Source organism: Saimiri boliviensis, chromosome 1 (assembly GCF_048565385.1).
Source record: "Saimiri boliviensis isolate mSaiBol1 chromosome 1, mSaiBol1.pri, whole genome shotgun sequence".
NCBI classification, from domain to species: Eukaryota; Metazoa; Chordata; class Mammalia; order Primates; family Cebidae; genus Saimiri; species Saimiri boliviensis.
The window spans coordinates 16,599,265-16,671,353 of NC_133449.1; the positions used below are offsets into that span (position 1 = coordinate 16,599,265).

General features: G+C 37.7%; 2 long non-coding RNA genes across 3 annotated transcripts; both read right to left on the minus strand.

The window, feature by feature from the left end:
- Positions 1 to 3,398: 3,398 nt before the first annotated feature.
- LOC141583672 (uncharacterized) lies at positions 3,399 to 15,361 on the minus strand. 2 transcript variants are annotated; one of them, XR_012516431.1, is made up of 5 exons: positions 14,603 to 15,361; positions 12,249 to 12,478; positions 12,009 to 12,150; positions 8,244 to 8,347; positions 3,399 to 7,738 (listed from the first exon to the last, which is right to left on the minus strand). It is a non-coding gene; the product is annotated as an uncharacterized LOC141583672 (long non-coding RNA). The 2 variants fall into 2 exon arrangements; XR_012516430.1 differs by having other exon boundaries at positions 12,249 to 15,361.
- An 11-nt stretch (positions 15,362 to 15,372) lies between these two features.
- On the minus strand, positions 15,373 to 59,633 carry LOC141583671 (uncharacterized). The gene is made up of 5 exons (XR_012516429.1): positions 59,472 to 59,633; positions 57,065 to 57,187; positions 28,449 to 28,624; positions 27,878 to 28,106; positions 15,373 to 15,781 (listed from the first exon to the last, which is right to left on the minus strand). It is a non-coding gene; the product is annotated as an uncharacterized LOC141583671 (long non-coding RNA).
- Positions 59,634 to 72,089: the final 12,456 nt, after the last annotated feature.

Sequence of the window (72,089 nt, forward strand, 5' to 3'; positions counted from 1 at the left end):
TTCTCCAATGTTGGAGGTGGGGCATGGTGGGAGGTGTTAGGTTCACGGAGGTGGTTCCCCCATGCAGGGCTTAGCATCATCCTTGTGGGTAATGAGTTCTCCCTTTGTCAGTTCCTGTGAAAGCTACTTGTTTAAAGGAACCTGGCATCTCCTCTCTCTCTTGTTCCTGCTTTCACTGTGTGATGCACCTGCTCCTTCTTCACCTTCTGCCATGACTGTAAACCTTCTGAGGTCCTTGTCAGAAGACAAGCCATGCTGTTGCTATGCTTGTACAGCCTGCAGAGCTGTAAGCCAAAATAAACCTCTTTTCTTTATAAGTTACCCAGCCTCAAGTATTCTTTTATAACACTGCAGAACAGACTAGCACAAGAACTCTGACTAATACACCACCCTACACACACACACACACACACACACACACACACACGAAACCAGCCTTATCTGATTACAAAGCCTTTTAAAATTACATGAAAAAGAAACATTAAATGCTCTAGTTTATCCCCCAGGCTGGATTAAATTTGCATAAACTGAAGACTGAACAATTGCTCCATTCTCCCCAGGGATAGGGACTTTTTTTAGATAATTAACAGATTGATGTCATTAAAAATATTTATGAAGAGTATTATTAACACAATTCTATATGTATGATGAAAATTAATCAAATGTTTTTAACTTACACGAAAAAGATGTTATTTTCTCTGCAGGTTAGTTATGGTCAAGCTCAAGGACATTGGAGTCTCAATGCACTCAGAGTAGTACCAGAATGCATGTTCAGATTTACTCTTAGACTCACAGAGTCTGTTTTTGCTGGTGAAGAACATGGATTGCATACAGATGAATTCACCTCTACAGCACAGAATTTAAATCAGGCAAGCAAGAAGCCAGCTAGTCTCCAAAATATATGTAAATCTGCCCCTAGAACAAACCTGCAGACTGACCAAATATTTTGGTTTTATCAAAACTCCAACATATCAAACATAACTTCAAATAAGGGTAATGTTAAAAGCAACTAATTTTGTCAAATTACCCTTGCATTTATTATAAAGAGTTCTGCTCTGTTCATCTCTTGTTAACACTTTCATTAGAGAAGAGTCGACATTCAGCAATATATTCATATTTAAAATGTTCAATTTAATACTGTTTGACATAAATCTGTACCTGTAAAACCTTCACCACAAGCAAGACGATGAACACATCCATCCCTCCAACAGCTTCCTTGAGATATTTTGTAATCTTTGCCTCCTGCCTGTCTGTGTTCCTCTCCCCACAGTCAACCATTGAGCTGCTTTCTGTTATTATGGATTAATTTACATTTTCCCAAGTTTTCTATAAATGAAATCATGCAATATATACTCTTTTTCATCTTATTCCATTCACTTAGTAAAATTTTGTAGTTGCATGTATTACAACATTCATATTACTGCACCTATCAGTGGTTCATTAATTTTTATTTCTGAATATTATTTCATTGTAAGAGTATACTACAATATTTCTAGCTATTCATCAGTTGATGGGTATTTATTTTCAACTTTTGCCTTTTACAAATGAAGCTGCTGTGAACTTCTGTGTGCAAGTCCTTACATGGAGATATGCTTTCTTTTTCGTAAATGTAGAGAAGAGGAGTGGCTAGGTCATATGTTAGGTGCATGCTTAACATTTTTTTTAAGAAACTGACGAGCTATTTATCAAAGGCGTGGGACCATTTCATATTCCCTCCAGAAAAGTTCCCATTACTACTCCACATCGTCACTAATACTTGGCATGATCTGGCATTGACTCTTCCATTACAAATGCAGTGGTATCTTTTGCTTTTAATTTATATTTCTCTAGTAACTCATGATGCCAAACATTTTTTTTCTTTTGCTTATTTTCCATTATTAGTTCTTCTTTAGTAAAGTGTCTGCTCAAACCTTTTGCCAATTTTTAATCGGGCTGTTGGTTTCCTACTGTTGAGTTCTGAAAGGTCTTTATGTGGATTTTGTTATCAGATACACATTTTGCAAATATATTTTATCTCAGTCTATAGATTATTTTTCAACCTTTTAATAATTTCCTTTAAAGAGAATATATTTTGATTCTGATGAAGTCAATTTGTTCTTTTATGGGTCATAGTTTCGGAGGAAATCTTTGCTTTACACAAGTCCAACAAAGATTTTCTCCTATTTATTTTCAGAAGTTTTCAGAAGCAGAGAAGTGACATAGTCTCTCTTGCTTTGAAGCGCTCATTCTACATGCTCAGCTGAGAAGAGACTGGAAGATAGAATGAAAGGAGAGAGATTGTTTAGGAGATCGTTACAGTAATCCAGACATGGGGAATACATGCTAAGATTGGCATATCAGAAATGGAGGGGGTGAGACGTGGTTAAATTCTGGATATATTTCATAGGTGTAGCCACATAATTTCAATATAGACTATATATGAAATGTGAAAAAAAGAGAAGAGTCAACTATGACTCTAAGTGTTTCACCTGAACTCCTAGAAAGACGTTCTTTTCATTTACTGAGATGACGAAGTTTTGTGCAAGGAGGGGATCTTCAGTGGGAATTGGGGAAGATTGGAAGTTCAGTTCTGGATTGGTTACTCATCCTAGTGAGAATGTCAAGTAGGCATTTGGACAAGGGAAGCCGAGTTCAGGGAGAGGTCTGGACTAGAGGGATACATTTGGAAGTTATTGGCATTTTGATGGAATTTAAGAACATGAAATTTGATGATATCATCATGAGTGTAAGTATACGTAGAGAATAGAAGAAGTAGCACAATTCCAGGACTGCACTGCCTCTTAGGTATATAAACGTGTATGTGTGTGTGTGTGCTAGTTTCTAACCAATTGCAGACTGATACTTCTGTAAAATAAAATAAAAGTGAATTACCAGAAAAGGAAAACAAAATAAAAATAAATACATACAAAATGCAAGCCCAAATTTGTATTACTATATTTAACAGACATGAAACCACATTTCAATAATACAATCAGGAAAAGCACAAAGTAGAAAAAATTATCAAAACTGCACATTGCTCATTGAAATTATGCATATAGGGGATTACCAACAGCACTGTATTTGTTATTTTTTATCCTTTTGAAATTATAGCTAAACAAAACATTAAGAATGAGACAGTGATTTCACATTTTCAAAATCTCTACACACATTTTGAACATTCACTCATATCAACAGTTAACCTTTTAAAGGGACAAATGAACTTGCTTTTTTCTTGGTAATTAAGTTAGATTGATGACAAGAGTACTTATTGAGGACAATGTAAACCTAAACTATTTCTATGTTTTTGTTTTACTGTTAATCATGGTAGAAGAGATGGGTATGGAAAAAAGGATTTTAAAGTGAATTCTTCAGGCTCAAGATAGTCATGTTTAACTTTTATGTAAAATGAAAGAAAGTTATATTTTCAGTATCCATCTTCATCAGCAGCTGCATTCAATGACACATCCCACAACATGTTAGTTGATTTAATTATATTTTTTCAGCTTTATTGAGGTATAATTGGCAAATAAAATTGTACATAAAGTGTACAACATAGTATTTAATGTAGCTATACATTGTAAAATGATTAATACAAGCAGGTTAACTAGTTAACACATTCATCACCTCACAGTCATCTTTGTGTGTGTGTGTGTGTCTGTGTGTGTGTGTGTGTGTATGTGTGTATGTGTGTGTGTGAACACTTAGGATCTCCTCTCAGTAAATTACAAGTATGTAAAACAGTACTATTAACTATAGTTGAGTTATTTATGTTTTATTGAAATTATTTTTTAATAAAAGACATGGATTCAGACTTTATGTACTTTTACTTGACTAATTTAAGTTAAAATATCACACACTAACTTATTTTGCATGCCCAGTACACAGCTCACATCACATGTGACTTTCTGTGAGTTCAACAATGCCCAAACTGGTCTGTACCTGACCAGAGCATCAACACTAGAAGCGTCTAAGTGGGACAGTGTGGATGCAGCAACACTGTCACCCTGCTCTAAATGTTCATTACTAAATAAGTACGCTCAATATCTGTTCTTGCCTTGTTGTGAGCTGAGAGCAAACAGTTGGTAGACCAGCATCAATTGGTCTATGATCATGCTTCAGCACTGGTTTAGTGAATAACTAACTGGCTGTTGCAGAACTCCAGACAGCACCAAGATATCTATGTGAATGTGCCCTCTGGTGTCAACTCACGCAGCATCTTAGCGTTCTAAGAATTCTAAGAACTAAGAAACTAAAATGTTTAGAGCTCAGGTTAATGAGAGCTCCATGAAGAAGAGTGACATAAAAAGGGATGAACCAACCAAGGAGACTATGGTGTTCTGGAAAGCACATAGTCTGCTAGGTCAAATGCTGCTGATAGGTCAAGTAGGAGGAGGCCCAGGAAATGACTTACAGATTTTATAACATGGTCATTGATGAGCTAATGGGAGATGTGTAGTCTGATTAGGAAGTTCCAAGAAAGACACATCAACCAAATCAGTGCCCAGCTGCATTCTCAAAGAGAAGCTCTTTGAATAGGCTCTAAGAGTTTTATGAGCCTTCATTGTTTTGACAATAGAGGAATTAAAGTCTTCCTTAAAGGTTGTAACACCTTACTTGAGGCGGGTAAGGTCACAGAGGGTGGATTCCTTAGGTAGAAGGACTGTTGAATTCCTAGACCACTCACCACCAGGTTCAGTTCTCACTCTCTGACTGCCCCATGCATCTAGGGTCTCAGCTGCCAAGATGCCACTGACTTGCATGTACCCTATTTGACTGATCTTGGTCTGAGCCTGTGAGAATGCTGTCTCCCCACTGTGTGCAGGAAGGAGCTTGGCACTTAGCTTGGCACCTTGGCACCTACCTAATTTATATCAATTACCATGACAAGAAAAATCATAAGTGGGTTTTTTTTTAAGAGTCTTGCTTTTTTGCCCTGGCTAGAGTGCAGTGGCATGATCTCAGCTCACTGTGATCCCCATCTCTTGGGCTAAAGCACTCCTCCTGACTCAGACTCCCAAGTACCTGGGACTACAGGTGTGCACTACCAAGCCCAGGTAATTTTTTGTATTTTTAGTAGAGATGGGGTTTCATCATGTTGGCCAGGCTGATCGCAAACCTCAGATAATCTGCCCACTTTGTACTGCAGAACTGCTGGGGTTACAGGAATGAGCCACCACACCTGGCCATAAGTGTGTTTCTGTTTTTGCTTTTAATAACTAGGATTAGGATAGCTCTTTATTTGTAATGAAATTCATTAGGAGAATATCTCTCTGAAATAGAAATGGTCCTGTAGAATCCAGATATCATAGTCCCAGCCCTCTCTCTAAATGCAAATCCTGTGGTTGGTGTCTTCCCCTAGTCTGTCTGTAAATAGTCATGGTCTCACTTCCTGATGCCTCATAATTTAAAAATCTCCACTTGCTGCCCTGACACTTAAAACAAATCAGGAAAACATCTCCCTGATTGAGTCAAGTCCTCCAGTTCATTTGAAACTCAGTGAAGGCCTTCAGAGGAGGGAGGGCCCAGGGGCTGGTGCTCTCCAGCATCCATTTCCAAAATGAGCTTTGAACAGCTTTATGGTGTTTCACCACCTCCCACAAGGAAGAAGTGAATTAGTAGGGCTGCTTGGTCAGGACTCAAGGGGCATTGCAGTATTTCCTTAAGAATTATTATTATTTTTTTAAGTCTTAGCTGAGGGGATATATAGAATAATTTTCAGAATAAAACTGATTGGCGCAGAAAGCTTTATGAGGGTGAGATATCCATCTGGGCTAAGTGCTTATGGGCCTCAGATGAGACCTCAGGAGAGGTCAGAGGGAGCTTCCATGGGGGTAGGGGCATGGTCCAGTGCTGCTGTTTCTTTCTTTTTTACCCAAGAAAGGTGTGTGTTGGACTCCACTGCCCTGCGAAGGGCCCTGACAGCCTGGGCAGTGGAGATGCCTCCTCTCTATCCTTTATGTAATTATGTGTGGCTACATGGTCTTGGTTATCTTGATATTTAAATGCTGAGTGATTTTCTCAAAACATTCACACTTCCCGAGGGATGAATGCGATTTCTGCTGTGTTTCAGACAGCAGTGTGTAAATGAGGTGAGAACTGCATGTAGGGGCCTGGGGCCGGTGGAGTTAGGGGACATTTGAGGACCCAGAAGCTAAAAGTCAAAAGCTCTTCTGATGAATTTAACTGTTTTAAGCCCCCAGTCATATTCACAACCTGAGCACATCCATTGGAAGAAGCTGAAGAGAGAATCAGAAGGGAATTCTGAGACAGGGTGAAGCTGGTACAAGCTCCTGGGGACACCTGAACAGCATTGAATGAGGGGAAGGAGGGCAGTCAAAATTCTTCATGCTGATCCCAAGGTCTAAACCCCACCTTTTTTGACATTTGAGCTATAAAATCTAGAGAAGACATCTCGTCTTTAGTAGGAAGTAAGAAACAGCCTTCCCAGAGGAAAGGAAGGAGGAATAAGACCTCAGGAGTCCTGAACCTGGACCCAGCCCAAATCTGCTGAAACTAGTGAAAAGGAGCCAGCTGGAGGTAGACTGTCAGAAACAAGATCCTGAAAGGACAGATGCATCCAGGAGGTTGCCAGAGAGTGAAGAGAGATATGTCCCTGCACAGCATTGTGCTAGGCACAGCTAAGTATGGAGGGATCGGCCACCAACTCAGGGTCCGGAACTGGAGGGGACTCCTGCGGCATGGAGACTGATGGTGGTGCAGGACTGGGGACTGGCCTTGAACCTAAATCAGAACCTAAATCTGCAGAACCAGAGTTCCAGGAAATCAGCCCACAGGGGCAGAGGTGGAGTGGATGGATAGGTGAGCGGGGAGTGAAGGGGTGTGAAGGGAACAGAGACACTCTACAGTATTCCATAATATTCCACGCAGCTCTAGTGGGAGAAACCCCTGTTACCCTAGCCTGGGAGCTCCCCTTGAAGAGCCCAAGGAATCCTAGCAGGAGGAGCTTCAAAAAGAGCAAGTCTGCTTGGCTCAGAGCTCATGATCAGATCTGTGTTTGCATTACAGGGGCCAACCCACTCTGGGAAATCAAAATGCCTTCCAATGGAATCTTTCCAAGGTTCCTTCTAGTTTGCCCACATAAATCTATTTGGGGGTTTTCACTGGGAAACAGTTACCACCACCCGCTGGTGACTTCATGATTTCCTTCCTATTCTGATGCTTTGTGATTCTATTTAAAATTCCTTTGTAAATAAACTTAGGTGATAGGACAAATATGTTTTATTATGTTTTCCCAAGTAGGTACCCACTGTTCATTTGATGGACATTTACTGAGCAATTGTTCAGCACCAGGCTTGATACTGAAAGCAGTGGTGACTGAGACTGTGACCACCCGTGAATTATTTCATCAAGTGCAAGAGAGAGAAGCAGATACCAGGGAGGCTTTCCACACACAGCAAGGTAATCACAATGTTAGAGGGAGGTATGTGGTTCTGTGTACCCTGCAGAGGATGAACTGCACTGGAGAAAGGTGAGCATGAGGGAATGATACTCAGAGGAGCAGGTCAAGGAGTTGGATCTGGAAGCCAGACTGAGATTTCACCAGGTGCTGAGTCAGGTTGTGGTCGGGAAGAACACAGGGGCTCGGAAAAAAATTTGTGCACAGGGATTGGCATTCGCAGAGTAATGTTGGCCTCAGATGTTGATATTTACTTGTGCAAATCCGTGAAGAGTAACCACTTTGGACTTGGACTGACCAATCACCAGGTGCCCAGAAACCAGTCTTCCAGTTCTGCAGAAACTATAGAACAGGGGCAGACAAAAGAAGAAATGGATGACAACTACTAGGTATCTACCAGGTGGAGAACTCTCCTGTCTTATCACTGCTGGGACTCCAGGCTCTGAACCCCCTTCAGGGCCGTGGAGACTAGACAAGTGGAAATAACCAAAGACATCAAAAGCAGAGATGTTTTCAAACTGAGGCAAATTGTAGATTGATGATATTACAGGGGATTGAGGTTGCTACATAACTTTTGGCAAATCTGTAATAGGAAAATAGAACTCTTGTGGACTGGTAAGATGGGGAAGTAAAAAAATAATAACATTTGCTTTCTTGCAAACCACAGAGCAAACAGCTGAGCGTGGAAGGGCTGGCAGGAAACGTGGTTGGAAATACAAGCAAAAGACAGATTAAGGCTGTGCATGCTATGTTAGGGAGCACGGACTTAACTCTGCATGCCTGAGAGCTTTTCAAGAATTTTAAGCAGGAAATTGGCATTACCACATTTGTGTTTCAGAAAGATTACCTTGGCTTCAGTGCAGTTGGAAGGATATGAGGGCAAAGGCTGGAATCAGTGAAATGAGACATCCAAGTGTTGTTCATATAATCCAGGCAAGAGATTTCTGATAGCTAAAATAAATCACAGGGACATTTGAAGGTAAATTTTGGTGCCTGATGGGATGTTTGAGGTGAGCTTGAAGGGGTTATAGGTGACTGATGTTTTGGGCTGGGCAGCTGGATGCAGGCTGGTATCTGTTATTCACTGAGTTATGGAATGCAAGAGGAGAAGCAGGTTGATGTAGGGCAATGTGGAGATGGCTGAATCCAGGCCAGACATGCTGATTTGAGATGCCCCTGGTGTATGCAGGTTGGGAGATCTAGATGTTCAGTACAGAGGTGGTCATGTGGCTCTTGCTCAGATGGGAAATGGGGGCTGGAGACAGAGATTTGGGAGACATTAAGTGATAGGAGTGGTGAGAATGCCAAGTGAGGAGGAAGTCACACAGAACATCCTTGTGAGACCAACAGCAGGGAAGAACCTGAAACAGGTGGTGCCAGGAGTCAAGGAAGGAGCCAATTTTGTAACTACTGGTGTGGTTTAAAAGTACCAAGGACAGCAGCACGTGCAAGAAGGTGAAAGAAAAGTCTTTGGGCAATTCCGAGGTTATTGCTGACCTTGGTATGAACTGTTATAACCAGACTGGGAGGACTTGAAAGCTGCATTAAAGTTAACTAGAGAGTGAACAGGAAGAGAGGGGGTGACAGTGAGGGAAGAGAAGAGATGGAGCCGTGCCTTGTGCAGGTGCTGAATTGCAGAAGAAATTGGGAAACCTGTCTTATTTTTTTTTTTTAAGACAGAAGAGATTTGTGTATGTTATCAGCTGTGTATATTATAATATTTGTGTATTTAATCAGATGTAAATTTGTATATTAACTTGGATCTAGTCAAGTCTTCCAGAAGCACATTCCAGAGCACAGACAGGGACTCTTCACATGAGGGAGGAGAAAGAGAAGGATGGCCGTGAGCACTTGCAGATGAGTTTAACAGGGTAGGAGGCAAAGGCTGAGGGATGCCTAGCCTGATTTCCTCTACTTTCTAGATTAGTCAAAAGTTCAAATAAGTGTCTTCCATTTCCCATGAATTTGTATTCTAATCTTAGAAAACATGTATCACAAAATATCACAAATGCCTTTGCACTTTATTTTATATAGTACCTGATTGCACCTGAGGAGTCCTTATCAAGAACAGCAGGTTGGTGAGAATAAGTAAAATAAATATATCTAGTAATTGGTGAAAGCAGAGCTCCATATTCTAATAGCAACCCAAACCAAACATACACATGCCTGTGCACACACACAACTCTAAGACACTGGAGAAACTATAAAAGTTACACTCAAATTTTAAGAACTATTGATCCCTACCCAAAATAAATCTGATCAAATCAATGTAGCACCCAATCCAGCTGGACCTCACCAATAGCTTCCAAAACTTCTTCCTTAGCAAGGAATCAGTAATAATTATAATGATAATTAGTAGAAGGATGATAAGAAGAAAGCCCAGGAGAGCTTCTTTTATGAGAAACTATGTCTTTTCTATTTTCTTATTCCAGAGACCACCCAAAATGTATGTATTTTAGAATGTTTGTTCACTAAAAAATGAATTATTTATAAAAATGATTTTTCAATAACTGCCAAGATATGTGAAGAGTAGCCACAGAGATTTTTAGAAGCATTAAAAGGTAGATAAAGCAAATTGGAATCGGGGGAGAGTTAACAGGAACTGCGGAGCTTAGGGCATTGCGACAGGCTGAGTGAGATTGTACCACGCACTAAGTTCTGATGACTAAGAGGTGGCTTTGCTCCTTATTAACTTGGTTCTATGTTTGGCTCCTCATTCTCTTTTTTTTTTATTGTACTTTAGGTTCTGGGGTACATGTCCAGATCATGCAGGACTCATTCTTTAGGAACTCTGGGGCTCTGAGTGTTTCTCAGGTATCAGAGATGATCCCTTACATGAGTGATTTAGCCATCTTTACCTGAAAGTCTAAAGGATAATTCCTACCTCACAACATTCCTTGTGGCAATTCAGGTTGACTTCATCTTTAATCATAAGAATGCTGGAAGGGATGCAGATGGGTGTTCAATGAAGACAGATTAAGCTTATTAATTTGAGGAGTAGTTTATATTTTATGCTCAGGCAAAATAAAGATTAATTTTCATTATCTTTTGTTTTGATTATCTGTGGTGCTGAGCAAGACTTATTTGCAATGCATATTTTTTACTTAGAATATAAATTTCTCCTCTCAATCCTTATTTATTTACTTGTTTATTTCTTTTCATTTGACACATTAAAATTGTGTATATTTATTGTATACGACATCATGTTTTGAAATATATGTACATTGCGGAATAGTAATACAGAGCTAATTAACAATGCATCATCTCACATACTTATTTTTTGTGATAAAACACTTAAAATCTATTCTCTTGGTGCAATTATTCTTAAACTTAAAATGGATAAAGCAATAGACACCTTTTCAGGTGTTCTTCAAGGCTGTGGGTCAAAGACATTCTATTTCCCTTAGAACTATCTACCCCGATTATACAAGCGGCCTCCCTACAGTCAAGACACATAGACGGTCACATTCTAATGGCCAAGGTTGGCTAGACTTTGCACAGACACCTAACACTACCTACAGAGATCCCAGTCCCTTTTTAAGCATTTAGAATTTTGGCTATAGATTTCTTTATATATACATATATATAATTCTGGGGTACATGTGCAGCTCTTACAGGATTGTTACACAGGTATACACATACCAAGGTGGTTTGCTGCCTCCATCCCCCGTTACCTACCTTAGGTATTTCTTCTCATGTTATCCCTCCCCAATCTCCCCACTCTCTGCTATCCCTCCCCTAGCCCCTCACTCCCCAACAGACCCCAGTGTGTGATGTTCCCCTCCCTCTGTCCACGTGTTCTCTTTGTTCAACACCCACTTATGAGTGAGAACATGTGGTGTTTGATTTTATGTTCTTGTGTCAGTTTGCCGAGAATGACAGTTTCCAGATTCATCCATGTCCCTGCAAAGGACATGAACTCATCCCTCTTTATGACTGCATAGTATTCCATGGTGTATATGTGCCACATTTTCTTTATCCAGTCTATCATTGATGGGCATTTGGGTTGGTTCCAAGTCTTTGCTATTGTAAACAGTGCCACAACGAATGTAAGTGTGCATGTGGCTAGAGATTTCAATCACAGCACAGCCTGATGTCTGGAACTTAAAAGCTATAAAACTACAAAGCTGTGGGGCAGATGTCTCCTGCCACCTTCACTGAGTCAGGAAAGTCAGTCAACAGAAGCAGAGAAAAGCAGGCATAAAAGAAAGGGAAAGCACTTCTTCACTCTCACCTACTCAATTTCCTAGTTCCACAGGGTCATGACTCCTTTTTATTCAGCAAGCTTTTAACTGTCACACCCTCAAAAAATATAGATAAAGTTGCTTCAGCCCCACTCAGCCACCCAATGTGGTCTCACGATGCCTGACACACATCCTGTTCTTAGATGCAGTGGAAATTCCCTTAATCTCATTGCCTCACAATAGGTGCAATATAAACCAAAATGAACTTTATTCTGAGAAGGAAAGGGAGCCTTACAACTTTTGTCAGAATATATTTTTGCAATGAAATTACTTTAAACTTTTGACAAAATTCAATTTAGGCATAAAACTTGTTGGTGCAAAGTCACCTGCAGGTTTTTTTTATCATAGGTAATAGAACCCTCACTTACCTGAACTGTTAACCTGTAGTGTGAGTCAATCAATGGATTCAGTTGCCAAAATCAAGTCTGTCAACTTATCGTCACTGTTTAGTGACACTGTCAGCCAAATGCACATATTCCCTTCATTTGGAGAATCAGTATTCCAGAGATGCTGTCCAATTAAAAAAAATTTTTTTTAGTTACTCCAGGCTGCTATAACAGAATGTCATAGACTGGGTGGCTTAAAAATAACAAAAATTTATTTCTCACAGTTTTAAAGACTGGGAAGTGCAAGATTAAGGAGCTGGCAGATTCATTGTCTGGTATGGGTCAACTTCTTTGTTAATAGATGGTCATTTTTTTGCTGTGCCTTCCATGGTGGAAGGGATGAAGAAGCTATTTGCAGTCTTTCTTCTGTAAAGACCTTAATCCCATTCACAAGGGCCTCGTCTTCATGACCTAGTCGCCTCCAAAAGGCCCTATCTTCAAATATCTCCACACTGAGGATTAGATTTCAACATAAGAATTTTAAGTAGACATAAACCTTCAGTTTATAGCAAGATTCTTAATGCACTACAAATGCATACTATGTGGTTTATAAAATTCAAGGAAATAACATTCCATGAGACCATTGTGAACCCTTCCAGAAATGGCAAGTCTGTTACTTCATCAAACAGCTAATTTTCTTAAGTGACACAACACCTGCCTTCCAATAACATTTTTTAATTAATAATTCCAGAAACAATAAACAATAAAAACCATATGTTCTTAAGAATTTAAGGTTGAATAGTCCATCAAAAGTATTTCTGGGGTAAATTCCAAAAATAGTAATTCCCACTGCATTGATTTAATGATCATTTGTGTAATTATGAATTCAATATATTTCCATCATAAGACTGCAAGCCCCATTAGAGCAGAAAGTCTGTCTGGATTGATAGATCTCATATCTCTCCTTAATGGTGCTGATACACAGCTGCCATCCAATAAATATTTGTTGGATGGTGAATGCATTAAGGAAATCAGTTTCTTACCCTTTGGCAGTCCCCATAAGTTACTTAAAGCAACAGGACTTCTTTTCTATGTATCAGAAGCCCATAAGAAATCAAGAAGGTAACATAAACCATTTGAATGTGGAATGATTCTGTTGGACAGCAGTGCAAAGCCACAGAAGTAAGGTCAATACCGGAAGTAAAAAGGCGGATTGCAAGTGCTCCAATAGAGAAGGCTATTCAATTTTACTGAAATCTAGTCTCCCAGATTCTACTAAACACTATCTCATTGTCTCATTTAATTATCACAGCAACTTAAAAGGTCAGTGTGATATGATCCATGGTGCTGTAGATATAAGAAAAAGTGTTTAAAGGACTTATTAATACATATCTTGCCCAATTTACTTGGTTTGTAAATGTTACTGTATGTATATAAAGCCAGGATTGTCAGCTTCTAATATTCTCACCTTTTTATGGCACCAGAGAAAAGTAATGGTTGTGAAAGAAAGTAATCAAGAAAGGCTTCTTGGCAACAGATGATTTGAGCAGGTTTGACGCAACATTGATTTACTGCTTATTGGATAGGAGGCAGTATTCTAAGGCCTCATAGTTTTTCACTAATTTAATTCTTGTCTGATGAAGCTCCATGAAATAAATGCTTTTATCACCTTTATTTTATATGCAGGGAAATTGAGGAATAAGCAGGATTGGTACCTTATCTTCAGATTACATAGCTAGAAAATCATGGATCTAAGATTTAAGCAGTTTTTACCAAAGCATGTGCTTTCAACCATGACATAACAGTCCCTTCAGTAAGAACGTATTAGCAGCTAGTTTACACAGACTCATCTGTTACACCAGGACAGCTTGGTCAATTTATATTTTAGTCATCTACAACCATTCAAACCCAAGTATGAAGGTAAGAGGATATTCTCTGAACAAATAAAAAAGTTGTAAGAGTTTGACTAGAGAATGCCAGTACCTCAGTCTTCTCCATGTTTTTGTCCGCTCCATCTGCCCAGAAGCTCCAGCCAAAAAATAGCTCTTGGTCATGGCATTCAACTTCTCTAATAAGTAAATTTTGTTCTAAATGTAATGACATTTACTTAGTCACAGACTTTCAAGAAAATGGCCTATTCCTCAGCAATGGGGACACTAACATCCTTTGGTTTCTTTCTAGAGTTGAGACTTTTCACTAAAATAAATCACAGCTGTTCCATAAGAGAAGAAACAATTGATGCCTCAACATCTCTTAGAAACATGAAACCTAAGCCAGTTAATAAAAGAGACTGTCAAGGGCAGAGGATGCAGAGAGCCCATTGCAACCTCAGCAGATTACACAGGCTGGAAGGATATGGCTGGGGAATGGGATAAGCCCCCTTTTCTCCTATGTACAACCACATTACTGTTATTCTGGTCCACAGGTTTTATAGAACATTAACTATCACCACTGGGACTCCAGAGCAAAGGAGAGGTACAATAACCAAGAGGTGGAAAAGCACTGGGGAGAAAAGTGGAATGCATTTAAAATCAGAAGAATAGATCCGGAATCAACGCTGCCACAGCCAGGCAGGTGACCTCGATCCCTACTTTACCTGCCAAATCCTTGTGCAGCTTTTGCCAGATCTTACTTACCAGACTTTCAGCACAGGAGTAAGTGGTGGTGTTCTTGTACTGGGAAAAAATAATCATTGTTGCATCTCATTCAGTGATATTAGCCGCCATTGATGGGCAATACCTAGTTCCATTAATTAAGGCATTAGACCTCCATGCATTCACTAGAGAAAGTAAAAAGAGAAACCTCCTTTCATCTGTTTTTTGGTTACTCAGTGGCATAGCATGGGCAGGAAAGACAGGATAGATGTTTTACTCTATCCATTCCTCTACTCGAGGTGCTGATGCCACCAAAATCCCTTATAAGGAGAACTTGATGACTCTTCCTTGTGCCCTCTTGTGTCTGCCATTTTGCTTTTCTGCCTAGGCCACAAAGTCATTTTCAGTCTTCTCCTTAGGCCACCCAAAGTATATTGGCTAAATCGTTTCTCAAATTTCTCCCATTTCCTATTGAATTCCTATGTTGTTATTAACATACACCTAGATCACAGCTCACTTACAGTGTTGCTGTTAGAAATAGAGACCACACAGCGTTTTTCCTATTCTTTCCATTTTAAGACATCATAGCATCATATTCATATGTCATTAAAAGTGAGAGAATGTGGAAGAATATAGTCTCTTGGTGCTCAAAATAAACAGGATTATGCTGGCTCTTTTTCTACCTCTTGTTGGTAGAACAATGGACAGGAAAACAGTGGATTCAATCTGGTCTCTGCATTTTGTTTGTCTAAAACAAAAAAAAAAACAGCAAGGTCTTTGTCTTTAAAATAAACATAATTTACTATTTTTTTTTTTTTTTTTTTTTTTTGAGACGGAGTTTCGCTCTTGTTACCCAGGCTGGAGTGCAATGGCGCGATCTCGGCTCACCGCAACCTCCGCCTCCTGGGTTCAGGCAATTCTCCTGCCTCAGCCTCCTAATTTACTATTTTTAATAAAACAGAATATATAGACAATGGGACTACCACCTGCACTCTGACAGAGCAGTTGTCTTGATGTTGGGATTGGCATTGCTGACCTGCCCAAGAGCCTCCTCTGACACTGCCACGAAGCCACCCTTAGTCTGGTGTCCATTGTCCATCATAGAGCTGAAAATGGTGAACTTGAGGGAAATGTTTTACATAAGTCCAGTGCATAATTCCAGCTCTACTGCATTCGGTGATTCAAAATTGCCACTGCCACTTAAAATCTTGGTATCATCATCTGTAAAATGACATAGCAACACACACTTTCAATGGTCTTATGAGGATTAAATGAGATAACATAAGTAGAAAACCATATATACTTCTCAAATACATACATATTTACCAAGAAATGCCATTAAATAGCAGCTATAAATACTTCTGGATTCCCAGCTTGTGGATAAAAAGCACAAATTTCAGAAATCAGGTAAAATGTTTACTTTCTATAGGTCTTTAAAATGCAATGCATATAATAATTATTCCCTTTTCCAAAACAGATTCTAAAATATCCCTTAAAGGCAACACTCACTGTACTGCAAGCATCTCCTACAGATGGTAAACTTCCTGAAGAGAGGCACTTTATTTGAGTTCTCAGCTGATGGTGCCTGGCATATACTAAATAATTAGCTTTGAAATGAATGGATCTAGCCTTAAGTGACAATACCATCAAGGTACCACTAAGTTATAGCATATGATTTGCATAAAATTACTTCCCTTAGAAAGTTGTAACATTCTAGGAGACAGTGTGAGAACATGCTCTGTTTTGCATGGATAACACATGTTTAGTTCTTAAATGATGTCAGTTGGTCCTCTGAGAGTGTTTTACAAATTTTATCTCCTCCTTCCACCCCTTGTGCCCAGCATACAAGAATTCAGCACTCTTCCAGCCTTCTTCAATAATTCAGTGTTTCACCTGTAATATGTCTAAGTAGAAGATCATAAAAATCTAGCTGATGATGTATCTTAACTCCCCAACTACTATGATAAAATTTGGAGCCAATTCATCTTGGTTTGGAGCCAGCTGGTTGTTTACCATGTCTCTTATCCAGTGAATTTATTAATAGCACCCTTTCACTCTCAAAAATGCCCCAGTTTGGTCATCCTAATGATAAGCTACTGAAGGGGCATGTCTTCTCTCTCACTGGTCTTCCTAAACACAAAATTTACTGTCAACTGATGTTTGTTGGTTGAAACAAGGATAGTGCTTTGCTAATCAGTCTAATAAAAGCAGGTGTTCTCGTCTTAAACATTTTTCCTCAGCTCTTCTCTGAATGAAGCATCTTCCCCAAAAGCCTTTATTTTGACGTATCCTTAATAATGCTTCTCTTGTCCTTAAATAATTAATGAGTTTAAAAATATCTGTCAGTGTAAACAGAGTGATACATGGAGTGGAGAAAAACAGTGAATATTTTGGCAGAACAAATAAAAGCTGCATTAGTAACTATATAAATCTCACCAATAGAGCTCATCTGCCTTTCACAGCAAGAGTTTTAACTTCCTTTGTCACCATAAAGGACTCATAAATCCATGCCACATGAGTGGCCCTACTGCTTTATCCAAGACTGACACTAACTTTCTTATGTGCATTAGTGCAATGGTCAACTTGTGCTGGGAGAGACCAGGTAGGTGACTGGGTGATGGTGACAGAGAAGAAAGAGCATAGAAAGATAGGGCAGAATCTGGGCAGGAAAGCTTTCTACATTAATTGGCTTTGTTGCAGTCACACAGAGGAAAGTATATTTCACATGCAAACATGTGCATGCATACACACACACACACACACACACACACACACACACACCCCTAATGCCCATTGGCCTGTTTTTGTTACTACTAAGGGGTTTAGAGGAATACCTTTCTCTGGCATAGCTGCTCCTTAAAAGAGTGTCAAGGAGAGAGTCAAGCAAGGGAAGAAATAATTGCAAGTAATTTCATTTTCACCACAAAGTTTAACCATGTTGGCTAAAACTCTTATATTCAAAGGACAAGAATATCATTTTTATCAACATAGCAAAATGTCTTCTCATATTGCCAAACATTAGTGGTTCCAAATTATGAGTAATTCCCGCCCCCATCTGCAAGGGAGTATTTAACCATATCTGGAGACACTTTTGAATACCATGATTACGGGGTGAGGGGGAGGGTGGCTATGGACATCTAGTAGTCAAAGACCAGAAATGATGCTAAGCATCCCATAGCGCTAAAGATAGGCCTCTATGACAAATAATTAATTGGCCTCAAATGTCAGCAGCATCACTGTTGAGAAATATTGGTCTCTTTGTTAATTAAAAAATATGGAATTACAGAGGAATCAATTTGCTTCTTCATTTAATAACTATTTACCAAAAAACTAAGCAGTATAGTGCTTGCTCTAGATTCTGAGACTGGAGATAAATATGACATCGTTCTGAAAGATCTGATTCTGGCAATTGGTGGCCTAGAGACCCTGAAAGCCTCCTGTAATATGATATTTGAAAATTCTCAATGGACTATTCTTAAATAATACATTTTTAAAAAATGAAATGAGGCTATAAGATTTTTTTTTTAAGGAATCCTGTTCAAGTCAAAAAGTCAGAATACTTGGAACAAGAAGTAGGCACATCTCAGCCACGTTTCGCCCTGAGGGTTAAGGGAAGTCTGTGTGCTGCAGCTCTGGTCTGCCAAGGGAAGGGGAGAACAATTTTGCCTTTTAAAGCCTATAGATGTTTTACATAGTCAGAAAATAAAATTTGAAAAAGAGAAGTAAATTCAAATCCTAAAACTGAAAACAAATAGAAACAATTGTAAATCTAGCATAGTAGTATATCAAACTAGTAACAAAACTTGCAAATAAAATATTTCAGGTTACTTTTGAAAACAAAACTGGGAACATTACATTCTAGGTGAAATATGTTTTGAGCCCAAATAACTAAAAAAACTTAAACAACAATCAGTAATTTTATTTTTGTTAGTAATAACATCATCATTTTCCAACTTAAAACCATTATATGTTTGCAAATCAAGTTTGACCAGGAAATAAAAATACATGTTGAAGAACATGGAAAATTAAACAGTATGTTAATTTACAAGGAATCAAATTTTCAGTATAAGAATAGAAATAAAGTATGAAATAAAAAGCCATTGTTTCTATTTGTTTTCAGCTTTAGGATTTGCATTTACTTCTCTTTTTAAAATTTTATCTTCTATGTAAAACATTATAATTATAGGCTTTTAAACACAAAATTGTTCCCCCCTTAGGATAAACTTAACTTTTGATTTTATAGGATGCATAATGTTTAACTTGAATTGGCAGTATCAGGATTTTTAAATACCTCTCTCTTAGCACTTTCCATTGGCCTACAAATCATAAAACCATGACATCCCAATAGCAATAAGAGCACAAATGTTATTTTATCAGAGCCCAGCACTAGTGCCATTGCTGGAGAAAAAAAAAAAAAACTCACTAGATAGAAGTAGAAATTAAATCACTAGAAATATGTGTGTGTTGTATACCCACAACTCCAGTGAAATAAATTTCAGTGGACTTAATCTGGTTAGAAGAGATAAATTATTAAATCACAAAATGTAAAGAAATAGAAATTTGAAATTAGCAAGACTAAAAAGAAGTGGATGTAAAAATTGATGAAGCTATATTAATATCAGACAAAATATACCATACAGTAAAAGTATTAATATGATTACAGAGGCTGTCTTCAAAATGATATAATTTTAATTCAATATGAGGATATAACAATTCTAGATTTTCATTTTATAAAATATTATAGCCTTAAAATGTATAAAGCAAAAATTGGTGTGACTATAAAAATAAATTACCTAGGGAATATACAACAAACCTCTTATTTTAGAACAATAAGCAGAAAAATACTATTGTAGATTTCAATATTTTTTATTACCTAATGGAAAAATGCAAACTATTTTACATTACTGCCCACCAACATTCATAAAAATGAACTAACACCTTAATTCTAGTAGATGACTTTGCAGATTCTTTTTTTTTTTTTTTTTTTTGAGACAGAGTCTTTATCAACAGGCGCCAGGCTGGAGTGCAATGGAGTGAGCTCAGCTCACTGCAACCTCTGCCTCCTGAGTTCAAGCAATGCTCTTGCCTCAGCTTCCCAAGTAGCTGTGACTACAGGCACGCACCACCACGCTCAGCTAATTTTTGTATTTTTTAGTAGAGATAGGGTTTCACCATGTTGGGCAGGATGGTCTCTATCTCTTGACCTTGTGATCCACCCGCCTCGGTCTCCCAAGTGCTGGAATTACAGGAGTGAGCCCCTGCGCCAGGTCGACTATGAAGACTTTCTTCATAGGTTACCATGTCATGTCACAATAAAGAGTTTTATATCTTGCTAATTAATCTAGAAGACATTTATTTGTCTTGCCTTATTGTACCAACTAGAACCTAGTACAAAGTGAATAGAAGTATTAAAGTGAATGTCTTTCCTTTATTTCAGTCTTATAGGATAACATTCAGACTTTCAACATGGAATGCGTATGATGTTAGTTACAGTTTACATAATTCCTCTTTATTTCTTTGAGGAAGTTCCTTCTTATTCCTACTTTAATGAGAGTTTTTAAAGTGAAAGGATACTGAATTTTGACAACTGCTTTTTCTGCACACATTGAGATGATTGTATTGATTCTATGCTTTAGTCTGTGGATAAGGGAAGTTGCATGAATTATTTTTTTAATGTTAAAACAACTTTGCATTCCTATGATAAACTCCTCTTAGTCATAATGTATTATCCTCTTTATATATATTTTTATTTTTAGTATTATTTTTAAAGAATACTAGAGATATTCGTGAAGGAAACTGTGCAGTTATTTTTCTCTGTAGTGACGTTGGCATTGGTAGCAGGGTAACACGGTTCTGAGAAAATAAGTCAGGATATATGAGCTTCTGTTTATTTTATGAAAGAATTTGTGTGAAATTGGTATATCTCCCTTCATGGATTCGCAGAATTATTAAATGTTCCTATCGAATTATTCTTGCATGAGGGTTGGAATTGTTCCTTCCGACTAATTTTTAAATTAATAGCATAAAGTGGTTCATCATATTCTCTTTTTATCTTTCTAATATCTATCTAATTTGCAAAACTGTCCTCCTGCTGGAATCTCTACCCTGCTTTTCATTTATTTTATTGGTTTTATAAAAGAATCAGGTTTTATTTTATTTTTTATTCAGTTCTTTGAATTTTTCTGTTAACTGAATAAAGGTATTTAAGTACGTAAATTTCCTCTGAGAAATTGGCCACAGCATGAATTCTTTAAATGAATACTATTTGTCATGAAGCCTTAATAAAAACATTTAACAAAGCATTAGGCTGATAATTTGATTGACAACATAAACAAATCTGTTCTTTTCTGATTGTTCAGTTCAGCAGTTCTTTCCGATCATTTGCATTTCTACTGTGTGCCAGGTATAGGCATTTACATTAAATAATTATAATAATAAGGTTACCATAACAAAACATTATCCATAGAGATCTCTTAAACTGATAGTCACTGAAGACCCTATATCTGATCGCTGCTTAACTCCTAAAGGCTTTGATTTCAAATTTGACACAAGACTAATTTTCACGTTTCCTATGGAGACTTGGAGCCTCCCTTTAAGCAGACCTAGGTTGAGTCCCTGAGTCTGCTTCAGTTTCTTCCACTTGCATCTTGTCTATGGTATTTTGACATTAGATCTTTAGCTGGCTTCTAAAATTTTCTGTTCTACTCCTGTCTTTACTACATTTTCCCTTAGTGAGATAGCCCTGTGTGTATAACTAGTGTGTTTAAAAAGCAAAGCAAAACAAAACAAAACACTGATTTCAAAGTTACCACCACATTTAACTAAACTTTGCTGAGTGATTGTCCCCAGAGCCTGCTGGAGGTTGTTTCTTTTCACATTGCTCCATATTCAAAGTTATAAAAATTCCACAGCTGAACCTAGCTCATCAAAGCCCTCATGCAGCGTAGATGGAATGCACAATTCAGTCTTAAAGCCCTGCTATATTTTGACCCAGTCTGTCAAGTATCTCCCAGATTTGCACTGTAAAAATACTACTCTCATCCTCTATTTATTTTCTCTTCTTTTAAATTTATAAAAATTATCCAGATATTTCTTTTAAAATAAATGTTATGTGAAAACATTTTATGACAGCATAATACTCCATCACGTAATTATATTTATTGAACAATTTTTGTACTGTTCAAGATTTTCTTCTTAATTTCCATGTAGGTGAATTTTGTTTGCCTTTGTGATTGGTACTCTGGAACATATTACCTTAGGTGAAGATTCTAGGTAAAATCATATAGACATTTTAAGGCTCAATCCATATCCATATTGTTAAATAGCTTTCTCAGAAGGTAACACCATTTATAAGAACAACAGTTGTATATGTTATATCCTTCTTTTTTGATTTTTAATTGGTGAGCTTTTTTGTCTCTTTTTTGTTTCTGTTAAACAGGTAAAAATAGTATCTTTCATTTAAATTTGCATATGTGGTAACTTACAATTTTTAAATTTTTAAATTTGTGCTTATTATCAATTTGTATTTAATCTTTCATAAATTACTCTCTGCAGTTTTTCAGTTTTAGTGTTTTTCTTATTGGCATATAAAATGCTTCACAAAAAACATATCAATCAGCATTTTATACGTAAAATCAATATTATTAATGTTTCAAGGTTTTAAATGTGAATCTAGTCAAATTTATCAGCCTTTGCTTCATGATTTGTCTTATTGTTTATATCCTTATAAAGTTTATTTTCTTCACAAGATCAATTAACTAAACATGTATACATTTTGTACTGGATGATTTCACTTTTCTCAACCACTTTAAACATTGAAAGTTTATTTTCTAATGCTTTAGAAAGTTTGAGTTTTTAAAGAATTTTCTCCTAAATCCAAATTTTTGACATAATTTGCTTAATAATTTTTACACCCTTATGTTCGTTATTTCATAAATAATGTGTCAAAATAGGTCACATAGAAAAAGTTTAATATACATTTAGTAGCATTTCCACATATATATCTGAACGAATAAATGAATAGTTTTATAGATTCATATTGATAGGTTTGCTATTATTTTCCAGAGTTTAATATTTCATAAAATTGAGGAATACTTTTCTTAAGCCTTTTCTCTGAAATCAGAGCTGAAAACTACAAGAGAAATTTATAGTAAGTGTTTTCTGTTCTCTAATTCCTTAAAAATAATTCCAAATATGAGAATTTAAATGAACAGTGCTTGTATTCTCTGTTTTTCATTTCCTATTAAGAACCTTTGCTAAATACATGCTAAAAATGGAATCATTATAGCCATTATGAGTTTATAAATTTAGCTTCTCCATGATTCCACTCATGTAGATACATAGTCGGAGATGTTTTTCTCTAGTAATCAAAACTAGTAGCAATGAATAAATCGCATTATGTAAGAGTCAAGTCTTTCTACCTTTGACCTTTACATAATGTGATTTATTCATTGCTACCAGTTTATAACCTCACTAGGGTTGAGGTTATATCTCTGAACCCATACCCTTCCATTCTGTCTTCTTACTGCTTTTGTCCTGATCTTTAAATCCAGACTCTGACTTGGTAATTTGAATTTGACCTCAATTTCTGGTTATTCTCTTTGCTGCTAGTGAGGGTCAACTTTAACCAAAAGTGGCCCAATACTCTGTGGTAAACTGATCTCCTTCCCCTACAAGCCAAGTATTTTCTCTAGACTAATCCCCCTAAAATCCTCATTAGAATGAGATTTTTGCCTTGAACAGAATCTCTTGTGAACAATAAAATAGCATTAAGATTGATTTGGTCAATATTTTAAATTAGAATGAGCTGCGAAGGAGCTCAATGCTGCCTTTGGTCTTCTCATTTTCATTCATCTTAAAAGAGATACATTTTATTAATTAAATTTGCTGTTCTAAATTGGATGACATTATAAACTAGAGAGAAAGGACCTAAAGAGAGAAATTGAAATGGATGGTGGTGATAAACAAAAAACACAAGATTCATCTCAGAAGAGAAAAAAGAAAGAAAGTTTTTCTGTTTTTGCTACAATACAAATAGAAAAAATGAAAGCAAAGAAGACCCAGAAACTGACACTGGTGAATGTACAATTCCTGTAGACAGACAAAGAAATTTGCAAACTACAATCTGGGAGGAAAAAGCTGAGCTGATTCCATCAAAATCCATAAAACAATGCTTGAACCTTTATTCGTCAAATACTGATACTTAGAAAATTGGACAGTTTATGTATAAGCAATTCAGGCAGTTGTATTAGATACGTGTGTTTTGCTCATGATCATTAGTCTGGGCTCCAGGAAATAGTATATCACTTTATCAATTACTATGGATTTGACTTGGGAAAAGTATTCAAATCCTCTGAACTATAAATGCCTTATGGTTACAAAGAGGATAATAATCATTTTCATTTAGCTGGGTTGTTTGAGAATTAGAAGAGAAAATGCATGTGAAAAACTTGACAACGTGTCTATTATTTATTAAGTATATGATACTTGTTAACAATTTTTAAGGTCTGATTTCAAAAATGATAACTGTAGGAGCAAGAAAAGGTTGAGGCTCAGGCCAGGCATAAAACTGTAAACCTAGCTAGTAATGGGGCCATGTCATAGGCAAAGAAGACTACATGAGTACGTCAGAAAAAGTGTCCTCTAGAAGCTCACTGTACAGAGAAAAGTCCAAGTAAGCATAGGGGGATGCTTTGATCCCAATAACAGAGAAGCACATTACGTGCAGTGAAACTCCAAGTGAAACAAGTCACTAAATCTGTATTGAGGCATTTACAAAGGCTTTGCAGAAGAAAAAGTATTAGAGGTGATGCTTCAAAGAGGAGGGAGAATTTTGACTGCTGTTTGGAGGTTCTAGCAGGGTAATTGCTAGGGGACATTCCCCAGTGCTCATCTATTGGGAAGTGTCACTCTCCTCGACCTAGTGCACAGCTTCTGGGGGGATGCACACGGAGCAGTGAGGCAGGAAGGGGACACCTGCCTCGCCAGCCAGGCCAGCTGAGTCAACCCTGGTTGTCAAAGTGTCACAGATATCACAACCAGATAACCCTCACATCTTGAGAGAAAATTTTTCAAGTAGAGGTTGGTACAGGAGTATCCTAAAGACTGAAACTAATGCTCATGAGGAGGAAGTTCCTAAAAAGCAGAGTGATTAGTTTTGTAACCAAAAGCAGGTTCAGTCACTTGCCACTTGCAGAATCCAAGTAACAAGAGTGAGGTCTAGTATAAAGACAGTGACTTTCATTTCAAAGCTAGCTTAAGGGAAGAAGTACAGGCTTCCTGCCTAAAGGGTACCCCTTCGCTTTTGGAGCAGAAAGTGGGCACTTCTAAAAGGTGGCGGGGGAAGACAGCAGGTTGTGTGGGGAATCCCTGTGCTAGCTTGGTACCTTATCTACCAGGCAGTTGAGGTGGCATCCTCGTGGGCAGAAATAGGTTGTAAAGGTGGCCAAGAACTCTCTACATGGAAGAGAGTTTCATAGCAGGATGCTGGGTTATAAATTAACGGTTTTCTCTGGAAGCAATCTTCTGGTGGGTGAGAGTTCTGTTCTAGAGCTTGTAAACACATTTAGATGGACTTTTCCTATAGGGAGTGTCTGGTGAAGGGGAGGTAGAAGGCTACAATTGCATTTCTAAAGTGCTAAGTAGAAAGTGGGGAACAGAGGGAAATAGAGAAAAGAGAAAATAATTTTAAAAAGTAACTCATTCTCTTTTTCTTTAAAAAAAATACGAGTACTTGGTTACGGCTTGATATATTTGAAATAGATTGAGGTAAAGCAAGGAGTGGAAAAGAAGAGGGGACTACAGTAATTCAGCTGAGAAAAAGATGAGTTTAGTTTGTGAATACCACTGAATGGCATGTTGAGGGTGTATACAGTACCCTGAAGACAATGGTGAATTGAAGGATATTAAGTTGGGGAAAGATGAGTCTTCAGGTTACAACCATGAAATGGGACAGCTGTGGCAGCATAGGTGAAATGGGTGTTTATCCTGGTTAAGACAATCCCCAAAGGAAGAAAACTTCCAGAAGAGACAGCTAAATGTTCAGTGAAGGGGCACACACAGTTCCCAGATCTATGCTCTGAAGAGGTGGGAAGGGAAGTACCAGCTATAGATCCTGCAGTCTGTTATGTTGGATGGAAACCCAAGAAGCTATCCAAATAAGAAGCCTCCCATTATAATAAATAGCTTATTCCCTGATCCAGTGGTCAGGAGAAGTGTGTATGGAGTCTTTCAAGGGCTCACAAAGCCAGGTCCTCTGTGAGTTAGGATGAAAGAGAGACGGTACTTCTGAAGCACCCTTGAGAGTTGAAAGGAGATGCTGAGAAGCGACTGAAAAGAAAAAAAACAGAGCCACTGAGAAGTCCTGCCTTCATCACCCAAAGGATAAGTTCTGTTCTTGAAAATGTCTGGGAAGCATGTATGGGGGAAGGAGAAACACATATAAAGAAATAAGTCTGGGGACTAACACTTCCAGGGCAAGGCAGGAAAATATACAATGTTTTTACAGACATAAAGCCTGAGATTGAAATCCAAATCCATTTGCAACTGTATGATCTTGCATATATTACTGAATTTTTTTAGTTTCACTTTCCTTATCTGTAACATGGTGATTATTGTATTTATGCTGCAAGACTATTATTACAAAGGAGATAACGTATGTCAAACATGTAGCACAATGATGGTGAATCACAGCCATACAAACACGGTAACTCTAGTAACTCCTCTCCCTCCCCTCCATCCCTACCAGCTCTGGCAGCCTAGAGGTGCCAAGCACATGCATCTTGATGATTTTATCCCAGCTCTCTATGCAGCTCAAAAGTACAGGAAAACCACCTCAGGCGTCCAGCCCTGACACAAAGAAGACCACCAAATCCTGCCCCAGCTCTCTCAATTGGCCCTTTAAAGACTTTTCTTTCTTTCTTTCTTTCTTTCTTTTATCATTATTTTCTCTATTGTTAGAAGTTTGTGGCTGCTTTTCTAATAAGCGGGTATCTTTTTGCTCTTCTAAGAAGCAGGTACTTTTCTAAGAAGCTGTTAATCTTATAAGCTAGTTTTAATATGGCTTTTAAGGACCAACAATATAGTGTCTATTTCAAAATAATTCCTACTGGATGTTTTGTTAAAACAATATATGGTTATTAATAGCTACTGCCATGCTTAACAGCCTTGTCTGTTAATTTATCAAAGGGAAGTTGAAGCAAGTATATGAATTAATTTGTTTTAGTCAATAGGTATTGGGAACTTGAAGCTCATCATTTAAAAGTCATTGGAAAAACAAAATTCACTGTTATTTTTTCCTGAGCTCCAAACCATATTATCAATAAAAGAAGATGACTAATTTTCTAGCCCCATTGTATCCTGATATAACATCAGATTACTAGCTCAGAACTATAAACAAATTTCTTATCACCTAAAATTTCAGAGTTTAATATCCTCTAGAAAACAAGCTTGCAACTATATGGAGAGTCATAAATTATTAAAATTAAACTATAGTCATGTCTTGATTTACTCACTGTGTATATAATAGAGGGCTCTCAGCATTATTAAGGGGATTGAAAATGGTATCATTTCAAATGGTATCAAAGAGCTGTTAAGAGTCACATGGTCTGATGTCTGTTGGTTCCTCTGGCACCCTGAGCAAGTCACTCCACCCTCCAGTGCTTCAGGTTACCAGTCTATAAAAATGGGATGATGGCTTCCCTAGTATCACTCAGGATTACTGAGGGCACATTTAAAAAATATTATTAAAAATTACAATCCACAATATAAAATCTGCTGGAATTATTGATATTAGAAATGGTACAATTTATGTCGAATTTTAAGCTGTCTTCTTATGAAAGACTTGTTTTCAGCACTGGGCTCACTAATGCCTGACTTCCCTCTAAAAATAACAAGCAATTTCACTAAACTGTAAAAGGGGAAAATTTGCACGACTTCCTGTCAGTAAAGAGCATTTATGTGCTTGAAAGAAATACCATTTAGATATGACATAAACCCTGCAATTGCTTACAATTAAACCTTGCTCAGCAAAGAAAAAATTCCCATAGAAATTTACCATGTCAACAGCACCTCCCTGGGACATGAAAGACCTTTATTCCAACAGATGAATTGAAAGAGGATTTATTTTTAAGTGTCACTGCAGTTTTTAAACACTTTTTTTAAAATGCAAGTTATCACCTCTAATTTACAACAAACACTATCTGTATGGTGACTCCTCAAACTACAGCTCTAGCCCAGATAGCTCAGTTGAGATTAAGCTCCATTCATTCAACGGCCAGTTGGATATTCTGCACTCAAAATATCCATGACTGAACTTACCAGCCTCTACACCCAAACTTCTCTTCTTACTTTCTTCCCATGATTGTGACTGGTTTCATTTGCATAAGCTAAAATCTGCCCAATGAATGGAGTCAAGGATAGGTGTCATCCAGTCATCTGACTGCCATTTAAAACATCCATCTTCCATACATCTTGTTTTCCTGGCTGTGCCTTCTTTCAGCTGTATCTAAAGCAGTCTTACTCCACCATTTCCACATTCCAGCAAGTACTAGGAAAAGAAAGAGTACAGAAGTGGGAGCGAAGCCAGCAATATTTTTGCTTCATCTTATGTCTAAGAATTAAGGTTTGACATGTCTAGTGATACGGAGTTTGACTGTTTTCCTGATGTTGACGAAAGAAATTTAAATTAGAATTCAAGCACTGTACCACCACTTACTAGCTTATGATCTTGAGAAAGTCATTTGGTGCATCTGACCTCGGTTTTTTCACTTATGACTTAAATGTAATAATAACTACTCTCTTTTCTCATATGGCTGTGGTGAGGCTAAAGAAGAGATACTTAAATTTAAAGAAGCAATGTCTATTGCAAAGTTTTAGGTAGTACAAATACCATCATTTTTCTTCCAAAACTGCAACCATGCTTGCATCTCTCTCTCCGCCTCCTTTCCTTCTGTTTAGGTGAAGCATGAAGGCTTCTCCCACCACAGGCCAAGCCATCTGCTGTGTCTTGCTCCACTCCATTTCTTCCTCCTCACTCAAAAATTTTGTTCCTTTTAGATCGCTTTCCTGAAAGAGAGAGATCGTTAATCTCATCTGTTCTCCTAGCTCATCTTCATTAACATACAAACACGTTGCAGTACCTTTCATTGAGTCTTTCTTTACCCCCACATTTCTCTCCATCATTGTCTCTTTTTCCCTCTGTGTGTGTTTATCAAATGCATAGCTCACACCCATTGTCTCCCCTTCCTTACCACCCACTTTAATCTCATTCTTTCCTTCCTTCTGTAGTCAGCAGAAATAGTTCTTCTTAAAGTCACCATTGACCTCAATGCTGTAACTTAATCTTATTCAATAACCTCCCACCCAGACTCCCTATGATTTGGCCACTCCTCTCCTGAAATCTCCTCCTCTCTGAGTTCCTCCATCCCACTATCCTGGTTTAACCCTCAAATTAAGATTCTGAGCTTACTTAGTTACAATCTATATCCATGCATATGTATATCCTCAGCTACTAACGTAGCCATCAGCACCATGCTCAGGAAGTGTTTTTATTTATTTGCCTTGCTTGCTTGTTTTTAAAGAAACTGGTCTTCCAGTTTTGTTTGTTAGTTAGTTTTGAGTTTAAGAAGGATATTACATTTGGATAAAGAATACATGATATTCCAAATAAATTCTAGTGTCTTTTGTTCTTTTTTTCCCATCCAGTAGCAATTTTTATGGCTATATATACATATATGTGAAATAAAATGATAGATATTTGTCTTGTGCTATCTTTGATGTTTACATTTTGTTCTAAATCAATTTTATACTGGCCCCAAAATGAGCTGGGTTGTTCTGCTTCTTATCTGGGTTGTCCCAGATATAGCTGTCCCATTCATTTATGTAATGTGACTTTGACATGTGTAGAGGTCTCATACGATTATCCATAAAGTCTTCCATGTCTGCTACACTGTCCTGAGTTTGCAGTTTTAAGACCTCGATCTTTTTATTTATTAGTATTAGTGAAGTAAGGCTTTATGCTTCTATTTATTTTGGCATTACTGAGGTAAATTTACTTTATAGTAAGTTCTCAATAAAAAAATAGATTAATTTATATTAAGGTATAATATGAATACATTTAAATGCACCCTTTTTAGTGTTCGGTGCTGAGTTTTGACACCGTTTTAGGTAGTATCAGTATTATGTTTTGATATTCCTGATTATATTTTATTATATAGTTGTGTAACCAGCACTACAATCAAACTATAATACAGGTTGAATATCCCAAAGAATTTTTCTGTGCCTAGTGTATCAAGTTATTCCCAGTCCTCTGCTCCAAGCAACCTCTGATCTGTTTTCTGTATCTGCAGTTTTGTCTTTTAGAATGTCAAATAAATGCAATGGTATAAAATGCAGCCTCTTGAACCTGGCTTCCTTTACTTAACCAAATGTTTTCAGGTTTATTCATGTTGTGTGTATCTGTATTTCACTTCTTTTTTATTCCTGAGTAGTATTCCACTGTATGGATTATTACTTATTATTTATTCATTTATTCACCAGTTATAACAGGCACTCTCATCAACTCCCAAAAATGTCCACGTTCTAATCCCTGAAAGCTGTGAATATATTACCTTACATGGCAAAATGGACTTTGCAGATGTGATAAAGGTTATAGACTTTGAGATTGGAAGGTAATCCTGGATTATCCTGGTGGGCCAAACATAGCCACATAAATCAGGAAGATGATAGCATCAGAAGTTACTGGTGCCCTGTTATTGGTTCTGTGGTAAGGAACCACATGCAAGAATCAGAGAGAGGCCTATAGGATCTAAAGCTGGCACTCAGCTGACAGCCAGCAAGGAAACAGACCTCAATCTTCCATCCCCATGAAGCCAGATTCTGTCAACACCCGAACAGGAAAAAACATTTTACCTTAGAGCCTCCAGAAAGTAATGCAGGCAGGCTGACATCTTGATATTACCTGCTAGTCCCCTACTAGACTTCTATCTGCTAGATATTCAAAATAATAAGTCTATACGGTTGTAAGCCAGTCAGATTGTGGAAATTTCTTACATCAGTAGCAGAGAACTAATACACCAGTTGAAGGACATCTGGGCTGTTTACAGTTTTTGGTAATTGTGAAAAAAAATCACTGTAAAATGTAGAGTATAGGTTTTTGGGTGAATCTGAGTTTTCATTTCTCTTAAGTGGAATTGTTGGGTTATATGATATGTCCATTTACTTTATCAGAAATTGTACCACTATTTGCCAAAATGAGTGACTTCATCATTTTGCATTTTTATAATTAATGCATGTGAGTTCCAGTTCTGAATCCTCACCAGCATTTGGTATTGGCAGGGAATCTTTCATCTGTTTGTTTGTTTGTCCAAATCAAATGAGTATGTAGTGGCATCTCATTGTGGTTTTATTTGCATTTCCATCATGATTAATGATTTTGACTTGGTGAAGTGTCTGTTCACATTTTTTTTTTTTGCCAAATTTTAATTGGGTTATTTATTTTCTCATTATTGAATTTTGTGTATTCATATAGTCTGGCATATTTATTTCCCAGTGCTGCAAGTTATATTACCACTAACTTGGCGGCTTAAAATAACAGTCATTTCTTCTCATGCAACGTGTATGTCAGATGTCTGGCCATGGCATAACTGGATTCTCTGCACACGGTTTTAGAAGATGAATTCAAGGTGTCAGCTGGTTGTGTTTTTATCGGGTCTCATCTTGATCTCAGGTTCCTTTTCTAAGCTCATTTAGGTGGTTAGCAGAATTCAGTTTTTTGCTGCTATAGCAGGACTGAGGTCACTGATTTTTCATTGGCTGTTGGCCAGGGGTTGGTCTCAGTTTCTAGAGACACCCTTAGACCTAACCAAGTGGCTCTCACACACCATGGCTGCTTATTTCTTTAAAGCTAGAAGGAGAATCTTACCAGTCTCTATGATGGATACTTAGCAATGAAGTGACTGTCTATCACATTTCTCATAGAATGCCATTTAATCAAGGAAATAACTATCCCATCATGCTATATGGTTCTGCCAACACTCAAGGGGAAAGGATTATGGAGGGTTTATACATGCGAGTGTGAAAACCTTGGGCACCATCCTAGAATTCCGCTAACTACATCTAGATACAAGTCCATGGTCAGACATGTGTTTCAGAAACGATTTCTTATAGTCTTTTATTTTTCATTATTGTCAAAGGAAAAAAAAAAACCTTCTGAAGAATGTAACTTTAATTTTGGAAAAATCCAGTTTTTCTTTTTTTTCTTTTATGTATCGTTTTTTAAAAATACTTTTTGTTGTACCTAAGAAATCTCTGCCTAACCCAAGAGCACAAAGAATGTCTCTGATATTTTTCTTTTAGAAGCTTTATATTTTCAGGTTTTACATTTGAACAATTATCTATTTTGAATTAACCTTTGTATGTAATGCATAAATGTAGGTCAAAGTCTTTTTTTGCATATGGATATACAATTGTTCTAGTACCATTTGTCAAAAACACCATCCTTACTCCATTGAATTGCCTTTGTACCCTTGTCAAGTATCACTTTTTAATATAGGTACGAGTCTATTTTTGGATTCTAAATTCTGTTCCATTGAGCTACAGTTCCATTATTTTGCCAGTGTCCAAATTACTACAGCTTTATATTCAGTGTTAAAATTAGAAGGAGGCCTTCAAATACGTTCCTTTTCAAAACATTTTTGGATGTTTGTTTTTATTATATTACATTTATATTTATAAGGCAAAAGGTATTCACTTGATAAGATGAAACTTTATTTTATTTGTCTATTTTTGAGACAGGAGTCTCCTTCTGTAGTCCAGGCTGAAGTGCAGTGGCACAATCTCTGTTCACTGAAACCTCTACCTCCTGGGTTCAAGCAAATCTCCTCCCTCAGTTTTTTGAGTAGTTGGGAGTGCAGGCGCCTGCCCCCAGGCCCAGTTAAGTTTTGTATTTTAGTAGAGACAGGGTTTTGTCATATTGCCCAGGTTGATCTGGAATTCCTAACCTCAAGGGATCTGCCTCCCAAGGTTCTGGGATTACAGGCATGAACCACCATGCCCAGCCATAAAATTTAGAATTACTCTTTCAATTTCAACAAAAATCTTTCTGAAAATTTTGTTGAGTTTCTATTGAATCTATAGGTAACTTTGGAGAAACCTGACATATTAACAATATTGAGCCTTCTAATCTATGAATATGATGTAGCTCATCATTTATTTATCTATTTATTATCTGTTATCTTTTTTCAGGGTTTTGTAGTTACCAACATATATTTCTATATATATTTTGCCAGATTTATACCAAAATATTTCATATTTATTAGTGCTAATTTAAATAGTACTTTTGGAATTCAATTTCCATTTATTTATTGCTAGTACATACAAGTACTGTTGATATTTATACATTCATTTTGCACACTGCAACATTCCACTTCCTAGTTATAGTAGATTTTTGAAAATTCTTTGGGATGTTTCTGTATAGATAATCATGTTACTTGCAAATAGACAGAGTTTTCTTACTAACTTTGGATTATGCATATTTACTATTTTTTTTAAACTTATTTTCCTGTTGCACTAGCTAGGACTCCCTCCACCCCGTGTGTTGTCCAATAGAGGAGGTGAGAGTAGATATTCATTTCAGAGAGAAAGCAGTCTTCGGTAGATGTTTTCTATTGCACAGAGAAAGTTCCCTTCCATTCCTAGATTACTAAAGGATTTATATTATTAAATGATTTTATGCATATCAAATGCTTTTGGTATACCTGCTAAAAGTATTTTAGGGTTTTTATCATAATTTTCTTGATATGGCAAATTATATTGATTGATTTTTGAATAACGAACTAACCTAGCATTCTTGGGATAAATCCTATTTGGTCACGATATATTATCCTTTATATATTGCAGGCTTTGATCGACTAAAATGTTTAGAATTTTGTATCGGTTTATGAGGGTTATTTATCTCTCATTTTCTTATACTGTTCTTATTTGTTTTGGACTCAGGATAATATTAATCTTATAAAATGAGTTGGGAAGTGTCCCTTCCTCTATGTATTTTCTGGAAAAAAAAAGTGTAGGATTGGCATTTTGTTTTTCCTTAACTGTTTGGTACAATTTTTCAGTAAAGCCACCTGATCCTGAAATTTCCTTTTTTGGAAGTGTTGATGTTTTTTAAACACAAATTTACTTATATAAAGTTATAGAACTATTCTGATTTTTGTGTTAGTGAGTGAGATTAGGAGTTTGTGCTTCTAAGGAATCTTGCTATTTTATCCAAGTTGATCAATGTATCAGTATGAAATTATTTGTAATAATCCATTATCATCCATCTAACACCTGTAGCTTCGATACTAGTGGCCTGTCTTTCCATTTCTGATGTTGATAATGTATGTCTTCTCTCTTTTTTTCTTAGTCAATCAGGTTAAAATCTGGTTCTTTGGAAAGGTCAATAAAATTGGTAAACTTTCAGTTTCATTGATTTTCTCCACTTTTTTTGTTGTTGTTGTTATTGTTGTTCTCAGTTGTGTTTAATTTTGCTGTTAATTTTTTCTTTCCTTGGTTTTAATCTAATTTACTTGTATTTTTACATTTCTTCAGAGAGGTCTTGAAATATTTCTTCTTTTCTACTATAAAATAAATGACCTACATTTTCCCTGCTTTAGCTGGATCACAGAACTTTTATTGTCTTCATTTTTATTCAATTCTAAATATTTCATAATTTTCCTTGCTATTTCCTTTTGACCTGTAGAATATTTAAAACTGTAGTTTTAAAAATATAAAACATTTAGGAATTTTTCATATATCTCGTGTTAGCATTTTATAGTTTAATCTATATGGTCAACAAAATATTTTGCGTGATTTCAATTTTCTTCAGTTTGTAAGATTTCTTTTATGATACTTCTTGATAAAAGTTCCATGTGCAATTGGAAAGAGTATGTATTGTGCTGATGTTAAGTCTAGTGTTCTACACATATTAATTAGATCATGTTGGTTGATAATGTCGTGCAAGTATCCTGTATCATTACTAAAGTTATTTCTGCTTGTTTTGTTGAGAAAGTAATGTTGACATCTACAATTTAAATTACAGACTTTTCTATTTCTCCTTTCAGTTCTTACACCTTTGCTGCATGCACTTTGAGTTCTGGTTTTAGATAAATACACATTTAGAATTATGTCTTCTTGGTTAATGGACTCCTTTATCATTCTGTAGTATCTCGTTTTATATCAGGTATATTGTTCTTTGTTCTGAAGCCTATATTTTATCTGATTCTATCTGAACCATTCCATCCAGCTTTCAAATAGTATTAGCACAGCAGACATTTCTTCGTTTTTTTCATTTAACCTACCTGTGTTTTCGTGTTTAAAATGAGTTTCTTGAAGCACTATACAGATGGGTCTTGCTCTTGATTCATCCTATCTGTAAATTTCTATATTTTAATTAGATGTTTAGGCCACTCCCATTTGTGAAATAAACTTGAAGTCCTTTGCCACCCAGGCAAAATTAAACAGACGTCTTATGGCAAAAGAGACCCCAGAAAACTTTAAAAACCAGATTCAACAGCTTAAACAAAAGAAGAGATCAGTCATGTCTCATACTCTCCCAACTCGGTAACTGTCTCAAGATCTCTTTCCTATAATTAAACAGAAACCAGTTTGTGACAAAAAAGTGTAGAAGTTTTCTCCCTCAATCTAGGGAAAGCACTTGACATGCCAGCCAAGTGCCCACTTTTATCACAGTTAAGCCATGAAATCTGACCAATCTTACAAAGCATTCCTTCCTGATAAATGACCACCAACCACAAACTCATTTTGGCTGGTGTACAGACATACGCAAAGTACCTTGGTGATCTGCGTTTCACCTTTTGATATATAGAGCCTAATTTTACTCCATTTTAATGTTAAGTTATCCCTCAATGAACATGGGTCATATGTAACATGTATGTTTGCTCACCGCACATGCACGTGACTCCCTCCATGCATATTCATAGCTCCTTCTAGAGCCCAATAAATATGTGTGTTTGGCTCATCATGTCAAGCATAAATTCCTGCCCTCCCATTCTTTGCTGAAACGCCTGCTTTCCATTTTGGCCAGATGCTCTGTTTCTTAACCTGCAGGTTGTAGCTTTTTATAAGAAATAATGCTCTCCTTTTCTCCTTTTAGAGATCTTATGGCTTTAATTGGACACATGTAGTGTCACAATGGATGTGATTGAATAAAAATTACAAAATTGATAGGTTGTCTATAGTTTTCTATGTGCTCTTTGTTATTTTTTTCCTCCTGCTCTGCCTTCTTTTGAAATAAGTGTTTTTGATTTTGTATTATTCCATTTAATCTCCAATATTGGTTTATTTTTCAGACTTTTTTTACAACATGTTTTAGTTGTTGTCATTGAGTTTACAATATATATTATCAAATAATTACATTAATTTCAAACAATATTATATCACTTCACATAATTATGAGCCTGACAAACATGTACTCTTAATGATTCCCTTTTCTTTCTGTGCTGTTGTTATCATGTATTTGTCTTTTGATTATACAGTAAACCCCAAATATAATCTACTATTTTTACTTTTAAGATAGTCAATTCCCTTCTAAAGCAATTACTAAGAAAAAAAGTATTTTGTGCTTAATTTCTTTTTAACTGTTTCTGGAGAACTTTGTTTCTTTTTGTGGATCCAAGTACCTGTGTATTATCATATTCTTCTACCCAAGTAATTTATTTTCCTATTTGTTCTAGTGTAAATCTACTGATCAAGAATTATATCCTTTTGTAAAACAAACAAACAAACAAACAAACAAACAAACAAACAAACAAAAAACAAAAAATAAAAATAAAAAAACACCTTTTCAGTTTCTCAAATATACTTTCACTGGATGTAAAATTCTGTGTTGGTCTGTTTCTTCTCCCACTCCTTTGAAGATATCACTTCACTTCATTGTCTTCTGGCATGCACAGTTTCTAATTGGAAATCTGTTACATTTTTACTCCTTTGTTCATATGAACAAAGTCATATTATATATATATGAACAAAGTTATATTATATATATGAACAAAGTCACACTATACATGTAAACATATATGTTTCATGCAGTTTGGCAAAAAAGGCATATATATGCCTATTTTACCAAACTTCATGAAAAAGTCACCCTTTCTCTATGACTTTCTGTAGTTTGAATACAATGTATGTAGTTGTCTGTGTGGGTGTGTTGAATTTTGTGTGAGGGCCAGTGAGAGAATGTTTTTACTGTATCCCACTTGGTGTTCCCTGAGCTTTCTTGATGTATGATTTTATGTCTTTTGCATTTTTGGAAGATTATCAGTCATTATCTCTTTAAATAATTCACATGTTCCATTATCTTTTTTTTCTTCTAAGATTCAGATTACACAAATATTAGCTCCTTGGATGTTATTCTATAGTACTTACACGCCTTGTTCTGTTTTTATTTTTCCCAGTATCTTTCGTCATTGTGTTTTAGTTGGGTAATTTTTACTGACCTATTCACTAATTTTTATGTCCCTTACATTTGTTGAGTCTGCCAATGAATTATTCAATGGCTTGCTTCGTTTCTGTTTCTGTATTTTAATTCTAGCCCTTGAATTAGAGTGCTTTTTAAATGTTTTTCATCTCTCTTCTAAAATTCCCCATATGTTCATGAATGTGTTACACTTGTTCTATAAGATTCTTAAGCATATTAATTATAGTAATTGTTAATTCTCCATCTCATAGTTTCAATATCTGCTTCATATATGAGTCTTTTTTTGCCTCTTGGCAATGGGGTAAGGTTTTTTCTCATTTTTTCAATGTGCTATATATTTTTATTAGAAGTCAGATGTACAGTACAGTAGAGACTGAAGTAAATAGCATTTATACCTGAACATGTGAACACCTGTTGTTCTGCTTGGTCATTAGTGAAGATACTTGTGTTTTCTAGGTCTAAACTACAAGGTATGCCTTCTATGGCCTCTTGCCCTACCATCTGTGCTTTTCATGTAAGTTGTTGTGAACTCCCTTTGTGTCTATGGCCCCAGGGGCCTTACATTATCCCACTCTCAAATTTTAACAATTCACTAAATACATTCGTGAAAATTTTTCCTTCTTACTTAAATGGAGGGGCTGTCTTCCTCCTCTCCTTTGCATAGGTTAGTTCCATCTCTCAGCAGAAGTACCTGCCTTTCCTTAGATTTCAGGTTAATTGCTTTCTTTGCAACCTCACCTCTTTGAGGTTGATACATTTAATGATTTTTACATTTCCTGAATTTTTTTCTGTCATTATTGTGGAAATGATACTCTTTCCAACTTTCTGCGTCCTAAGTAGAAGCTGGGAGTCCAGGATTTTTTTTTATGACAGTAAAAACATGTATGTTTGGCCAGGCTCAGTGGCCCATGCTTGTAATTCTAGCACGTTAGGAGGCTGAGGCAGGTGGATCACGAGGTCAGTAGTTCTAAATCAGCCTGGCCAACACAGTGAAACCCCATCTCTACTAAAAATACAAAAATTAGCTGGGCATGGTGGCAGGTGCCTGTAATCCCAGCTATTCAGGAGGCTGAGGCAGAAGAATCACTTGAACCTGGGAGGCGGAGGTTACAGTGAGCTGAGTTCGTGCCACTGTACTCCAGCCTGAGCAATGGAGCTAGACCTCTTCCCAAAAAAAAAAGAAAAAAAACTACAAAAAGACTCAGAATTTATTTCTGCTTTTAAAGAGTTTACAGTCTTCTGGGAAGGAATAAAGAAATAAGTAAAAAGAGCCACTGTCAGATTCTGCTATTCCCCTATTTTGCATAGTAAAAATTACATGAGTTTCTTCTGTGAAAGCCTATGGCTTGTGGCCTGATCTCATGGCAACTCAGTCAGCCACCTCTCAGGTAGTTAGGAGCTTGTGAGGAACCTAGAACTGCCACCTAGATGACGGTGTCTTATCTTAATATAATAAACTCCCATATAAAGAACAGACCATACAAAACCTTACAGAGCAAACTAAGACTTTAGAATTAAATCTGGTTTTAAAATAATGCTGAAACTGATTCTCATTGATCTTCTTTGATGGCTATTGAAATATAGTTTCAGCAATTAATTTCTACTTTTCTTTGATCCTACCAAGATGGGAAAAAGATTAGCAATGGAGATATAAGTAGATAGGAACAAAGAAAACATTGGGATCACAGGAGTCCAAGGGATCGTTGACATTCAAATATATATGGAGATAAAGAGTTTTAAAATTCTCTGCAAAAGAAATCTTAATCTTGGGTTATATAAGATGATACAAGGACAAAAAAAATTGGCTTTTGAAGCAGAGAACAGAAGACAATAGAATCAGCCAGATGTTCCAATAAATTGCTGAGGCCCCACAGCAGTTTTACTTAATGCCACCCTATCACCAGCTTTAGTACAATTTAAGACCAAATTCACAGTTAGCCTGACAAACATATTTACCCAAGACCTTCTCCATTATAATTCCATTAATATCTCTGGGCTCAGAGCCAGCCAGAAACATCTGGTAGGGATTATGTTTTTGCAGAGATAAACTTGCAGATGTTCAAATTATTTTTAAGAAAATTTATAAAATATTATAATGAACAAATGAAAAAAAATAGCAAAACTGTGGTGGGGAATAATATAGAAGAATTTGGGAAATTGGATATTTAAAATATTTAAATGTACAAAAAGGACCATATTACATAATAAAAAAAATCCATATGAAATAATAAAAGAAAATTTAAAACATTTTATCCCTTTTTCTTGCACTTATAGTCCACTCCCCATTCAATTTCCCTTACAACTCTTTGTATCTTTTAATAATTTTGATAGCTTTCTTCACAATTCAGAAGTATATACTCACAGCTTAATTTCTTAAGCTAATAAGCATTGTTTAAATATTGGCTTCCTATTTAAATTATAAAAATGTTAGTTTATTTAATCTTGTCCTCCTCTATCAAATGTTTGATTTTATGCTATTAATTTAAATCTTCTAGTTATGATTTCACAGTTTTTAAAAAAAGCACATAAACCACCAGGCACAGTGGCTCACGCCTGTAATCCCAGCACTTTGGGAGGCCAAGACAGGCAAATCACCTGAGGCTGGGAGTTTGAGACCAGCCTCACCAACATGGAGAAACCCCTGCTACATGTGTGGTGGCACATGCCTGTAATCCCGGCTACTTGAGAGGCTGAAGCAGGAGAATGGCTCGAACTCAGGAGGCAGAGTTTGCAGTGAGCTGAGATCTCACCATTGCACTCCAGCCTGGGCAACAAGAGTGAAACTCTGTCTCAAAAAAAAAAAAAAAAAAAAAAAAAGGTAAACCTACATTTCTTTATCCATTCTCTCATTCACAATTAGCTGGCATCTAATCCTTCACCACTGCAGAAAATGAGGTAAGGAATGCCCTGTTCTTTCTCCTGGATTCACTGACTGTTATTAGCTCTAATATTATTTTCACATTCTTGAGTTTATAATATTTAAATTCTCCTTATTAGCATTGTTAAGACATTCAAGCATTATCTATAGGAGGGTAATAAAATTAAAAACAAAGAAAAGTAATTTGAAATACTGTAATGTTTTTCAGCATTACATATCATACATTCAGTAATGTGATTGATTCCTAGAGAAGAAAATGTAAGGCTATTTCTAAATTCCTTCCCCTTGGAGAAGACTATTTTAGGCTTCAAGATCAAGTAAATTCTCTTTTTTCTTCACCACATCAATTTGTAAAATCCATGCCATAACACAATTCTGTTTCTTCTGCACTTAAATTATGATTTTTATGTATAGTATACTGAGACAATATTTAAATATATTATTCTACATATTGTTACTTATGATTATTTAAATTGTCCTTTGATCTCTGTTTATTGAGCCTGAGATTTCTGTTGAGTAAGTGGAAGGGATAAACTCAGCTAAGAATAAAAGGGTGATATAGATATAGATACAGATATAGATAGATATAGATATAGATAAACACACACATATTTTATGTACATATATATATTTATGTATTTTTTTACTTTGAAGATAGGCTCTTAAGCTTATTTCAAGAGAAACAGTTAGTTGTGAGATTTTTCATACACAAGATCCTTGTTTTGCTGAGAGTAGATAAAACTCATTAGTGAATGTGATAAACGTGGTAGCTTTAAAACGGATCCTATTGGCTCAATGTGGACTCAAGAATCCACATTCTTGCACAACACAGTTGAAGACCCAGGAACGTTGAAAGAGGCAAAAGATGCAAAGATGAATGACAATGAGAATGGGAGGGTAAAGAGTATAGACAACTAGCTGAGGGTCATCGCTCACGCCTATAATTCCCATACTTTGGAAGGCCAATACAGGCATATTACCCGAGGTCAAGAGTTCGAGACCAGCCTGGCCAACATGGCAAACCCCCAACTGTACAAAAATACAAAAATTAGCCAGGCATGGTGGCCTGCTCCTGTAGTCCTAGCTACTTGGGAGCCTGAGGCAGGAGAATCACTTGAACCCAAAAGGCAGAGGTTGCAGTGAGCTAAGATCTCAGCGTTGGACTCCAACCTGGGCAAAAGAGTGATACTCTGTCTCAAAAAAAGAAAGAAAGAGTATAGACAACAGAAGCAGGCCAAGTCAATAGCAGCGTGTTGTGACACATACTCAAGAGCAAATTTTATGAGTTGTATCAGCAAAAACAGAGGCTATCATTCAAAGACCGAGTAGCATGAGACATCCCAGGGGAACCCATCAAGAATGCACTGGATATCCAGTGGAGCTGGGACAGACACTCCCTGTTTGCTATCTCCCACTACAACCAGACATCATTTGGGGGATGAGAGATACAACTGTAAACCAAAAAAATAAATAAATAAAAAATAAAAAGGGTTTGAGACTGGTCTCAATCAGTTTAGAGGTTTATTTTGCCAATGTTGAGAATGTGTCTGGGAAAAAGAGACACAAGCCACTGGAGGATCTGTGGCCCACACCTTTTCCCAAGGAAGTTTTGAGGGTTTCAACCTTAAAGGGGGAAAAAGCAGGCAGGAGAGGAAGGAGGGAAAAAGAAGATGGAGGGTAGGGCAAAGGAGACGAACAGTGATGTTCTTTTGAGGTTTTGATTAGTGCTCACTGAATCCACAGATTGCATGTGAAAAGGAGTGGGTGGAGGAAGTGCCAACTATGTGTATCTCAGGCTCTGTGGATCTGCACCTTACATAAGATAAAGTAATCATACTGCAGAGAAAGGAGGGATGATTTCCATTCTCCTGTTGTCCATACCCAAGAAGATAAGCTATTAATTTACGTTGTCAGAGTAAAGGAGGCTACCTGGGGAGATACATGGCCTTCTGCCTTGTGGTTATTTGTTTAGGAGCAAAAAGAAAGACCAGAGATTTTTTTGTTTGTTTGTTTTGTTTTGTTTTGTTTTTTGCATGACTCAGTTTCCAAGTTGGCTTAACTTTTTCTTTGGCATAGTGAGTTTGAGGTCTCAAGATTTTCTTTTCCTTCCTTACAACCATGTTTTGTTTTGCTTTTTAAGACGTTGCATAAGGTAGTAAATTTTCTAAGATTATCTTACCTAACAATCAATCATTTTTTAAGCCATGTAGAATTTTACATTCAAAGTCTAACAGCATCAGAAAAATTAATAGCCTAATTCATACTCTCTGGAATGTGCCAAAATATCTGGTATATGATTTAGAAATTACTACCCATGCCTCGAAGCATTTGATGAAAACAAACTCATATTTTCTATTTTAGTCTAACACATAAAGAACTCAGAAGCCATCACTCCTATCGTCACAAGAAAAAAATATGAAGAAACTGAAAATCAACTCTTCTTAGATCCATCAGAGAAATTAAAGCACAGAACAAACTGGTATCCTGATAGCTAACAATAGGTGCATATTATAGGAGAGGAAAGATTTTCCTCTACCATCTGAGGGTTTGATAGTTGAGTCCATGAACTAAACTGACCATAGGCAGATTAACAGGAGAAAAGGTGTACAAATTTGCAACGTGCATGGTGGCATCACATGAGAGAAAAGAATATCCCAAAACCCAGTGAAAGCTAGAAACTTAGATTCCCTCTTAATAGTGGAGAGAGGAGGGCGGATGTAGGCAGCTTAGGGGAGAGTAAGCGATTTTGGGGGAAGATGAGTGAGCACTCAGAAAAAGAGGTGATAGCCTATGACAAAGTCTTTCTGGGTGTGGTTTCAAACCCAGGGGAAGGGAAGTAACCTAGGTCAGATGACCACCCTGCCCACCCCCACTATCACCCCAAAGCCTTCCCATTTCTGCTAAAAAGGAAGAAATAGCTGAGAAGCAGTTGTCATGTCTGTAGAACAAAGACATGAAAAGACATGGATGATAAAAGCATATTACTAAATGGAAAAAAAAAAACAGTCTGAAAAGGCAGCATAATATATGATTTCAACTGTAAGACATTTTAGAGAAATCAAAACTATGGAGACAATAAAAAGGTCAGGAGTTGTTGGTCAGTAGTTGCCAGGGATTCGGGAGGAGGGAAGGAGGAATGAAGAACATGTGGAGCAGGGAGCATTTTTAGGGCTGTGAAACTATTTTGCATGGTATTGTAATGATGGATACAAGATATTGGGCATTTGTCAAAACCCAGAAGTGCAATAGAGAATGAACTCTAATGTAAACTATTAACTTCAGTTGATGATAATGTATCAGTATTGTTTCATTAATTATGTCAAGCATACCACACTAATGCAAGACGGGAAGCTGTGCAAGAGTGGAGGGAGACAGGAGGTATATGAAACTTTCTGATCAATTTTTCTGTAAACTCTGAATCACTCTTAAAAATAAAAATTAAAAAAAAAACACTAAAAAACTGAGATGACATGATGTTGGAATAAGGATTGGTAGATTGTGGTTCATCATTAGTCTGATGGCACCTTTGGTCTTGGAGGATGGGGTTCTTATTTTTATAGTATAGTTTTTCTGAAATTTCAAGAAATATTGAAACTAAAAAGAAAGAGAAAGAGTCCCAAATGAAAAGTAAGCATATGAAGCCTGGTGTGGCTATATTAATATCTGACAAAGCAGATTTCAAATCAAAGAACCTTTCTGGGCATAAATAATAATATTTTATAGTGAAAAAAGAAAGAAAAAATATAATTACATGTGAATATAGTAATAGAGCTAAGAATACAAGAAATCAAATTGACAGAAATAAAATATAAAGTAGACACATATACAATCAGAAGTGGAAAACTTAATGAATCTGAGTCATTAACAAAACAAGTAGACAAATAAACTAAATGAAAATAGAATATTTAAACAGCATTGTCATAGGACTTGACGTAATGACATGTTTAATAGCACAATGTACAAAAAAACTATAGAATACACTTTCATGAGCACAACAAAATAGTCTATATTCTAGACCATAAAGTATTATACATTTCAAAAATTAAAATCTTACTAAGTGTATTATCTGAATATATAAATAAATGAGATGTACAAAAATAAGATACATTAAAAACTCCAAATATTTAGAAATTAAATAACACTTTTAAATAGCCCATGAATTAGAGAATTAGAGAAACTACAGTGAAAATAGACAATATTTTGGACTGACACGAAAATAAAAATATCAAAATTTGTGTAATGCAGGGTATAATGGAAAATTTATTAATGAAATGCTTATATTACAAAAAATATATATAAATAATTATTTAATTTCCCATCTTAAGAAGCTAGAGAAAGGGCAATTTAAACCTAAAGAAAGAAGGACAGAATTAAAAGGAGCAGTAATCAATACAATTGAAAACATAAAAAACAGCATATATATATATATATATATATATATATATATATACACACACACACAAATATAAACATACAAAGGTAAAGTTTGTTTCTATGAAAAGATTGATAAAATATTAATATAAAAATTAATAGAGTTGATAAAGTGATTAGAATTAATAAAAGTGAAAATTACAACTTATCACTAGCAAGCAAGAAAGGGTGCATCATTGTAGCCGCTGCAGACCTTAAAAAAGAATGGATTATTATGCATAATCTTATGCCCAATAGTAAATAAATCATAAATCAATTTGATACCTTATATAAAATAGATAAGCTAACAAATAACTTGAAAGAAGAAACGGAAGATATGAATAAGATTACATTTATTAGAAAGTTCGAATTTGTAATAAAAGTTTCTCCATGGTTAAACTCTATCAAATATTTAAGGAAGAAATAATATCAACTGTATAGAAACCAGAAGAGGGAATGGTTATTAATTCATTTTCTGAAGACAACATAATTCTGAAATGGATAGAGTATTGTAGCAAAAACAGTAAAATAAAATTGCAATCCTATACACTTTAAGAACATATATTCAAAGGTCCTTAAACCAATTTGTCTGAATAGAATCCAGCAGGTACAAAATGATAATACTTTATGATTAATGGGGTTTATCCCAGGGATGAAGAGTTGATTTACTTTAAAAGAATGATAAATGCAAATCATCATATTTGTAGAATATATTATTAAATTTGTTTATTTATAGAATAAGAATATCTATTTTAATAATGTAGAAATATCATTTAGCAATTTTCACCAGGTACACATGATAAAAAATGCAAACTCTCCGCAAAATAGGAATAGAATGCAACATCATCACCTTGATTAAGTGAAATAAAAACAGCTTACAGATAAATTGATAATTAGTAGTGAAACTCTAAATACTTCCATCTCACATTCAGGAACAAGACAAGAATGTCTGCTTTCTGTCTTATCCTTTGTTGCAGAAAAATGGTGAAGTTGTCCATGGATTTGGATAAGAATGAGGTCTTTGGTGGAATAATGAAAAGATCTTCAGCACTGTGATGGGGCAGAAGACGAATTTCAGTAGTTTAAATAGTAAATAGGAGGAGAATAAGTCATACTGTTTTGGAAATGTCTAATAACTTTGAAGAGAAAGAAAAAGGCTGTATGTAACTAAGGGAAACAAGGGGTCAAGAGTAGAGATTTTTTTTTTAAGATGGAAGAGGTTTATGTATGGTTAAATATATTGCAAGAAAGCCAGAAGACAAGGAGAGAAGAGTTACAGCAAAAGACGAGAATAATCCACATAGAGATTTGTAAGGAATGTGTATATGTGTGTGGGGTTGGTGGGGAGAGTGGGTAGGGGAAGAAGGGTGGTGGAAAGAGAGAAAGGCAAGAGATGGCTGAAACCCCTGTCACAGGTTAACCCTGAAGGAGGGACATCTTTTAATTGTATTCAGAAAGCATGCTTGTATGGATGATGGCCAACAGTTGAAAGCGTTCCTGCTTAGTAGCCCCCTTTTTTTCATATTTGTGTGTTGGCGGGGTGTGGGTGTGTCCAATAAGAAATGAGGTCACCTGCTAATAATCTTGAAAGAGAAATAATGTATTAAAAGTCGGGGCAATTTTTATTTTTATTTTTATTTATTTATTTTTTTTTTCTTTTTTTTTTATTGCATTTTAGGTTTTGGGGTACATGTGATGAACATGCAAGATTGTTGCATAGGTACACACATGGCAGTGTGCTTTGCTGCCTTCCGTCCCCTCACCTGTATCTGTCATTTCTCCCCATGCTATCTCTTCCCACCTCCCCACCCCCCCGCCCCTCCCCCATTTCCCCCCAACAGACCCCAGTGTGTAGTGCTCCCCTCCCTGTGTCCATGTGTCCTCATTGTTCAACACCCGCCTATGAGCGAGAATATACGGTGTTTGATTTTCTGCTCTTGTGTCAGTTTGCTGAGAATGATGGTTTCCAGGTTCATCCATGTCCCTATAAAGGACGTGAACTCATCGTTTTTGATGGCTGCATAATATTCCATGGTGTATATGTACCACATTTTCCCTATCCAGTCTATCATCGTTGGGCATTTGGGTTGGTTCCAGGTCTTTGCTATTGTAAACAGTGGTCGGGGCAATTTTTAAATAGACTGTTTTAAAAATGGGGAGGAGGCTAACTAGCAGCATATAAGTTTGCTGAGTTCCTAGTTCATGTTGGTTACCTGGAGTGTATGTAGCATAAAACTCCATAGAGGCATCCTTTGGCTCAGCAATGTTCTAATACAAAGAAGTTGGACCACTGGACTGCTTCATAATAGTGATTTTTCTTTTTTTTTCTCTTTCTCTCTCTCTCTCTTTTTTTTTTTTTTTTTTTTTTTTTTTTTTTTTTTTGATGAAGTTTCACTCTTGTTGACCAGGCTGGAGTGCACTGGCATGACCTCGGCTCACCGCAACCTCCGCCTCCTGGATTCAAGCCATTCTTCTGCCTCAGCCTCTGGAGTAGCTGGGATTACAGGCGCCCACCACCACGCCTGGCTAATTTTCTTGTATATGTAGTAGAGACAGGGTGTCACCACATTGGCCAGGCTGGTCTCAAACTCCTGACCTCATGTGATCCACCTGCTTTGGCCTCCTAAAGTGCTGGGATTGTAAGCATGAGCCACCATGCCCGGCCCATAATTGTGATTTTTCAAGTCAACATGGCAGAAAATAAGAAGAAAATCTGAGGCTGTTGGCAAGGGTGATTGACGAGAAAGACCCTGTCCATAAGCTGAACACAAAATGAGGAGGCTGAGAGATAAGGTACTAGGAGTCTTCAGACTGAGGATATCGATAAGGGCACAGAATTCAGTTACTCAGTGAGTCACGGATAGGCACCAGAAAAAGAGAAGATTCTAGGTAGAGAATAGAAGATTTAAATATAAGATCTTAAAGCTGAATGGTTCCTGGGTACGGCAAAGCCTGAGAGTATGTCACTGAAGTTGGGTGGACAGAAACCGCAACTGGGACCCATGAGGTCGAGGTTTGGAATGGTCATCAGAGCAGACATGGGATTAACTCTGTATAATGACTTGAGTGGAGATGGAGAGGAAGAGTCAAGTATGGTTCGAGGACGAAAAGTGAAAAAAGCAGGAGGAACAACGCATCGAGGTTATGACAGGCAGGTAGAACACCTGTGAAGGGTCACAGGCACCCAGGAGAAGGCAGCAAGTTTCAGACCCACAAGTGCTGCCACCTGGAGCATGGGGGTGGGGGGGAAGCAGAAAGGGAGCAAAGAGAGGGAGGCTGCAGAGACCCTGGATTTTCATTTTATATAAAGGGACTTATGAAGGCATTTTCTCAACAGATAAATGGATAAATCGCTACATGTTTACACACATACTTGTCTAAACCTTGGGGATTTAAGTAGCAAGTTATACAACAGCAGAATGTGAAAGGGCATTGTCATTAAATTTGAATTGAAAAAGTCATCAAAAACTTAAATCGTGGTTATTAAAGCTTCCAAAATTTGCTATATCCAGAAACATTCTACAACTAGAAACTTGATGAGAAGTTGACATTAAAGTGAATAAAGATGTTTGCAGCAAGAAATAAAATTAAAATTAAAAAGCTGCTGGTAGAGAGAGTCAGAGTTGGTCCATAATTAATATGAACATCAATCTCTTTGAATGTCAGGATGAAAGCCTATTCTTGCTGAAATAATTTGATTCACAGTCTCTTAAAATAGTATACAAGGGGAGAGAAAGAAGCATCGGCAAGGAAAAGGTTTGTAAAAACAATAGTGTCTAGTTTCTTTCCTGTTCCCTTTGGTGTGAAAAGTCCTAGAAGAGGGAAATTGCTTTAAGGTTGGATGCTGGGTCAACCTGCTCCTGGCCCCACCCTCTGGGAGAAGCAAGCACTGGTTTGAGCAGTTGGAATAGCCTCAGAGAACAGGAGGTTCCTTGATCAATTTATATTACAAAGGAAGTCATGTTCCAGAGGTATTTTAGCCTAAAGTGCAATCTTTCCTCATCATGCAACCTGGAAGTGTCCCTGAAAAATGCTGACAATATGTTTCACGTAACATCCGTACGACACATTGCATGATACAGCATTGCAATTATCCTTATTGAGGGGCTGCTATGGGGCAGGCATGGGCTTTTATACATGTCACTTCCTTTAGTCATTACGTCAGCCCTATGGGGAAGACATAATCCCTATTTTGGAGAGAGGAAAACAGAGACGTGGAAAGTTTAAGTGTTAAATAATGTATCTTAGAGGTAAGCTGCTGTCTCTGTGGCTGCCCACCCTATGATCTTTCCACCACTTCACACTGCCTTCTGAACAAGAGCCTCTCTAGTCAATGGCACTTCCTTAGAAAAGGTTCGGAAAGGACATGACAAATTACATCCTGCTTCAGCTTACAGCAGTACTCTTTCCAGCTCAGTGGCTTTGCAGCGAACAGGGATCAGACCCACGACCTCAGGCTAGTACAACAGAGCCCAGCAGCCTTTTACTGCCATACCTGGAAACTAATCACTGTCAGAAAATTCCCTAAAGCAAAGTGGTGATATCTGTCCTTTCTTGATGCTGCATCTCAGTCCCACAGGGAGAGGGCCAATGTGTCCCGGTGATAATCTTAATTCACACATTCATTCATCCAATGTGCATTTGGTGGGCACCATCTGTGGGCTATGTGCTACGATGGGCATTCAGAATCTACAAATCAATAAAGCAACGTTCCTGCTCTCAGTGAACTCACAGAGCAGTGAGGCCAAAATAATGAGAAACAATTATTACAAGGCGATGTGGTGAGGGCAGAGACTGCATTACACAACTGTGGGAATGGACAAGGGAGAGGTGAAAAGATGTGTGAGTATGTCCCAGTGCTCTACATGGATGCTATGGACCGCAGGGGCTCATACATTCACTGTCTCCACAGATAGCTTGTGCTGCTGGAAGTGTTGCCACCTCAGAACTACCCACTTTTCAGCAATAGGTCACTCCAGGAGCAAAGGACAAATAGATTAACATTGAGGGCTCACTTTCCTAAAGAGTCTAATGACTTTATAATAAAAGTGTTTCTACTAAAAATTTGACTATAATAAGACCAAAAATATGCTGGCTTATTTACTGTTGGTTTGCAGAACTCAGTCTTCTTACAGATATCTGAAGATACAGTATTTTTATCTGAAGACACATGTTATTTAGGAGTTGCATTCGCTGTGAGCAACAGCCATCCAGGCAAATAGAGGTAAGGTACTTTTGTGCTCATTTTCCTCATAAAAAGACAAAGTGTGGGCATAAACTGTAGTTAGCATTCGTTTCGATTGGCTTAGATTGTTTCTCCTTGTTTTTTCCTTACAGTCAGTGTTGAGGGAGCTGTGGCTGTTCTGGATGTGACTTGTGCCTTGGGCTGGAAGAAGGGGAGGAGCAGAGGGAAGCCGGTACACACTCTCTGAGTCGGCCTTTCTCATGTTTCCCGGAAGCTACACCCGACAACTTTTGCTTCTGTCTCAAAAACAATGGCTATGGCCCTTCCCCATCTGCAAGGGATTTCCCGCATGGAGTTCTGTTAGAAAGGGGGAAGAAAGACTCTAGAGGGGACACATGTTAGTCTCAGTTGTAATCATCAACCTTTATTTTTAGAAAATGATGCTACTTGGGCATTTTAGGAAAACTTTTATAAATTACTAGGTGAATAAATTGTGTAAGACAGCAGGAAGAAAAACGAGTTAGTGTGTTCAGCTTCCCTACCAGTAACAAAAAAATACTTCTAGCTCCAATATCAGACCTGCAGACAGAAGGTTATGGTAGTGCTGATTGATTTGTACCAACTGATTGCATTTATGAGTTTGCATTTATTATTTTATCCTAGCCATTGCTTAAGAACTTTATTGTGATGTGCTTACGTACTGGTTCATAAACTATATATCTTTCTTTCACAAAAGTGTGACATATTAAAAGAGAGAGGCTTATATTTTTTTCTGCTTTCAGATATTGAGTTTTAGGGGGAAAGAAAATATAGCATGAAGTAAAAATGCAATCTGATTTGAAGTTGGTATTCTTGGCCTAGCAATTCCAGCTAGCAAAGCAATTTACTGATTCAAAATAGTACTCCTCTTGAAGAGGAAGCTGGTGTGTATGTATTTATATATATGCATATATATGTGTCTATATCTTAAAAATATATGTATATGTCATGCATATATGTACCTATTTAACAACTCATTTAGTATGTCAAACACATTTTTTCTGAAACAGGTGCTTATAAATTTTGGGTTGTTTCAGTTGTTTGCTTTACTGTTACCAAAGAACAAAAGCACTCCTTGGAGTGATTTCTCCCTTCCATCGGAAGGAGACCCCTCCATGTTTCATGTAGGGAAAACCTCTGAGTACTTCTTCCCATTGCAAGTGATAAATTGATTGGCCAACTTTTTTTCAGATGAAAACAGTGGATCAACTTAGTGTCCTTCTGTTCTCTTAAGATCTCAGCAGTTCTAACACTTTAGTAATTTCTGAGGCACTACTATATTTTGGAAAAATCTTACTGAACATATTAAAATTTAGTAAATCAAATTTAGTAAATCAAATAATATAGCTGAATAGCTATATTATCTATTTATATCCATTTACCTAGCTATACATAAATGATAAGACATTTGTTTACATCTATTATGAACCAGGACCTCTGCTGGCCACTGGGGCTTCAGATAGAAACACACACCTGTGTGTCTTCAATGTTGCCCATAATGAATGGAAAACTACAATAGCATGCAATAAGTTCTGTGATCAAAGCACAGGCACTTGAAACTGCTTTTCTGAAATATAAGTTGAGTGGGGAAGGCTGAGGGGTAGTCACAATCAAACCTAGTATCTCTGTGTTACACTAGCAAGTAAATGCACAAATGTACTTTCTCTCTCTCTCTTTTTTTTTTTTTTTTTTTTTTTTTTTTTGGAATCTTGCTCTTGTCGCCCAGGCTGGAGTGCAGTGGCCCAATCTCGGCTCACTACAACCTCTGCCTCCTGGGTTCAGGTGATTCCCCTGCCTCAACCTCTCGAATAGCTGGGATTACTGGCACCCGCCATCATGCCCAGCTAATTTTTGTATTTTTAGTGGAGACGGGGTTTCACCATGTTGGCCATGTTGGCCGTGTTTCACCATGTTGGCCATGGTGAAACTCCTGACCTCAAGTGATCCTTCCGCCTCAGCCTTCCAAAGTGCTGGGATTACAAGTGGGAGCCGCTGCGCCTGGATACTTTCTCTTTTTTCTAAGAGTGTAATACTCCAATGCAGGCATTCACTCGTGTGGATGACATATTATTTTTTCCTAAACTAAGCACTCTCTGTTGTGCATTAGTGGAATATTTATGTGAGTTACACTCATACTCTTTGTAAAAGGGTTTGGATTCTTCTGAATCCCCGGCCTGAGGTCTGCAAAAAAAATGTTTAAAAATAATGTTTTTCCCCTTTTTGGCACTAGGCACCAGTTTTGTGGAAGACAATTTTTCCACAGACAGTGGTGGAGAAAGGATGGTGAAGACGGTTTTGGGATGATTCAAGTGCATTGCATTTACTGTGCACTTTATTTCTATTATTATATACGCAACAAAATGTAGAATCAGTGGAAACCCTGAGCTTGTTTTCCTGCAACTAGACGATCCCGTCTGGGGGTGATGGGAGACAGTGACAGATCATCATACACAACCGAGGAGCACACAACCTGGATTCCTGGCATGCAAAGTTCACAATAGAGTTTGCACTTCTGGGAGAATCTAATGCTGATCTGATAGGAGGCAGAGCTCAGAGCAGCTGTAAACACAGACGAAGCTTTGCTCCCCCACCTGTCACTCACCTCTCGCTTCCTAATGGGCCTGGGACCAGTACTGGTCTGTGGCCCCCAGGTTGGGGACCCCTGTCTTAGACCACTTAGCTATGTAACACACTGGCAATGATGTGTCAACTAAAAACATTTTTAAATGTTGTTTTGAAGAAATATTCTTAATAAATCAAGTTAGCCTGCTGGTTTTAGACAGCTGAAAGTAAAAAATTATTTTAATTTTACATACAATGATACAAGTAAAAATATTTTATTCTTCTGACTTTGGAAGTCATCAGACTCTTTGTAAAGTTGATATGTAGTGTGTGCCTGTGGGAGTGTATGAGTGGGTGTCTGAGTGTGTGTGAACATGAGTACGCTTGTGTGCCTCTGTGATGTGGGCTGTGGGAAGGGCTGTTTCTGTTAATTTTTAAAATTCTTTTAAAGATAAGGTATATCTGGGTTGCAAAGGCTATTGATGTTTTTTATCATTCCTATCTAGAAAATAACTGACAGTTCCTCTTTATGAAGAGACTTAATTCTAGAAGGATTTTCTAGTGTCCTTGCAGATGCTTCAGAGTTTTTTGGTTATTTGATTCCTTCTCTATTTAAAGGGAGGTAATATCTGCAGTGGATCCAAGCACAGGTGAAGCCGGTTGGAAGAAGCGAGTTGAAATGGATGATTTAGGCAGGTGCTCATCTGTAAAAAAGAGGCCTTAACATTTATCTCATTAAGCTATTGTGAGAATTAAAAGACCTAATGTAGGTGAAGTGCTCATTCCAGTATGTAGTAAGTGTCCTGTGATTAGAAGTTATTATTATTATTATCTAGGCATTTAGAAACACCTTGTTACTTATTCTCCCACATTAATTGAGTTGTTTAATTAAAATTAGCTGAGGCATCAAAGAACTATCCTTTCAGTATGAAAAGGCAGAGAACATTCACATAGTCCCCATTTCTACACTGTTATTTACTAACACATCTTAAAATGTCGGGTAATTATTTTCTTGCTCAGAATATATGTAATTAAGACAGTAATAAATTTTCAATAAATAGAAAAGTCAAAATATTAAATGGATGATTTAGGACTAAATAAATTGGGCATTATTTTCAAAATATTCAATGTATTCCTTGATAAATATTTTTATTTTCTCCAATGGAAACATTTATAAAACTTTATTTCCTGTCAAGCTGTCTGAAACATATTTTTGTTTTTCTTTGCAGTAAAATAAGAGAATATTCACAAATAAGTCTAAAGAGAACAAAGCATGACCTAAATAAAGAAAAGTACAAGTTACAACTGGAAGTTGTAAAAGAAGACTTGAATAAATGAACAAATGTACTATATTCCTAAAAGAAAGTTAAATATCACAAGGGTATCAATTCTCCATAGTTAGTAAATCAAGCCCAACCAAAATATCAACAGTATTATTTTTGTTATTTTAAAAGTTGTAAAATTCATCTACAATATATATTTTGAAAGAAATGAGGATGATATCATCCCCAAATATATTAACATATATTAAAATGTTGAAATGATTCCATTATAAGACTAATCTGTAGATCTTGATGGAGGAAAATACATATTCTGTGGAATTCCAACTTTCTATGGAATTAGGGTAGCAACATAAATCAGTGAGAAACAGATGTATCAAATTATTGTTGTTAACAATGGGATTTAAATTAATTTTGCTTCATGTGACTCTAATTTCCAATATAAATTCTTAATAAATTGAAGAGTGAAATTTTGTTTAAATTATGGATATATCAGAAAAGATAACAAAAGAAAACAGTGGTTGGGCATGGTGGCTCACATCTGTAATCCTAGCACTTTGGGAGGCCAAAGCAAGTGGATAACTTGAGGTCAGGAGTTCGAGACCAACCTGGCCAATATGGTGAGACCAGCCTAGCCAACATGTAAAAATACAAAAATTAGCCAGGCATGATGATGCGTGCCTGTAATCCCAGCTACTCAGGAGGATGAGACAGGAGAATCGCTTGAACCCAGGAGGCAGAGGTTACAGGGAGGCAAGATCTTGCCATTGCTCTCCAGCCTGGGAGACAGAGTAATACTTTGCCACCCCACCCCCACCCACACACACACAAGTATACATTTTTAAGAAAGAGAAAATTGCAATTCGTAATCCTGTCATAACTTGAACTCCATGTTGACTCTGTTTCCCCTCCAACTCTCCTTTCATTGCTGGATGGTATTCACTTATTCAGAATATTTCTCCTATAAGTGAACTTGAGTCCTTCGTGCTTCTTATTTATATTCCTCTGTACATCTCCTAATGTATATCAAGAGTTCTCAGGGAAAATTCAGAAAAGGGAAAGTAAAGAAAAGACAGCTTTATGGGTCAGGAACCATGTCATTTTGGTTCTGTTCTTGAGCATAGCACAGTGCTTGCACCTAATAGATTCTCAGTCGTATTTGCTGAATAAATGAATAAATGGGATGAAAACAAGAAAATCAGTGACAAGTCACTGGAACTTTGAAGAATCAAGAATCAGGGAGGGTACAGCTGGAAAAACATTGAGAAACCACTTGGTCACATCTTCCAATTTGCAGACAGAGAAGCCAAAGTCCAGAATTTAAAAAAAAAAAAAAAAAAAAAAAAAAAAAAAAAAAAAAAATGACTTGCTTGAGATTGCACAGCTTGTAAATGGCAGAGGGCTAAATGAATGAAAGCTCGTGTACATCCCTTTCATACTTTTCTGTCTCTACTAGTTGACCCGAAATAGAGCTAAGGTTGTAATTATAGATCCATTCATTCAAAAAACACCACTTTCTCTTCTTTTTTTTTAAATTATGTAGACATTTTAACAACTATAGCAGAGAGGAGAGCCGAGGTAAATATATTCTATCTATAGACCAGAATAAAATAGGGCAGTTTTTTCTTAACTTTCTACCATTGTTCATTGCTAATATGAAAACCAAAGGCAATTTTTTTAGCAAATGTATAATTAGTTGTTAGCAGAGTAGGACAGGAGCTCAGCTCCCCTGGATTTATATCTAATGCTCTTTCCACCATATCCTTATACTAACCAAAACATCTTTTATTAAAACACAACAGGCCGGGCGCAGTGGCTCATGCCTGTAATCCCAGCACTTTGGGAGGCCAAGGTGGGCAGATCATGAGGTCAGGAGATCAAGACCATTTGGCCAACATAGTGAAACCCCATCTCTACTAAAAATACAAAAATTAGCTGGGCATAGTGGTGCACGCATGTAGTCCCAGGCTACTCAGGAGGGTGAAGCAGGAGTATAACTTGAACCTGGGAGGTGGAGGTTGCAGTGAGCCGAGATCCTGCCACTGCACTCCAGCCTGGCAACACAGTGAGACTCTGTCTCAAAACAAAACAAAACAAAACAAAACAAAACAAAACAAAACAAAACACCAAAAAACAAAAAACCCCACAACAATACTAGGTGAAAAAAAGGACACAACTGTGTTATATTTTAAGAATCAGTGAAAAGAAAAGTACTTAAGTAAACTTACTGAATTGAATACTTCAAACAGATATGTAAAACATAACATTTATGCAATCAACATTTATTTTATTTGGCATATATTTATTAATCACTTACTATAACAAAGCACAATACGAAGTGCAAGAGATATAATGAACAGATGAGGAGCCATCCCTGCACTTACAGAATTTTCTATTTAAGGACTAAGTATCAGTGATGAAATTGAGATTGCAAAATCTGCCATTCTGGGGATTCAGTTACGTTAGAGTTAAAATGTGACCACTCATCTGAGCTATTCTGGTTAATTGAAATCAATTTAGGAACTCAGATTTTAATCGAAATATGTCAAAACAATCTCTGAGAGGAGCCATATTCATGTTATTAGCTTCTGAAGCTCATTTCTCATTTTTTTATTTAGACAACTCTGTACCTTTAACAACCGCAAGTCCAAATCAGTCTTCCACCTCTGGAACAATGTCAGTCTCATTAAAATGTACACAAAGTTTTCTCCAATGTCTGTTATCAAATAGAATATATCTGAGTATAAAAATGAGATCTTCAAGGAATATAAAGTCAAAAGGCCTGATCACCTTGTTTTTACAGTTTCCACAGACATGTAAAGCTGCCTCACTCATCAATCGGTCTAGATGTAACAGCAATCGCTCATACACAGTCACTAAAACCAAGACACACGTGGGAAAGACAGCTACAAGCAAAGATGCATATTAACTGTTCACATTGCAACATGGTTTAGCATCACAGCAGACATGGGAGAAAAGGGGGAGTTAAGAAGACAATCACCAAATAGCACAAAAACTCAAGAGGGGAAGTATGATTTTGCTTCACTTCTCTCTATTGGTTCTTTGGACTGAGGATTTTGATCGTTTTCCTGATTACAAAGTCCATCTCGTATTAGAGCAGAGAGAAAGGAGGCCAGGTGCCTACTGTTTGCAATGACAGTGCCACACTTACGTTGTGTATTAGAAGCACATCTATGTGTGTGACTGTGTCTCTGTGTGTATATGCATGTAAATACGTGTTCATACACATGTACAACATGCTCAAAACAAGTTCTGTGTGCTACCACAGTAAAGTTGGCTTTAAGAACAGGAGCTCCTCAGACACACCTATTTGTCTCTTTCAAACTTGAAACATATGGTTCTACACCCTAATTATTATTTACTTTGGCCTCCCCTCTGCTTTGGGGATCTAGAACATTGACTCCTAGAATCGGGCCATTGTCTTCTCCCTTTTCATCTCTCTAACTAGTTTTTGCACCGCCTGGAGGAGTTGCTAAGATTCTTAAGAGGAAGGGAAAATTTTTCCAGAATCTGGAAAGTATTGAAATGAGGAAAGAAGAATGCCTGTATTTACTGAATACCTGTATTTACTGACCACAACACAGGGATTGCTTGTTGGTCCTCCCTGTGGGTTTCAACAGCTAATTTTCTGGTTCCTAGAAGATAAACCTTGCCTTACCCATTTGAACCATCCTTCACAAGCTTCTCTCTGATAGAAATACTTCCTTGAAGATGTTATGGACCCTGGTTCTTCTAATTAAGAATCCCAGTATTTAATAAGGATATTCAGACTCAGCAGCATCTGCAAAAAGAAAGTAAGAGTGGCAACAAATTGCTATGAGCTGATGGTAGAGAGTCAAATGATTATTTACGGAAAATCATTGAATTTTGGTTCCAGTTAAGCCTGAAACATTAAGCATTTCTCTAATGTTTCTCTCTGTGGTGGTAATTGACTGCACATTATGATTTTTAATGGAAAATATGATGAAGCATATAGCTACAGCCCCAGTTCCTCAGCTCAACCTCTTCAATTGTTTATTTGCTATTTTAATACATCAGGCTTCCAAAACAAGAAAATTTCTTTTAAACAAACTTTACTCCATAAAATTTGCTAGAAATCCAAGCTAAGTGAGTCATCATTCAATGCCACTTTTCTCAGCGTTTACATTTAACTTTATACTGGTTTTGAAATGTGATTTTTGATGTCTATTGGTGTGTCTCAGCTCAATGGCTATGAACATGAAATGACTTATGTTTTTCCAAAACCTGTTTACCAACTTTGCTACGTCACTCTCCTTTCCTAATGGGTAATACTTCCCTTGATGTGGCATTTTGGTCTGATGCCCTGACCTTTTGGTCACTTAAAGTCATTAGGGTAGTCTTATTTGGGTACATAAACTTCTGGCACACAGACTTCATTTAAAACCTGAAAGCTCATTCTTGATCAAAGCTCTTCTTTGCTCCTTTGCCAAGACAGGATAGAACTCCAGCTTGCAGTGTGGTATGGGGGCTGGGGAGGGTAGTGTGGGATTGGTCTGCCTTCTAGACAACCTGAGATTCCTCTCCCACTTCCAGGCAGTAGTCTCTCAGATGTTGCAGATGCTGAGAAACGATGGTTGGACAAGATAAGGGTCAGAATCCTTCTCTTACTTGATTGGACACATTATAACCCTTCTTCTTTTAGTCATTACTACTTCTCATGCTAATGGCTATTGATGTGCTTTGGGTAAATTTCCGGGGTCGGGGTGGCATATATGAATAAGGTTTTCAGAGATTCTTTCCACCACACTCATGTAGAAGATCCTGTCCCAGTCTGTCGTCTCCCAAGAGAGAGAGGGATGGCATTGCTGAAACACTGATCAATCCCCGGTGCTCACCTCACTTACACACACTCCCTATGACATCCATGGTTGCTCTATCACTTACTTTGGAGTGGAATTGCTGAAGCATTGATAAATCCTCTTAGTTTCTGTCTGATATTCAGACCTGTCCTCACATGCCCCTAACTGCCACATCCTCAGAATATCCTTTTCATCAGGAGAGCTGCTCATTACCTTCCCTTTATGGACCAAGAAAGGGTCTACCCCGTGGCCTCTTGTTGCCAGAGCACCCTGTCCCATCAGGTGACCATCCTGGATGAACTCATGAATGACAGTTAAATCCAAGCTATGTTCAACAGTCTTCACTAAGCACTTAGGGAATTGGTATTTTTATCAGGACAGAGAGTGAGAATGCTCACTGCATTGCTTCAACTCTCCCCGCTCAGTTTGATGATCTATCTTCTAATTCTCTTTTTGGCTATGTAGGCTGCATGGTGTGGGGGTGATAGTTAAGTTCACTGGCAAATAAGGGAAGGAAGGACAGAAAATGGCAGTGTCCGTCTCACAGACTCTCCACCTCATTTGGAGAGATTCTCTTGGAAGTCATCTCCTTCACTAGCTTGTAGAACGAGGAGCACGTTTCTGCAGAAAGTAACATCCTTCAAAAGGCAGAGTTTCCTTTTCCTTGTTCAGCCCCATGTTTGTTGAGAAGCTGGTGTATTGCAGGGCCTGTGATGGCTGGGTTAGTTCTGGTGTCCTTCAGGAAATCTTCCAGGAAGGTGGCTGGCCTCAACTGGTGAGACCCAGGTGAACTTAAAATGTGAGGTATTTAGCACTTGTCATTCTCATTCTGGACCTTAACTGTGAGTCTGATAAGAAAGGAAAGAATCGGGCCGGGCACAGTGGCTCATGCCTGTAAGAATCCTGTGCCGGGCACGGTAGCTCACTTTGGGAGGCTGAAGCAGGTGGATCACAAGGTCAAGAGATTGAGACCATCCTGGCCAACATGGTGAAACCCTGTCTCTTTTAAAAATACAAATATTAGCTGGGCATGGTGGCGTATGCCTGTAGTCCCACCTACTTGGGAGGATGAGGCAGGAGAATCATTTGAACCCAGAGGTGGAGGTTACAGTGAACTGAGATCGCACCACTGCACTCCAGCCTGGGTAACAGAATGAGACTCCAACTCAACAACAACAAAAAAAGGTAAAGAATCTTAATGAATCTCACCCTGTAATTAAGTTGTAGCATTAGAGTTCTGCTCACCTGCTGCCAAGAGGACACCCTGCTGTGTTGTTTTGATCTGACTGTCCCACTCTTCATGGGAGACCTGGTGTTTCTCTCAGTCAAAACTAGCTTTTTCCGAGGTGGATGGATCACAAGGTCAAGAGATCGAGACCATCCTGGTCAACAAGGTGAAACCCCGTCTCTACTAAAAGTACAAAAAAAAAAAATTAGCTGGGCATGGTGGTGCAAGCCTGTAATCCTAGCTACTCAGGAGGCTGAGGCAGGAGAATTGCCTGAACGCAGGAGACGGAGGTTGCGGTGAGCCGAGATCGCGCCATTGCACTCACTCCAGCCTGAGTAACACGAGCAAAACTCCATCTCAAAAAAAAAAAAAAAAAAAAAAAAAACACCTAGCTTTTTCTTGGATGCTAGCTTTCTGGCTAGTGTAACCTTCCTTTGTTTTCCTGGTCCTAAAGCTGATCATTCCTCACTTAGATCCAGAGCCTGCCCAGGTGCTCACTGCACTTGCATACACACACTCCCTATGGTATCCATGGTTGCTCCATCACCAACTTCGGGGTGGAATTGCTGAAGCATTGATAAATCCTCTTGGTTTCTTTCCAATGTTCAACCTGTCCTCACATGGCCCTAATTACCACTTCCTCAGAATATCTTTTTCATTAGGAGAGCTGCTCATCAATCTTCCCTTTATGGACAAATCAAGCAGGAGCCCCGGGTCCTCCTTTCTGATTCTTCTGTTTTCCTCCTGACCTTCTCTCACATCTCCACTCCTTTCAGGATGTGATGATGAATAATTCAGAGATTTGACTGTGCTCTACCATAGGCACCGATTCTTTAACTATTCAAGACAGCATTCGAGCAATGTGTCTCTGTCTGACTCAAAAAGCAAGCTTCAAACCTCCTGGCATCCAGGCCAAACTTTCCCTCGAATGTCTGCCTCCTGACACATAAATAAATACCTTGTTAGGGAGACTGTAATGACATAGGAATAAATCGACCAGAAAACCCCTATGTTATAACAGGCTTCATTGCCCTAGGAATCATAGAGAAAATAGATTATATAGACAAAATTGAAGGATTAACCCTTAACCAAGTGTTTGATTTCACTGGGTTAGATGATGCTGTTTTAAGAGTGGATTTAATTTCATTTTATTCAACAAACAGTAATAAACACTTTCCCTGACCTGGGAAGCTCACCATCAAGAAGAATGTGTAAACATCTCCCCAAGGAGTTCCAATAGAAGGCAGATGGGGTTACAGAGGTGGCAAGCATGAGAAAGAAGAGTTGACTGTGATGATCTGACGGCAGCAGCTGAGAAAACTGCATGGAGATGATGCACTCGGATTGGATGTTGGATGATTACTAGGGTGGGCAGTGCAGAGCGAAGGGAAGGGATTCTGAGTGAAGACGAAGGAAAAGGAGAGCTCAGCATATATTTTGGGAGCAGGACTTAGTCCAGCAGGACTGAGGACTGACAGCTTAGGAAAAATAAAAAAGATAATGTGCTCACTGCACTTGCAGGTGGTCTCGAACACCAGATTTAATTGGATTTGATTACATGAGTGAAAAGGAGCTGGTGGCGATTCTTGGAGAAGGAGAAAGTATGGTTATATACAGTTCTAGAAACTTCATGTGATTAACACATTTTATTAGGATGACAGCCCTCTGAGGTAGGTATTGTCATGATCCCTATTGTAAAATGGAGGAAATTGAGATGATAAGGAATTAGGTTACTTGCCAAGGATTACATGGCTACTAAATGGCCAAGTAGAACCCAAACCCAGTGCAAAACCCATGATGTTTAACTACTGTGCACACAGCCTTTGATCCCTAGTGGTGTGTGCCGAGGTTCAGGGAATTTGGGCATTAGGGCTGCAGGACTTTGGGAAATAGAAGACTAAATTAGGGCTGCATGTGGGAATATGGACAGGGAAGGATTTCTTTCTGAAAACAGAGAGGACTGAAGGTGTGGCAGGAGACCACATGCCCTTTCAACGTGCTGTTGCCAAGGCCATTGTGTGCCACAAAAAAAGTTGGGTAAAAGTGGTGAGGTGCTTCCAAAAGAGGAGGGAGAAATTCCTCTTATCATAGAGATCAAAGAAGGTGTCACCAACTGAACACAACTGCATTTACTCAACTTCCTTGCTTACTACTGGATCTTTACAAAGCACAAAGTGTCCAACATGCAACAGATGCTCAGTAATTGAATGAATGAGTATGTAAATGAATAAATGATGCGCTTCAGAGAAAGCGAAACTGAGGGATGAAATATAGAAATATATTTCCTCTGTGCACCCTTCTCCGTTTTTCCTAGACATGATCATGCCCCATCAGTGATGTTTATAAATGATTTTTTAAACTGTGCTTATTTTACTAAACATACCGTGCCTGGAAGTTTGTCATTTTTCCCAGAAGTCTTACTTACAGATGTCAATATAAGACAGCGGAGGTGGTAGAGGAGGACTAGAATGGGCCTTGGAATCAAGCGAACAAAGGCTTGACTCCTGCTACATAATTGAGGACAAAGTACCTAAGCCCTATATTTCTCCATTTGTGAAAAGAAGTGATGATAGATATCAATTGAAAGTAACTATCCTTAATATAAATATATGATTATTCTGTTTTAATCTAACAAAAAGATTTAAGCATGGGCATCACACTTTTGAGTGTATGTTTCCAAATTCAGGAGGAAAGGTAACTCCTAATGGCAATATCTTATATCTGACATACTAGAAAACCTTTTCTCTGGCATAAGGGCAAACTGGTTAAGGTGTAGAATTTTAGAATTAAGTTTTAATTCTCTACATCCGTGGTTAAGTAGGCTGACACTTTGAGTTCACTCCACTATGCTGTTAAAGTCTTTGCTTGGAAAAGTCAGTTCAGAAACTTGACAATCAAAGGGAATTTCATATGGGTGGACGTCTGGGCTGTGGGGAAGATCTCTATAATGAATGATCCCAACAACCGTATATTGTGCTCTTGCCAGCCAGGAAATCTCATCTCTTCTGTGGGGTCATGTGTGAAAAGGAATTTCTGATAGAATTAGCCATTGAACTTTTATTTTCTTAAAGCTATTATAATAATACAATAATGATGATGGCAGGAAAAAAATCACTCATACCTACCATCTATTAAATACCTTCTCCATACCAAATGCTATAAAAGACACTTTCTATTTGATCTCATTTTGTCATCACAACAACTTTACAAGACAGGAATTTCATCTGCCTTTTAGAACTAAAAATTTCTTGGAAAAATTAAATAATCTGCCTGACGTCATCTGCTAATAAGTGCTGGGCCAGGATTTGTGTCTATAGATAGCTTTTGATTTGAAAGTCATTTTCTCATCATACCTTTGACAGCACAGGATGTACTCTCACCAAACCACAGCCCTGGAAACTTTTTATCAACAAATGCAGTTGGCCATTGGCGGCTACTTGTTGGCCCCAACCTAAATCTACTCCTGGCTACTTTGTTACTGGTTTATCCATTTAGATGTCATCCTGCTGCAAGATTATCCTTCCATTCTAGAGTAGACCCTTGGAATAATTGTGCTTTTTAATTTGATCTCCTTCAGAGTACATTTTCTCAGATTGGATGACCTGTATTTAGAACATACCTGGGTCTAAGAGATATTTTCTCCTGCTCTTACCAGTAAGAATAAGCTGAGAGATATCTAATATTCCACCTCTCTCAGGGACTAGAATATATATAGGGTTTCATTTATAAAGTAGATATCTAGAGCCTGATGGCTTACATGGCTTTACTTCAGAGATTCAGGAAAAGATCCTCAGTGCAAAAACACTTCAGTCTAGTTGAAGGTTGGTCAATTTTGTTACTCTTTCAATGAATCAACTCTTGATTTCATTTCATTCCATTTGTATTTTTTTCTGTCTCTCTTTTGTTCATTTATACTCTAATCTTTACTACTGTCTTCATTGTGGTTGCTTTAGGTTTGTTCACTCTTACTTTTCCAATGTCTTATGGTACGATGTTAGGTTATTATTTTTGTTTTTTAAAAAAGTATAGATACTTATAACTATAAATTTCCATCTAATCATTGCTTTAGCTACATGTCATATATTTTAATTTGTTGAATTTTTGTTTTTATTATTCTCAGAGTACTTCTAATTTTTCTTGAGATTTCTTCTTTGATCCGTTTAGGATTGTATGTTTAGTATTCACATATTTGTGATTTTTTCAGATTTCCTTCTGTAATTCATTCCATTGTGGTCATAGAACTTGTATGTGTGATGAATCATTTTAAACATGTTGAGTGCTGTGACCTGGCATACTGTCTGTACTGAGGAGTGCTATATTTGTGCTTGAGAAAAATGCATATCCTGCTATTTTATAGTGAATTGTTCTATAGATATTTATTATGTCTAGATGGCATATAATTTTTTCAAGTCTTCTATTTCCTTGTTCTTTTGCTTAGTTCTATCACTTTTGGAGTCTCCAACTTTTTTGTAATTGATATATAATTCAAATACCATAAAATATGCCCATTTAAAGTACACAATTCAGTGGCATTTAGTAAAATCACTAGGTTGTACAGCCATTAACCTTTTATAATTCCAAAATATTTTCATAATCTGCAAAAGAAACTATATACCTGCTAGCAGTCATACCCCATCCCTTCTCAGGGCACCCTTTGGTGGTAGAGGACAAGTTGACATGTAATGTGATCACTAAGGGGTACAGCCAGAGTTATCATGGATGAATCTAAGGGTTACTTCCCTCTGCCCAGGTTACTCCTTTTTAAAATCCCAAAGATGTTGCTAAGTCTTCCAAAAATAAAATATAGTCCATTCTTTAGAATTCAGAAGTACATTGGAATTAGAGGTGAAAGACGTGGGTTTAAATTGAGGAGCCACCACTTAGCACTCTGTCCATAGAACATGTCATCTCTTTCCTTAATTTTCTTACACATAGAAGGGAATAATACCATATTTGCAGAATTTGCAAGCACAGCAAATAAAATATTGAAATGTGTAAGTAAGAGTACATACAGACATGAATTGCTTTTTTGTAACTCCATAGGGGAAGCTGCCTTTTGACAAGATTTTCAAATCTAGAAGAGAAAATGCTAACATCCAGAGAAGTGAGTCCAGGAAGGCAACCTTCTGTGGTTTGACCATGAAGATGAAAAATCACCACACTTATGAAAAGCTTTCATAAGATCCTCAGAGGATGGTCTCAGCATCCTTCAAGGTGACATTCCTTTACAGATATTAACCAACCTCTTCTCTTTCCTTCAGCTCCCACAGCCCCCAGGATTTGGGCCACTAAGCATATTTTCCTTGGAAAGCCTAGTTGTCATAAGCACAGTCCTTCTCACTCCTAGAGTAGCTGACACAGGCTGCTCCAAGGATAATAGTGTAAGGCCGGCTGCCTCACAGAGGGTTAAAACAGACACATCCATCTCTCTCCGCACCTGATAACTGTGTCATCACCCAAGCCCGTTATCTGGCCTTGCCTCACAGCTTCCCCACACCCGCCTCCGCATACCAGACCCAAGCCCACATTCAGCATTAAATTATGCATTCAACACCTAGCCTGCTGTTGATAAATGCTGCAGGAAAATTTTTTAAAGAAGCCCCATCAAACCCTGCCCAGAAGCAGCCTGCGCTATATGCCCCAGGAAAGCCTGCATAACCAAGGTCCCGCCTGCCTACCCATGACCACTAGCTCCAGGTATTTCCTGTTTCTTAATAGCCAATAAGATTGCCTTCACTTTGTTTCCCCAGCGGTCAATCAAGGCCCAAGGTCCCGCCTGCCTACCCATAACCACTAGCTCCAAGCATTTCCTGCTTCTTAATAGCCAATAAGATTGCCTTCACTTTGTTTCCCCAGCGGTCAATCAAGGCCCAAAGTCCCACCCGCCTACCCATAACCACTAGCTCCAGACACTTCCTGCTTCCTGACAGCCAATCAAATTGCCTTTGCTTTGTTTCTCCAATAGCCAATCAATCGCCTTCCACCCCAATAAAACCCCATGACCTAAGCAGCTGGGGGTGACTTCTATGGCCCCTTCCTGGACCACAGAACCTCGGCTGGAAGCTGAATAAATTGGCTTCTCATTTTCTCATACTTACCTCAGGTTCCTCATTTTACGTTGGCAATAAACCTTACAAATAGCACATGAGTGACTGGCTCAGTAGTGATCCAGAAAGAATCTTAGATGCCATGACAACATCTCTCATGCTACAGTCTCAGCCTGGCAGCACCTCTGGTGGCAAAGGAGAAGAGCTAGTCAACATCTATTAAATTACCTTGCTGAGCACTGAAGCACTGTATCCAGTCTCCACCCTTCACTTTTCTGAGCAAATTAACTCAGATTTAATTTCTCCTTATTAGCCTTGTCTTTTAATATTAGGATCTTCTTGGTGGCAAACTTCCTAATTATATAGCTACAAAGCTGCCCCTGCTAGAAATTATTCTAAATCCTTACTATTTCTTTGGTCCTCTGTGCCAGGGCCAAGGTTTTTTTTTTGTTTGTTTGTCTGTTTGTTGGTTTGTTTGTTTGTTTTTTAACAGAGAGTAAATGTTAGGAGAAAATAAACACCTTACTCATAGCCACTAGATTAATTACTGTCAGAGGTAAGATACAGAACCATGGTTCTCATTAGTCTGCACATTCAAATCCTCCAGGGAATTCTTAAAAATCTTAATGCCCAGGTACACATTCAGACCAATTATATCAGAATCTCTTAAGTTAGAATGTGCATAACTATTTATTTGAAGGCTCCTCAAACAATTCCAATATGAAGCCAAGGTTTAGAATCACTGATTTACAAAGATGACACAAACAAATGGAAAAACATTCCATACTCATGGAAAGGAAGAATCAATATTTTATTTGTTTTATTGTACTTTAGGTTCTGGGGTACATGTGCAGATCATGCAGGACTGTTGCATAGGTACATACATGTCAAGGTGGTTTGTTACCTCCATCACCTGTATCTGGCATTTCTCCCCATATTATCTCTCTTCAACCTCCCCACCCACTGCTATCTCTCCCCTAGTCCCCCACAACAGACCCCAGTGTATGATGCTCCCCTCTCTGTGTGCACATGTTCTCACTGTTCAACACAGTGGATTTGGGGTGGAGAGTTCTGTACATGTCTATTAGGTCCACTTGGTCTGAGATCAAGTCCTGGATATCCTTGTTAACTTTCTGTCTCATTGATCTGTCTAATATTGAAGGTGGAGTGTTAAAGTCTCCCACTATTATTGTGTGGGAGTCTAAGCCTCTTTGCAGGTCATTAAGAACTTGCTTTATGTATCTGGGTGCTCCTGCATTAGGTGCATATACATTTAGGACTGTTAGCTCTTCTTATTGCATTGATCATTTTACCATTATGTAATGCTCTTCTTTGTCTCTTTTGATCTTTGTTGGTTTAAAGTCTATTTTACTAGAGACTAGGATTGCAACTCCTGCTTTTTTTTTCTCTCCATTTGTTTGATAAATCTTTCTCCATCCCTTTATTTTGAGCCCATGTGTGTCCTTGCACATGAGATAGATTTCCTGAATACGGCAAACTAATGGGTCTTGACTTTTTATCCAATTTGCCAGTCTGTGTCTTTTGATTGGGGCATTTAGCCCATTTACATTTAAGGTTAATATTGTTATGTGTGAATTTGGTCCTGCTGTTTTGATGCTAGCTGGTTGTTTTGCCCGTTAGTTGATGCAGTTTCTTCATTGTGTCAATGGTCTTTACCATTTGGTATGTTTTTGGAGTGGCTGGTACTGGTTGTTCCTTTCCATGTTTAGTGATTCTTTCAGGAGCTTTTGTAAGGCAGGCCTGGTGGTGATGAAATCTCTCAGCAATTGCTTGTCCGTAAAGGACTTTATTTCTCCTTTGCTTTTGAAGCTTAGTTTGGCTGGGTATGAAATTCTACGTTGAAATTTCTTTGCTTTAAGGATGTTGAATATTGGCCCCCACTCTCTTCTGGCTTGTAGGGTTTCTACAGAGAGATCCACTGTGAGTTTGATGGGCTTCCTTTTGTGGTTAACCCAACCTTTCTCTCTGGCTGCCCTTAGCATTTCTCCTTTATTTCAACTCTGCTGAATCTAATGATTATGTGCCTTGGGGTTGTTCTTCTTGAGGAATATCTTTGTGGTGTTCTCTGTATTTCCTGGACTTGAATGTTGGCCTGCTTTGCTAGGTTGGGAAATTATCCTGAATAATACCCTGAAGAGTGTTTTCCATATTGAATTCATTCTCTCTGTCACGTTCAGGTACACCTATCAAAGGTAGATTAGGTCTTTTCACGTAATATTTCTTGGAGGCTTTGTTCATTTCTTTTCACTCTTTTTTCTCTAATCTTGCTTTTTCATCAGGTTGTTTATGTTCTTTTTAAACTGTTTATTCTAGTTAGCATTTTGTCTGACCTCTTTTCAAGGTTCTTAGTTTCTTTGCATTGGGTTAGAACATGTTCTTTTACCTCAGAGAAGTTTGTTATTATTCACCTTCCGAAGCCTGTTTCTGTGAATTCATCAGACTCATTCTCCATCCAGCTTTGTTCCTTGCTGGTGAGGAGTTATGATCCCTTGGAGGAGGAAAGGCATCTGTTTTTTGGTGTTTTCATCCTTTTTGTACTAGTTTTTTCCCATCTTTGTGGATTTATCTACCTATGGTCTTAGTAGTTGGTGACTTTCGTATGGGGTCTATGTGTGGATGTCCTTTTTGTTGATGTTCAAGCTATTTCTTTCTGTTTTTAAGTTTTCCTTCTAACAGTCAGGACCCTCTGCTGTAGGATTGCTGGAGTCCACTCCAGACCCTGCTTACCTGGGGATCACCTGTGGGGCTGCAGAAAAGTAAGGGTTGCTACCAGTTTCTTCTGTTATCTTCATCCCAGAAGGGTACCTGCCAGATGTCAGCCAGAGCTCTCCTTTATGAGGTGCCTCTTTGGATATACAGGGGTCAGGGAGCTGCTGGAGGAGACAGTCTGTCCCTTGTCAGAAGCTCAAGTACTATGCTGAAAGTTCCATTGTTCCATTCAGAGCTGCTTGGCAGGTATGTTTAAGTCTGCTGCAGTGGAACTCATAACCGCCTCTTTACCCAGGTGCTCTGTCCTGGGAAGATAGGGCTTTATTTATAATTTCCTGATGTGCTGCTGCCTTTTTTCAGAGATGCCTTCCCCAGCAAGGAGGTAGTCTAGTCACAGTCTACCAGCAGAGGTGTTGCTGAGCTGCTGCAGGCTCTGTCCAACTGCTGTGTCGAATCAATATTATTAAAATGGCCATACTACCCAAAGTAATTTATAGATTCAATGCTATTTCTATTAAACCACCAATGACATTCTTCACAGAAATAGAAACAGCTATTTTAAAAATCATACATAACCAAAAAAGAGTCTGAATAGCCCCGGCAATCCTAAGTAAAAATAGCAAAGCTGGAGGCATCATGCTATCTGACTTCAAACTATACTACAGGGCTACAGTAACCAAAAGAGCATGGTAGTTGTACAAAAACAGACACATAGACAAATGGAATAGAATAGAGAGCTCAGAAATAAGTCCCCATACCTACAACCATTTGATCTTTGATAAAACTGACAAAAACAAGCAATGGGGAAAGAAAGCACACCTTATTTAATAAATGGTGCTGAGATAACTAGCTAGCCATATGTAGGAGATTTAGACTGGGCCTCTTTCTTACAGGATATACAAAAATTAACTCAAGGTGGATTAAAGACTTAAACATAAAACCCCAAACTGTAAAAACTCTGGAAGAAAACCTAGACAATACAATTGTAGACACAGCAAATGGCAAAGATTTCATGACAAAGATGCCAAAAGCGACTGCAATAAAAGCAAAAATTGACAAATGGAATCTAATTAAGGTTTCTCCCATGCTGTAGGTGGCATGTATGTTTTCAAAAGAAGACATGCATGCAGTCTGCAAGCATATTAAAAAAAAAAAAAAACTTAACAGCACTGATCGCTGGAGAAATTCAAATCAAAATCACAATGAGATACCATCTCACACCATTCAGAATGGCTGTTTTTAAAAGTCCAAAAATAACAGGTACTGGCAAGGTTGCAGAGAAAAAGGAATGCTTATATACTGTTGGTGGGCAGGTAAATTAGTTCAACTATTGTGGAAAACAAGGTGGTGATTCCTCAGAAACCTAAAAACAGTGCTACCATTTAACCCAGTAATCCCAATACTAGGTATAACCCAAAGGAATATGAATCATTTGATTATAAAGACACATGCATGCATATGTTCATTGCACCACTATTCAGAATAGCAAAGACATAGAATCAACCTAAACACCCATCAAGAGTAGACTGGATAAATAAAATGTGGTACCTATACACCATGGAATACTCTGCAGCCATAAAAAATAACAAGATCCTTTTCTTTGCAGGAACAGGAATGGAGCTGGAAGACTATCCCTAGCAGACTAACACAGGAACAGAAAACCAAATACCACACTTTTTCACTTATAAGAGGGAGCTGAACGATGAGAATATATAGGCATATAGAAGGGAACAACAGACACTGAGGCCTATTGGAGGGTAAAGGATGAGAGGAGGGAGAGGACCAAGAGAAATAACCCATAGGCACTACAATTAATATCTGTGTAACAACACAATCTGTACAGCAAGTCTCCATAACACAAGTTTAACATATCTCCACACATACCCCTGAAAGTAAAATAAAAGTTAAAAAAAATCACTAATTTATACAAGTGCTTCTCAAACTTTAATATGGGACAGGACTATCTGAGGGTTGTGTTAAAATGCAGAATCTGATTCAGTAGGACAGAGTTCAGAAAGAGGGCTGAGATTCTACATACATTTCTAACAATCTCCAGGAGCCACTAATACTACTGGTTCATGAGCCATATTTGAATAGCAAGGATCAAAACAGCAATAGCTATCAAGCTTTGTTGCCCATTAGAATCAACTGGAGAGCATATGAAACTCTCAATGCCTGGGATGCACCCTATATCAACTAAATCAGACTTGCTGGGGATGGGACACAGATGTTAGCATTTTTAAAAACTTATCGGGTGATTCCAATGTGTAGAACATCTGTGAAACAATGATTGAGGATTTCACTTCTTACTGATTCCAGACCTGGTTTCATCCAGTAATCAGGAATGATAAACCATGAAGAGATTCTAATCCACACAGTCAGTATGTCTTAGAAGCAAAGTCAAGCCATGCCTAGTATAGAGGACCACATGAACACACAGAGCACATTGAGCTTGAAGGACATCAAACCCATGGTGTGTGTGAAAGAATTTACAATCGCTGTCATTGAACATATGGAGGATTATTGGAAAGAAGAGGCAGTATACTTGGTCTGTGAAATTCCAAAACTAGCCTTGGATCAGTGAATGTAGTTACAGGGAGACAGATTTAAATTCGCCTTATGAAAATTCTGCCTACAAATCGAGCTGTCCAAAAATAGATTAACTTACAAAGGAGCACATACTCCCAAATCAGGTAATGGGTTGGCAAGGAGGAGTCCTTGATTATTCTTTGTATTCCTCTTCAACCATCACCCCCACTGGCCTCAGCCAGCATCTAATCCAGGCGTCCCCAAACTTTTTACACAGGGGGCCAGTTCGCTGTCCCTCAGACTGTTGGAGGGCCGCCACATACTGTGCTCCTCTCACTGACCACCAGTGAAAGAGGTGCCCCTTCCTGAAGTGCGGCGGGGGGCCGGATAAATGGCCTCAGGGGGCCGCATGCAGCCCGCGGGCCGTAGTTTGGGGATGCCTGATCTAATCCATCAGTCAATCCTGCCAGGTCTACCTTGAATCTATATATTTAATACAGCTACTATTTTAAGACTGTCCTCAAGCACCTACTTTCATTTCTTGCTGGACTTCTGTGATATTCCTCAACTGAAATAGCTTCCTGACATGCCTCTATTACCTTTGCCTTCTTAGATCCTTTATGACAGATTTGTCTCTTAAAATCAAGAAATTACATTAATCCAGCCTTTCCATAAAAAGCCTCCATGATCTTCCCATGGCATTTAAATAAAATCTACATCCATGACCATGACAGACAAGACCTTTCCTGACCTCATTCCTGCCTGCCTCTGCCTGAGTCTGCCTCTTTTCCTTGTCCTCTAAAGCCAGGCCTCATCAGCCTCTCCAGCCACAGGGCTCCTTGCTGAGTCTTGAACTTGCCAAGCAAACTTATTTCAGGACCTTTGCATTTGCCATTCTCTCTATCTGGAAAACCCATGAAAACCATGTGCACATGGTCAATTCCTTCTTGTCATGCAAAACTTGGCTCAAATGCCAACTCTTGAGAGAAGACTCCTCTGCTTACTAACCTAAAATGCCCACGCTATTCATTCTGTCACTCTCTGAATCATATTTCCCTATTGTATGTTGTTTTTAGATAAATAGCACATCACATAATTGATGTATTTGTTTGTTCAACAGATATTTACTGAACACTTGCTATGTTCCAGTTGTTCTTCTAGGCAACAGAAAGAGATATGTGAACAAGACAGCTAAGTCCATTTCCTCATAGGAGTTGCATCTCAGCTAAAGGTCTAACTCATTGTCTGAATTACCATGTTCACTTATTTTTGTGTGTTTGTTGCCTGTCTCCCTTCTCTCAACTTCCAAATTGCAGGCATCTTGGAATT